The following is a 72,089-nucleotide window of genomic DNA, read 5'->3' on the forward strand; positions in this document are numbered from 1 at the left end:
ATTACAATTATTATGTGTGTGTTTTGTGCCCTCTGAGATATTTGACATGATGACAGTCAACATTTCTGTTCTGAGTTTTAAGTCTGACTGGCCTCAGGTCAGCCCTACCATGAAAATCTGCAAGCTTGATTGATTTAGACTGAGGTGGTTTTATTTCAGTTGAGCTAAATGTAACAAAAATGGCATTCAAGTTGTGTAGCTGGCTGGCTGTTAAGCTACCTTCGTCACGTCGATAGATGGCGCCCTCTACAAAAACGTTACCGCGCTTCTGTGTGTGCGTGGAAGTGCGCTCGTGCGTTCGCTTCAGTTTTCCACGCTCGCTTCTTCTCAGCTCAGAAGAGAAGCCACTTCTGGACCAGCACAGCTCTGAAGAAGCCGCGGCCCTCAGCGTCTCTGCCGGACTGCACACGGGATGAACTGGGCTGTTGTCCTCTCTAAAATCGTTTCTGTCCCGCACCTTCATGTTTGACTCTTCCGCGACCTGGAAAGTGCGCGTTCTCTCCGAGCCTGGCTGCTGACTTGGAAAACTAAAAGAGTATCCTAAAAGTGGATGAGTGTGTCTTCAGTATTTTGGTGATATTTCGCTGCACGCTGTTGTGAGAGGTTCCGACGCCATGACCTCCTTGAAGAGCTGGCTCTGGATGCTTTTCTTGTTTCCAGACCTGAGATGTCGCGGTAAGTCTCTTTCATACCGCAAGCTTGTAACTACAGAATTCCTGATTAAACAGAGAAGTGATGCGCTGCACACCATGTAGCCCAGCCAACAAGCAGGGCGGTGATGGGGCCGTTTAGTAAAGTTACTGCACGTTTCATCACATTCAACTGTGGAACTTTTAGCGTCCCTGTTTTCTTCATGCGTTGCTCTTACACAACAGACTGAGCTTTTGCTTTGGACTTTTACTTGTTGCAGTTGTAGCAGCAAGTTCCCAGAGGTGTATCAGAGCTATTGTCCTGCTTAGAGCTGGCGATTTCATGCTTTCCACTAATATGGCACCCCTTACCTTTAAACTTTGGAGCTTTTTCTGGAACTTTAATAACGGACTGGACTGTGTTGTTAATTTCTCTTCGTGCACATTTCACCGAACTGTTACATATTGAAAATGCCTGTGATGGTTTTAAGGGGAGAGGCTTGTGGGGGAACTCTCCCCTCCTGCAAGTTTCTGTGAGCACTTAAAGTCTTTGTCCTCTTTCAGCTTGTTGACGTGTGTTCCTTGCAGCTCCTATAGTTTTTATAAAAAGGTACTTGTTTCAGACTCAAAGGGCCACTGTGTCATTGTCATGTTAATTAAATGCATAGCTCGAGGTGATCCCGCTCTTTGTCAGTCATGCTAATTCATTTACCCTCCCTGCGGGGTGAGAGCTGTGGAGGTTTCCTGTTTTCAGGGCTGGCTCTGAGGACTTAACCATTTGGTCGGCTACGAAGTGAAAGGGGGACGGGATGTGGGGTGCAGGGGGGCTAAATGATTAGCACCCCCCTCCTTTCCCCCTCTTGGCTCTGGCAAGCACCATTTCTTTCTACTATCACTGACCTCACTGAGGACTGAAAAAGCAGTGGAGAGGAAAAGAAAAAGAGAGCAATGGTTGTTCTTCTAAAACTGTTTATATAACACTCCAGTTTATATTTCTGTTTCAAACCAGTGCCCAAAAGTCTAAGGGTTGGACATTGTGGCTGAAACCAGTATCAGTAGAACTTTATTATTCCCTCTTGGGGAAATTCGATTTGAATTTGACCTGTGCTTTGAATGACTCCAGACCTGAGGGATCAGATCTAGTGTGGTGGAGAACTTTGTTCCACAGACTGGGGCCTGCAACTGAGAAGGCACAGTCATGCCAAGTAGTAAGGTTTTAAAATTAACTTTAAAACTGACAGGGAGGAGTGGTGGAGGGAGGCAAGTACGGGGGAGATATGCTCACGCTGCAGGAACCAGTTCTAAACCTTGCAGCAGTGTTCTCCACATACAGCAGTGATGCCGACTGTTTCCACTGGTAGCACTGGTGCTCCAAACTGAAAATATTAAACACTGAGCTTTAGCTCTGCTGCCTAGTAATTATTCCAGTCAATCAGTTCATTTTAAATTTAATATTTAATCACTCCATTGCAGTCCATCTTGCATCAGATCAGAGTTGTAACTAAACCTTGACTACGAGACTAAATAATCATTGTCTTGATTTAAAATGATGTGTGCCTATGAGGAGTGCCATCAGGCCCATATATTGCCTGGACCAGTCCCTGCAGAGGTTTCTCCTGGAAAGCATGCGTGCATGTACCCTCACCTCTCCATTCATCCAGACAGTCTGGTTGAGGTATGACTTGTGACTAACCACTTCATCAACACATCTGCTGAGGTATATGTCACAAACAGGTGTCCCCCACCAATGTCGGCTAGTGAAATGGCAGCTGAGACTGTCTTTGAGAGATGTGTTGTATAGCTTAATGCCTGTATTTTTGATTGAACCATTTGAAGAGACGTGCTGAGTCTGAAAGTTATGGAATAACCCATATGTCATTGTATCAATTAGCTATTAGATACTACATTGGATGGGCACTCCTGTTTCAGTTCAGTTTTGTTTATCATGTAATCCACATAAACCTGTACCATGTAGTACTCACTGAACTTCTGTTATAAAGTAATGCACCAGGAATATGTGCTGTATTTGATGGATCAAAGCAGTGCCATGCCGGAAAATGTCACTTTAAGTTGCAGCACAACCCAGTGTTGTTTTGCAGGAGCCATCTGTGTTGATGGACCAGCACCATTAACATGAATGACAAAGCTGTGTTTTTCATAGTTTCTCAGACATTTTCGCTAATAGCAAGAAACAAAATGTTTTGAAAAAAAAAAATAGGTTATGCAGACTCATTGGGAACAGAAAATTAAGGTGATTTAAGGTTTTTACCCTAATTGTCTGTTGTAAACATCTATCATAGTTAAAAGAAGTCCTTCCTGCTTGATGCATTATATTTACTGTGCAAACGGTTTTCCTTTGCAATGAATGATTAGTAGTGACATTAAAGGTGCGCTCACTTTCAGTTTTCACCTCCAAAAGTAGGCTTTGTTATTTAGCTACAGGCCAGGCACTGATGCAAGTAGAGGTGATTAACTGTTGCACTGCACTCACAGTACAAGTTTTTCCCAAAGTTTTATTGCCCACACCATCTGTTCTATTACACCATGGTATACCTCCTCTCTGTATTTCCCTTCTCTGTCTAGCTGTGAAGTGAAGCAATGCATAGCACTGACAGAGGAGTTAGCTAGAGGTCAGTCCACTAATCTAGAATTTGTGGAAATGTGAAGTTTTCCCTGAATTCTTGGAGCAAGGAACTTAAGTCTATGCCATGATGTGGAAACTTTACATGGGGCAAACAGTAAGACAGATGACTTAACGAGGACAAAAGTATTATCACAAAAATGTACTTAAGTATCAAAAGTAAGGTTACATTATGTGTGAAAATAGCTCCTGTGAGTGTTTTATTATTAAATATCATATCATTAAAATACTATTAGGCTACTGTTACATTTATGCATGTGCAGTATTTTGTAGCTGGCAAAGGAGAACCTGATTCTGTCTGTCTGTCGACACATTCAATATCAAGATCAGTCTGTGGCCTGTTTTTTCATTTCCTATTTTTGACTTGAGCATAAATTCAAAAGTACAAGAACAAGCCATTATTTGTTTTTTTGTGTTTGATTAATAAAATGAATCATGGAATAACAGATATCAGTGAGAAGTGAAGAGCTATCAGGGCTCAACGTTAAACGTTTTTGCAACTGTGGGTTTGAAACTTACTGGCCCCAAGACAATTTCTACTGTCCCTACCTCCAAAAGTTGTAATTTATCAAACCAAAGACTTATAAGTTTTATTTTTCTGTTAACATGTTTAATCGTTTATTAAATACATCCTGGATATAAAAAACTAATTTACTTTTAAAACAAAACATACGGACAGACTCAAACATGACATGCTCTCTCTCCTGCTGACAGCCATTTAATAAAAAATGTACACAGAGCAGCAGGTATGAGGTCGTCATGGTAGTGACTTGTCAATCACAAGGTAGTCCCGCCCTAAATCATACACTGCATTGTCTATTTTCCCCTAAATGCAACCATAATTTACTAAATGAACATCATGCTGTGTTGAAGACTTGAAAGTAGCGACTGAGACCATGAACCCATTATGAAAGTGTTTGCTGAGAATTAATTCAGCTGAGAAGTAGACTCATTTTGCCATTATTTTAAATGGAACTGGACTTCTTTTTGCTACCAGCAGAGTCGCCCCCTGCTGCCCGAGAGAATGCAGGTTTAAGTTCCGTCTGCATGGTTTCACTTTTCAGACCCAGAGGATAGAGTGACAACTACTCGTCACGTGACTACAACTGTTGACTGGCCAACAGTGCGAGACAACTGCAGGATGTTAAGTTTCAAGTTGTGTTTATTTTGCATTTATTTTTTTTTAATACTAATGTTTTTGCACTAGTCCAATCGGACCAGTGTGTTGCTAGTTCAAAAGTCCCGATGTTACTTTTTACTGGCCCTGGCCTGTGTGGCTGTGCACATTTTCGATTCGCCAACAATTTTCATAAAACAGCTGATATTGAAATCTACAGAGTTGAGTTCTTGCCTCAAAACTTGTTTGAAGTGGATTTAGTGATAAAATAGCGTATGGAAATTGTAAAACAAGTTCTGTTGTTGTCCTCTAAAGAAAAGACCGGTTGTTGTTACAGTTTGCAGAGGTAGACTGGTCCAATGCATACTGGAGATTTTTTTTCAGTATCGGTACGCCATCCAGGTATTTTTGGCATACTGCAGATTTTGCTTTTGTTTGCACATTACTGCATTTAGGCCAAATCAGTACGTACTACTAGTATAGTAGGCGGTTTAGACATTAGTTACATGACTTAAATTATATTTAAAAACAGCCCCCAGCACTTCTCCTCTTCCTGAAAACATTCATGACTTGCTAACCCTCCCATTTTTCACTGACCTCCCCTGGTAGGTGAGTGGTGGAGGCTAACGTTATGCTGCTGACAGATGTGATTGTAGATTTATTTCTGAAACATGGTGGTAGTTCTAGTGAACAGTCCTCATTTGTCCCTAGTTCAATACTTCTAAATATTCTTTAACATCACTTACAGAAGCTAATGCTGCCCATTGCTAAATTAGCCACAAAGCTAATGCCGTGTTTATCAGTGGAAGAGTTCTAACCTCATAATGAGGAGTTAAAGTATTGAGTTTAACTTTTTATACATATATCTGCAAGCCGTTTGTTGGTAGTTACAATTGCTGGGTCGGAAATGATTAAAGCAGACCGGAGTATCTATCATGGCTTCCTGCCAAACAAAGCTCCTCTTGAATGTGAAACGTAGTTATAGTTTTAAGTCCTCGTTGTAGACAGTCATGTAGAATTAGATGCAGCAGGTCACTGTATCATAGACAGTTTTAGAGCCAGATGGTGGATGAGAAATAGTTTCTCTTAGCTTTGATTCGAATTAAAGAGTGCTGGGACACAGATAATCTAGTTATTACGGCAGATTATGTTTAAGGTAAAATACACATGCTTATTCTCTCTCACTCTATTTATAATGTAGTTAATGTTTAGGTGTAGTTTATGCAGGAAAGGGGGCTACTATCCAAATAAATCAAAATATAGTATTATAAATCTGCTCTTTTTCACTTTAATATCGGCCCAAAATACCATATCGGTCGGGCTCTATCTGGTACTAATTATAATCCTGGATTTGGGAGTAATTATAGCGATGCAAAACATTCCCCTTGATAGGGCTCAGTGTGGGTTGACTTTTAGGCATGATGGACTTTGTTAACATACTGCTGCAATAAAGTGGTGTGTTTAAGCCATATTAGTTTGCTGGCCTTTTGTAAAAACATTGTTTACTTGGTGATCAGTTGTTTAAATGGTCATAGTGAGGTTTGTATATAACTGTGCCAGTGCTGCTGCTTTAAAGACTGTAAATGCAACATGCATTCTTCCTTTTCTTGATTGCATTTTGAAAAAACCCCATAGAGGCATAATGTTAACATATGCTGCTAATTACTGGAACTGGGAAGCAGAAACAGAAGAGGCCTACACATGTTTGTTGGAGGAAAGGCCATATGATTCGGGCTGACTGTAGCACCCTCTGTTCCTCCACTACTTGTGTTGCTGCAACCTTCTGTATATGTTCATGAGTTTATGTGAGGAGTGCAAACAGGATGGACATTTTGCATCTGAAGATCAGACAGTGTGAACTGAAAGAAGTTGGAATAACTTAATAAGATAACTGACAAAAGCAGAGACAAAAGTATTTGTCTTTAACGTGAGGGTTTCTGAATCTTTTAGTGAAAAGGGATTTTAGGCGAGGCTGGTTTATAAGGCTACTGCTATATGCCAGAACAATAACATTTTGGGACAGCACAAAGAAGTGTGATCCATAAAGTTGACCTATATTAATTAAAAGAGTTCAAAGAGACAGGTCACAGAAACACCACTTTATTTATTTTAGACAATATATGAAATCTATTTTTTTAGAAGATGGTACCAAGACGGGCAGGATGTTACAGATGTTGGGGGCTCAGAGTTTTAACTCATGGCTGATTGCAACAGAGGTAAACAGAGAGTTACAGTGGGCAGCACGGGGGCCCGGTGGATAGCACTGTGGCCTCACAGTGGGATTATGTAGATACCAAATAGAAGGAGACCAAGGACAGGGCCTTGGGGTATGCCACAGTTCAGAGAGGCAGTGGTTAATGTGAAACTGTTGGGGAGATAGGACATAGAGATTAGGATGTGCTGAATGTGTCTGTTACTTTAATATAGATGTGGCCAGCGTAGGGCTGAACGATGTGGCCAAAAATTGTATCATGATAAAAAGTTTATTATCTTATCGATAATTATCACAATAAGTATCAAATCGTTGTTTCTTTCAAGTTTAAAGGCCGATTTCTGATCCTGAGTGGATCACTTCACAAATCTGAGGTAGAACATTCAAAACAATTATAAAATCTTTGTCAACAAATATGCACGAGTAAAATTAAGTAAAAGCTTTTTTCAGACCTTTTTCCTCACCAAAATAAACATCTTAATAAAAAAAAGTAATAATTTGTGAATGATTCAGGTGAATAAAATCAAACATTCATTGAATATTTATTAAACATTTATATTTATTAAAACTATATCACGATAATTATTGTTTTATTCTCCAGGCCTAGGCCAGCTCACATTTTGGGATGGGGTTGGTGAGGAACCTCCTTAAGTTCCTTAAGTTTGGCATAAAAACACAATGCGTCAGGAAATCTTCATACTATTAGGAAGTAGTCAGTGGCTTGATGAAAATGATCACCATTAACAGCATATGTGGTTGCAATAATGCATAATTTTACCATACAGTCTGTGGAGCCACAATATAAGTTTGGTTTGCTCAAAGGTTCTCTGTGAAGGTAGAGCCGCATTTCGACCAAAAGTACCAGGGACTTTTATGTCCCCAGATCTCTTTTCAAGGAACTAAAAGGTTCCTTCAGCCCACTGTTGTGTGCGTTTCCACCGCGGTCTAAAGACCTGTGAAGATTAGGCAAATTAACCAGCTGACGTAGGCTGTAGCCATACAAAGCGATGCACAGGCATCATTATTTGTAACCACTCTCCATGAGCAACATTTATAAATGAAAATCAGATTTGACTGGAATATAATGAAAAACTACAGGCTTAGCTTGACCATTAAAGCTTGACTTAAAACAACATATTAGGACCCAGTATTTAGCCTAAACACACCACTGCACGGGACTTTTTAGGGGGTAAAATGAAGACCCTAGAACTACATTTAGACCCTGGTCCCTCCAGTGGAAAAACAGTGAGTTCCTCCAAAGGTTCCTAGTTCTGGGGAATAGTTCCCTCGGTCGAAATGCAGCTTAGTAGCACTATGGAGCTTTCTTTGAGTCGGTCACTATTGTTTTTACGTGTAAGATAGACATGCATGCATACACACATAATGCTATCATTCCACCAGAAGAGTGATAAATATACATCGGAAAACGCTGTCTTAATCTGCATATTAACCTGGAACCCTGCTGAACAGCACATGCTGTGGTGTATAGTTAGGGGTATAAGCTATACTTTCAAGACTCTATGGCACAATGTGCTAACAAAGACCGGGAAGAAGAAGACTGCTAGCAAGTAAACATAGATGTAAACACGCAGGATTTCAAATACTTAAAATTCTGTTAGCTGTTTGTTATCACAGTGAATCATTTCCTGCTGGTTAGGGAGGAAAATTTGTTACTTCCTGTATGGAGTGGATTCTACCAACATCCTTACTGAAGTTCATTTTGGCAAATAGGGTGAATTTATGTGTGGGAAGGTAGAAGATGTCTCTGCAAATTAGTCTGGGTTTCATAGAAGGGCAGGCATATTTAGTCTGCAGGGGAGAAAACACACATCATAGATCAAATGTAAATGCTCTGTACTTGTATAGCGCCTTTCTAGTCTTTTCGACCACTCAAAACGCTTTTACACTACATCGGCATTCACCAGTCATACATATTCATACACTGAGCCTAAGTGCTCAAACAGAAACTAGCATTCACACACTGGCGGAACGGCCGCCAGGACAAGGACACTACGAAACGCAACCAGGGGGAGCCAGGGATCGAACCGCCGACCTTCCGATTAACGGCCAACCCGCTCTACCTCCTGAGCCACAGCTGCCCCAATCACACTCCCTCACTGTCTTAGGAATCTTTGTATTGGAAGGTTTTATCAGTTGTTTGGTTAGGAACACCTCTTCAACCTTGTTACATAAATTGTATAGTCTTAAGTGAGAGAGAGCCCCACCCCTTCAAACCCCGCACACTCAGAGGTCAAAGGTCAGCTGAAGCACTTATGATCTGCACAGCCTTTTGCGTCTTAACTTGTATATTTAAGATTTTTTGTCACAACGGTTATTAATCAAGAATATTTTGCTGGAGAAAACATAAAAGTCTATTTTTTATCTGTATGTTTCACAGAAGAAGAGGCTGTGGGTGTTTTTAATCTTGCTGAATTCCAGCATGTGCCTGGCAATCGTCTTTTTGGATTAGAAGATATTTGGAGCCACAGGCACTGTTGAGTCAGTTCATTTAATTATTCTGTGTCCCAGGATGTGATTCTCATGTTTTATGGCACATACTTCACTACCTGTGTAACTGTCTCCAGAGGGGCTTTTAATTAATAGAAACAAGGTTATTTCTAAACATGTGCAGCTCTGCACAGTTTGTCTTGGATTATTCTGTAGCAAAGTAAATTGTGATTATGTTGAAAATGATAAGTTTCATATAAGCGTTTATAAAAGAGTTTCAAGAGTCAAATATTAAATAGAATGATTAAAGGCTAACTCCACAGATCAGTGTGTTTACAAGGGTTGGGCAGTACTACAGCATCTATGAAAAACATTGTATGAAGCCTTTTGTGTCTCAGAGGGAGCTGTGTGAAGTCTGACAAATGTTCTCAAGTGATGTCACTTGAGTCAGCGTCAGTTGGGGGTGAAGACTACTTGTCTGAAAATGAAAACATCTGATGGTGTGGCTCACAGATCTCTGTAGCGGTTGCTCATCTGTGCTGCTGGCTAGCGGCTTGAGGATACATTAGCCACTATTAGCATGTCACACCCAAAAACTCCAACCACACTCTCTGCGGTTAAGATGCATTGTGGATAATGTAGGCACGAGCTTTTCACAAGGAGGAGGAATATGTTCCATAAACACTAATAATATCTCTGGTTCTGCGGGGTCGATTTGATCCTTCTTTTTTTTAACTGTCCATCGTGACTCAGATGACTTATTGGAGTGCAATGCTAAATCGTTAGAGTACTCCTTTAAAGGAGACCTATTATACTGCTTTTCCAGTTCTATATTGTAGTTCTGTGACTCATGTATGGCAGCTTTGCATGATTCAAAGTTCAATATATTATACTGGCTCTTCGTGTAGGCCTTCATTTCAGCCTCTGTCTGAAACAAGCTGGAGATGCTCTTTTCATCGTGAATCACTACATGCATACTGCAAACAAGTTCACAGTACAGCTGCAATGAGTAGTTGATTAATCAAATCGATTAGTTGACTATTAAATGAATTGACAACTATTTTGATAATCGAAAAGCAAAATTCTCTGATTCCAGCTTCTTAAATGTGAATATTTTCTGGTTTCTTTCCTCCTATGATGGTAAACTGAATATCTTTGGGTTGTGAACAAAACAAGGAATTAGATTTTATTTAATTGATCTGATAAACATTTTTCACATTCATTCAGCTGTTGAAAGTAAAGCTTGTCTGCTCATAAAACATGCAGTGATTCCTCAGTAAGGTGGTTGGCCTTTACGGTCTGCCGTGGGTCTGTGGAAATATGTTTACAGCAGGCTTGTCCAACTAATAGTCTGTCCCCCCTCCTACAGCAGAAGCTTTGTTAATCATACTTCAGAGATGGGGGGCCAAACAGGAAGGGTTCGGAGTTTTCTGATTTGTTCATGACTAAATCTCTGTAATGTTTTGCTGGTGCCTTTCTGCTTCACATTCCTGCTCTTCCCTCAGACTGTTTGGGTGAAGGAAAGAATGACTAAGAGCTGGTTTGGAGAAAGATAAACAATTGACACCAGAGCTTTGTGCTACATGTATCCAAAAGCTTTCTTTTTCGCTGTGGACTCTAGCTTCCTCAGACTTAGCTTGGTATGCATATGCTTATCAGAGAGCCATAGCCCCACCACAACCTTCCCAATCTCATTTATTGTCTTGTCTATGAGTAAATATTTGAAGGTAAGTGCCTGCTTTTTATGAGATGGCTATTGTTGTTTTAACTCAGTCAGGGGGGATGGGGTTACACTTGTGTAAGCTGTCTCTGTGATGCGGACTCACAGGGTGGGAAGATAGCATCAGAGCCAGTTAAGTGGAAATTCCATTGCTGGCAAGTGATACTATCTGACAATCCAGAGAGTGCCATGATACAGTCATTGCCAAAAAGAGTGCTGTCAGCAGAGGTCAGACGCACGAAAACCCCTTCAGTAATCCAATCTCAAAATTGAAAATCGAATGTGTACCCAACGATTGAATATTCAAATATTTGGGTCCAGCCCTAAAAATCACACACTAGCATAGCATGCCCTTGTAAAGTTGGTAGTAGGTGTTAGCAAACTAAACTTGTTTCCACATAAGTAGACACTTAGTAGCATTATCATTCATTTGCCTAATGAATATTAGTTCTATATTCGCTGTTCATTTTGCCCTGCTATGGGCTCCACCAGCTACCGAGAAACATATCTTACTCTTTAGTTGCTAAATGTCTGCTGTCATACCTGTGCAGGTAGTGTACCGCGGCTTTATCAGAGCATGTTCACTGAAAACAGCTGCCTGCTGCTGCTGGAAACAGGGAGCAAGGAGACTGAACAGGAAAGATGCAGGCCATGAAACTAACATTAACACCTTTCTATAACATTGATGGGAAAATGAATTATATACTGATCATTTTCTGTGGTTTTGTCACTACAAGCTGCTCCTTTCACATTACATTTTTAAAATGAAAATATTAAAAAATGATTATGTTAAGGACAATATTACACTGGAATAAGTTCACATCATGACTCCATGAATTGCACAATTAACTAACCTCAAGGTTAGCCGTGCTGTAAATATTTACATAGACATAAATAGATATAATATTTAATATTTAAGGAGCATTTTTTACCTAACAAGGTCATAGCAGGTCAGCATTGATAGCCTCTACTTTGTGCACACACTGATGCAATATGATGCTAAAGCACCAACATTTTTTAGTGTTCTTGGTGTGACAAACACCCAACAGAAAATAAGCTCAGATTTTAGAGAGATACATTTAATATTAGCATACACAAGGCAATTCAAGTGGTATTTTTTGCATACAAAGTCTAGTCACACACATGAGCAGCCAGAGGGACTACTGATCTACTGAGTTTGCACCTTTTTCACCAATGATGAATTTGCATCCCTGAAATATAATACAGTATAATACAACAGGAAGATGTAATGTGTAGCAATGTGAGCAGTGCTATTTCAGAAACAAACTTTGTGTATTGACTGTTATTTTGCTCGCATTGTTTTGAGGTCTTTAGAATAGTCTTTAGAAAGTTGGGCTCATGGCATGGCACAGATAGTACAGGTAAAATGATTTGTTTTTAGTTCTAAGGGATTTAATTTCCACTTCTTAGGACTAGGTACTAACAAGCCACAACATTCACTGAATGCTTGGTTGTTACTCAAGAAGCTATGGAGGCCTTATCTGCTGTAGGAGAGCTCAGCTAGCTTTCCGCTGTCGCTTCCCCTATTACCCGCAGTGTCATCCGCTCCAGTCCTCCCCTCGTTTTGGCAAAGGTTTTGCATTTGGGTTAACAAATAGACGCAGATACTTTCAAAGTACTTCAGGGATGAGGGATCATATATTGTGCATCACAGCCTCATTGATAAGCTGCTCTGTGCGTTCATCTGCAGCATGCCCCTCATTCATCTGTCTTCACTCTCATACTACGCTCATAGAGGATCTGCCATCTTGCTGTTGACAATCAATCAGAAAATGTCATCTCAAAAGAGAAAATAAAATTGGGCAAAAATCAATGCAGCAGAGGTAATGCAATTCAATAGCATCTTTTTGTTAGTTATTTTCTGACCTGTACACACATACCCAGTGTCCGGGAATGGCCACTTGATGTGCGTTTTCAGTCATTTTAATATAGACAGAGATCAGATCTGATACACAGCTAAAACACTGGGATGGAGATCAGTTTTGTTTTTAAACAAATAAGTCGTAATGTGGAAGTAGCCTCTTTCTGCATCTGCATTCAGCCCCCCTCGAGCTCAGAAAGTCTCTTGCAGCATGGAGGGAGACACAGTGCCCATTCCGACACTGCTGAAGACCTGGTTTGTAAAAAGGTTCAATTATTTGGACATATTTTATATTTAAAAAATCAGATGTGTGATCCTACATCTCAGTGTACAAGTGAACATTTAGCCCACTTTGTAGAAAATACCGATATGTATTGTATATCGGAATTCAGCCGGGATATGATTTTAGTCCATATCGCCCAGCCCTATGAACCATAACTATCTTTGATGTATAAAATCAGTGGAGCGAGTTGCCCTTAAACACTTAAAAAAAGTACTGCATAATGTCAAAAGCAGGCAGAGCAAGCAGAGTGAATAGTGGATTCAGAGATCTGTCAGGTTTTCAGAAACATGACCTCAAATAAATGTTAGTGCTGCTCTGTGTCAGCTCACGTTATTAAAACATTTGCAAACAACTATAAGAAAACACACGCCAGACTGTACTGTATTATACTTTAATATACCAGACTTTACTGCTGTATGCTACACTGTACTATTAAACTATACTGTACTATACTATACCTTACTATGCTGTACCAAACTATACTATACTGTACTATACAAAATCACTTTCTCCCCTGCATTCTGCTACCCTCATGCACTCTTCTTTGAGCTATTTTCTGTTGGAGCTGCAGAACAAAAAGCCTTGAGTGAGTGCATGGTGTAACTTCAGAGCAGTTTGGGCTGCTTCCATCAGCTCCACTGACCCTTAGCTTTTATGGGGAGGTCATAATTTCAGGGCATCTTCTGTGTCCTTCACTGTTGAGAGAAGTTGTGTGTTGGACAGGACACATTAAGTGATTTGTTCAAATACAAGTAACACATTCCAAAACGTTACATTCAGACTTTCCATCCCACTCTTCACTGGCTTGGGAGAGTAATAATTTAGAATTTCCGCTCTAATGGTTTTGTCTGTATTGGCCTCATTTCACTCCCTTTCCCTGATAGATCAGTCTATCAGACAGGACATTGCTTGTGGTGATCATAAATGGCTTCTCTGCAAAATTAGCCTGTCATTAAGTTTATGGAAGGGTAGTTCACCATTTCGGTCCAACATCTGCCATTCCTGTTTCAACCAGTAACAGACTGAGGAAGGTATGCTCAACCCACACTGCACAATTATCTAAGTTCATAACAGTTATGTTTCAGTTACTGACCAGGGGCAGAGGCAGACGTGAACATTCATGGCTTAGCCCAAACCGGTGGGTTAGGGGATAAGCAATTGGCCAGATATATATATTTAAAATTTACTTTGCACAGTGGGGGCTGAATTGGATATCTAGAACTAGATTGACCAGGACTTTACTTTTACACTGGGGTATTAATGTGTGCCCCTCCAGCTGTAGACCTTAGTAATGTATACAGCTGTGATTCTACTGGATTTTACAGGCAAAGACAAATATTATTTGTCATGTCTGCTGTAAGAATTTAGTGGAGACAGAGTAGGGAGAAGCTCAGGTGCCTTTCACGACAAATCACAGGTTGGAGTAGGCGGGACATTAAAAAAGGTGGCCGCGCTATAGCAAACTTTCGAAGCATTGAACTTGTTCTGAGTTCACGGGTTTTATTATTGACAAATGAGAGACTGACCACCATGTAGAGAATTTTTCTGTGGTTGACTTTTCAGTCATGTTTAACTCCTTTGACACTATTTGCTTCAATCCATTGAGGTTAAACTTACCCAGCAACATCATTTTGCTTCTAGAGTAACTCTGCCGTCAAGAAATGCAACAAACTCATTTGGCTCTCTGCTAACTGGTAAATCGCCCCTCACCGAAAAATCAAGGAAAAGTTGGAAGTGAGGGTAGAAAATGTTAAAGGGTGGAGGATGGGGGTTAACAGAGACAAAGGTCAGAGGACTGAAAGGCAGGAGGACACACACACACACACACACACACACACACACATACAAACAGTTTCAACAGGAGAGGGAAGGAAAGTGTTGAGGTGTGCCAGAGGGCCCTCAGTCAGAACCCCAGTAGATGCAGCCGTGGCCTGGCCTCTCAGATCTCAAAGGACCCTTTCATGGTGGAGGCAGCAGGCTGTTGGAATGCAGCAGCCAGCAGTCTTATTCAGCTCTGGGTGGAAAAGCATCCTATTGCCCCTAATGCCTCAATTTCCAAGGCTGTGGATCCATCCCATCAATCACAGTCACTGCCTGATATGATGCATGCGAACTCTACTCAGTTTTTGGTTATCTTGGTTTCTTCTAGTGTACTGATATAACATTAGTTTACTGTACTGTAAGTGTTGTTGCCTGCAAGGTATATATTATATATATCGGCCGATATGAACTAATTGCATTTAATTGGCATCGGTGCTGCACATGCGCAAAAGTGGTTCTGTCAGTCAAAGAATGTTACCGCAAATTTCCTTGATCATAAATCTAGCTAGCTAGCTACTAGTGCTTCCAGTCTAGACAGGGCGTCTCATATGGATGCTGAAGGGTACCTTTAGCATCAAATAATGCTTTGTCAACCTTTCTGAAAGCACCAGTATTTGACTCCCTGAGATGAGAACAGACAACACACAAGTAATTATGAACAGGCACATTTGTGGTAACCTTCTTTGGCGGACCACTTCTGCGCTTGTGCAGATAGGGATCTGGCAGGCAGTACGGATTTGGTACCTACAGGCTGTGTTATTGGTGAGTTGGTAATTTGTCACGTTAATAACATGACTTAAAATATAACAAAAACAGCCAGTGACTCTATTTATCAGACTCTATTCATCATTTAAAAAAAAAAACAATGTTTTTAGTTTTGATAAATCTTATGTGCTGTCGCTGTCATCTCTTCCCTATTTTACAAGAAGTGAAACAGCGCCTCTAAATACTGTGCGTTGGATGTGTGGTGAAACACTATATTGCACCACCGTAGACTGACCTGCAGTCTGACTATGCGGGGAGGCCAGGAAGAGCTGGCATCTCTTTGTGAAAAAAATGAAATGATTAACCAATTAGATGAGGCCACTGTCATGCCACTGCCTAACTGTGATTAGTCAAGATGATGCCAAGGGAAGCCAGCCGCTGTCTGGCTTCACACCAATCAAATCACAGCATGCGATCATTCAGATGAAATAACGGGAGCTGTTAGCAACTTTAGCTGGTGCAGTTATGGAGGGTGGAGATTTGGAGTTTTTATAAATAGTTTACATAAACTACCACTACAGCAGCAACTTAAAATTATATCTGACAGAAGACCAATGCCAAAACTGGAGCTGTGCGTGGAGAGGAAAAGGGGGTTTTGGACCTTCAATGAGGAAAACTATATCCGTACAGAGTGGCTAGCTAGTAGCGCCAAACTTCAATTGACTCTGTTGTTGCGGAAATTCTATAACTTGGTTATTGACCACTTCGCCACCACGAAAGACAGGAGAATGGCCTTTTCAGATAGAGATTTTTGATGTGGTTAAATTGTTGGTTTTGCTTTGCTTGCCTGGATTTAGCTGCTGAATGAACAGTCCACTGAAGTAACCATATTGTTTTTACTGCGGTTGTGTATGTATATGAGCACCACAGACAGCACCTGCCACAGGGCACTGGGCTAGGTTAGGCTACCTGAATAATTGTTTTTACTCTCTTGGTCTGGTACTCGGTTGTTAGTCTTGATTGATGTTGTGTTATAAACATTTGGCCAAGCATTAAATAAGAAGTACGTAGGCCTATTTGATACATTCCCCAACTGCTACTATTCAAATGTAAAACTGCAAACGTCTTCTGATTGAGCTTGTGAATGCTTTTTTTATTCTAAACCGAAGCATATTTGTACTGTGCACTATAAGCAGCGGTATGTATGATATTTCTTTAAAGTATGATTAAATTCTGTGTAAAATTATACCTTGCACTGTAAGAGCACAATACATTAGATAATTGCCCTCCAAAAGGGACATCTCCTCTCACTTGGCTTCCCCAAAAACCGACAGCCCCCATCACTTGTCCTCTCCTGAAAACACTGATGACCTGCTAACTCTCCTGTTTTTCACTGCCTTCTCCCGGCTTCCTCCTGGCTCACAGCAGCGTGTTTAATGTTACAGTAGTTGGGTGTTGAAAGATACGCTGCTGACAAACTTGATTGCAGATTTATTTCTGAAACAGGGTGGCAGTTCCAGCAAACAGTCCAATCATTTCTCAATTAACTATAGTGTTTAACTTATTCTAAATATATATGCGAGCTGTTTGTCTGTAGTTAGTCAACGTGTCGGAAATGATTAAAGCAGACCGGATATTAAAATAAACGTGAGCCAACACGGCTTCCTGCCAGACAAAGTCATCTAGCTCCTCTTTCTAATGCGAAACATAGTTATAGTTAAATGAAATCTCAAAGTTGTAGACAGTCATGTAGTATTAGGGTTGTTCAGCAGCAGGTCACTGTATCATAGACGACATATTTTAGAGCCAGATGGTGGTTGAGGAATGGTTTCTTGTAGCTTTTGTTAGAATTAAAAAGTGCTGGTACAGACATAAAGTAGATGTGAATATGCTACATTGAAAGTAGTTGTGACAGAAGATTATGTGTATGGTAAAATACAAATGCTTATTCTCTCCCACTCTCTGTTTACAGATTGCTGAAAAAGTTGCACCTTCTAGCAGCAAATATTTATAGATGTGCAAATAAGTTGTCGAGACTGTAATCTATTTTATTAATATTTATAATCCATTTAGGAAAAGATATCAGTGGTTCCCATTCGTTCATTTATTTGTGGCAGCCCACCACAATATCAATGCTGACCGCCACATATTGATTATCGTTTTTTTTACTAGGCCTACTTAAAACCGTATTTGACTGCAGAGCACCGTAGCGCATTGGCGCTGCACTTCCTCTCGCTCTCTCTCCCTCTCACTCATGAACACAGCTGCACGAGTCGAAAATACACTACTGCTGGTAACGCTGTTAAATCAATTATTGTTATTTCAGTGTTTTTATTTTTTATTTATTTGTAAAGGGACAATGTACACTGATCAACATTCAAAATAAATTTAAATGTACCTGAGTTAGCCACAGGCTAGTTTTCATTGGCAGTCCCTTTGCTTAATGTTGTTAGGCATCCTTAAATAATAAACTAATATAATACAATAAAATACATACAATACAATAGTTATTTAATAATTGACACTGTGTTAAAAATGATAAACAATCAATTAAACAAAATGAGCAGATAAGATCCTATAAGTTGATGACACAGTTATCGGTGATGGGTAGGCCGACCTGATGATATTATATCATATTATTTAATGCCATGACTTGACTCTCAAATTATCCTTCTCATATTATTATAATTTGATACTTAATTGCATATTAAATCACAATATTGGTTAAAAAAAAATTGCAATTAGATTATTTTCCAAAATCGTTCAGCCCTACTTCTAAGTGCTTCATAGTGCTTTCTTTCTTCAGCTATAGCTCCTGGTCTGTTGAAAGGTGTGCTTAATCCACATGACCAAAGGAACATTTTCTTAGTTTATTTGAAGCATACTGAGATCTTTGGAAAGTCTGATTGTTTCATTGTTCTCTACCACCTCACCCAGTCTGGCTGTAAGGCAAACTGGGCTTTTGCACATACTCACAATGGATACTCTGGCTCTTTATGATTGGGCCTGGCTCTCCCTCGGAGCTAATCAGGCACATGTGAGCAGACACAGCGTATGGCTCAGTTAATAGATCGACTTGACTTGGCATTGGCTCCTGCCGTCCCTGTGATACAGACCATGTGCTTGACAGATGTGGGTAGTGGAGGAAATTGGTGGTGCTGAGGACATTAGTGAGTTTAATCCAGTCATAGATGTAGGTAGACATGGAGAAAAGTCTCCTTAAGTATGAGAAACTAGCCTAAATATTTCTGTCTCGCCTGCAGAGGCTGGATTTGTATGCACTCTGTCTTGGCCATGCCCCGGAGATCATCTCTAGTCTTTCTTGAAAATCTATATCCTCCAAGATAATCAAGAACATCTGACCAGCCCAAACTTTTAGACATCCATGTGCTGTTTTCTAAACATCATAGCAGTTATCAATGCACTGCAAGGACAAAACACTAAACTTACTAACTTTGCTGTGGTCATACACAGACCACTGCTCCCATCTGTTAGAGATCTAAAACAGAAACTAAATGGAAACAACAGAGTGAATTTGTTCCTGAAAGAACATTAAATAACAGTGAGAACAGCAGTGGACAGGTAAACCACATAGCTTAGATATTAAAGGTGTACCCCAGTATTGCATTTCCATGTAGTTAGGGGATTCACTGGAGAAAGAGATGAGATTTCCCACAATGCACCAAATAGCGTCTTTTTATTAAACCTGCCCTGCATTGCAGACATCCACGTCTTTCTATGACTCCAGTTTGTAATGCTGACTGTGATATCTTGAGATATCAATTATCAGATGCAGAGAATTCATCATATGGTGAGCTGGCTTTAACATTGCAACACAACCAACCAGACCAACATAACATACATAATCCCACTATGCAACCTTAAGTGAGAGAACAGCCCTACCTCTAACAGGGTTGTGTAGAACAGTAGCCTGTTCTGGATACGGTTCCAGGTTGGCAAAGCTCAGACGCTAAAGAATCTCACCCTGGATCTTTTGTCTCCCCTTGGTCTTTTTTTGGCTGGACTACAGTCTGCCCCTGACGTATGTAGTGATTGATGAAGTTACACCATTGGTTGGTCAGATGATCAGCTGACTTGAGGGCGCATCCACTTCAATACCGGCAGATCCGACGACTTAAAGATGGTGTTGTCTGCCATCTGGTCCGGAGCAAGGTGTCTGGCTGAATTGTCATCAAATTCATTACACATTCATTGTCCCTAGAGAAGCATGTCTTGGGTGACCCCCTAACTATTTCTACAGTTCCACATCATGTCAAAATGTCTGTTAGACTTTCATAACAAGGTATCGCAAAATGGGTCCATGACATGACATGCATATTTTTGTGTCTGAGTGAATTCTTTTCTGTTATGAGAAAAGAATTCTGTCTGAATTTTAATCAATTCACAACATTTATTACTTTATTCTACAAAACCCAGTTTGTATGAATACATTTTCACAACATTATAATGCTATATATTATTTTATGTTCTGGCATCTAAAACTCCCAAAATGTCAGGTGGTGCAACTGTCTGTGCAAATAAACAGATTAAAAAAATATTTTAAATTGTGTTGTAAGGATATTAATTTCAAAATAAAATATTGTGGCATGATGTTATGTTTAAACCTTTCAAATAAACCAAATTTTACTACCGTAAAATTTATGATCCCACAAGGATGCGCTCTTTCATATTAATGGCCCATTGGCCTTCAAGCACCACCTTCAAGAGAAGCCTACCCTACAAATAGTTCCTTAAGTAGTTCCTTTTGTCCAACACTTTTATATTGTTGATAATATAGTTGATTATAATAAATATACCATCCGAGAGTCAGACTTGACTTGTTTTATTTCTGCTTTAATTTTAACGCTTGTATTCTCTATTGCAATTTCTGCAGGTGATCCAGGTCTGTCAGTGGATACAGATGGTCTGTCTGAAGCTCAGAGTGGAGCTGCACCCACAGCTGAAGGTAAGTTAAAAACTTTTCTGAGTTGTTATCAATGTGTACAGTTGTGTCAATTAAAAATCACCTACCAATACTCACTAAAGCTCACTAATCACTATGCTGGATCTTATTTGTTTAACGTTAGTCGTGCTGTTGAGAAGTACAGGGCAGACTGGTAAACCATTACATAACAAATTGTAATTTTACATTTCTGTTTGTGTATAGATTAGCTAAACAAAGAAGATACATTGTGTAAATTAGTTGGTAGGCATATTTTTGAGATTGACTGTTTCCCAGTTCTTTAAAGCCTAGTTCACACTGCACGATTTTAAGCCCCATTTGCGGGTTGGTGATCTTGGCGACCGTCAGGCTGTGATCAGGGGTAAATCAGCGATCGATTGGCAGCCGATTGGCATGTGTGAACTACGCAACGACTCAGCAAAACGGCTCCATGGCGCAACTCTGACACGTTGCTGACACATCGCAGACGTCTGTCAGATATCTAACACGCCAAATATCTGGAAGAGTCAGCCCACTCGACATCCCATCCAGCCAATGAGAGCAGGCAGCTTCTTTTCACCACAAAACACTTTTTACTCCCCTCCAGCTCTCTCTGTAGCTCAGACAATCCCTGCTACCTGCGTGTGCTAATCCATTCTTTCACCCAGATCTTTAGACCATGGTGGAAACGCACACAACAATGAGCTGAAGAAGCTTTTAGTTCCTTGAAAAGATATCCGGGGACTTTTGAATGAGACACGGCTATAAGTTGAATTTGTTGATTATAATATTATTGTGGTTTATTACAACTGAAGTTTTATTTGTGTAGTTTTGTCCATCCTTTCTATTGGTCAGGGTAACATTGTATTCACCAGGTTAATTCCTGATTTTTTTGCAACAAATCTGATAATCAGTCTTTTCTTTTTCCAAACTAAGTTTTCTCAGCCAGTCTTTCCTCCAGAAGTTAGTGTTAGCGAACTCATGGCAACAGTCAGGCCTCTTAGATGTATTAAAGAGTAGAGTATGTTAATGGTTGTACCTTCTGGTTTAAGCCCCTTAGTTCTGCCATGCAGCGTGGTGGGTGTTCAGTGCAGCCTCACGCCCTGTGAGCATCAGTCATGTGATAATTTAAGGGGAAGTTTCAACACTGCTGCAGCAGGGTCTGTTTAATACCAGGGTAGGGAAATGGAATGTTACAAAGTGAGGACTGTTTGCATTGACCCTCAGTTCTCCAGGGACCAAAGTGAGCACTAAGCAGTGAAAGTTTTCATGAACATTTTGGAATTATTCTTTCGAACAGAACAAAAACTCAATTATTCTTTCCTTGTTACAATCATTATTTCAGGTGTAGCACATATGACACATTTAAGTAGTAAGTGTAGTAAGGATATTCACAGAGGTCTCTCTTTGTAATTCAGTCTAGGGTTGAATAGTCATTTAAAATTGTAGCGAAATCGCAAAACTCTCAACTCAAATTCATCCTCAGCACTGCTCTATTGATAATAGAATAATGTTTATTTCAATTTACCATATTTACAATTGCTTCTGTATGAATTTATATTGTCTGCCATGTAGCAGAAGGGAGTTCTCAATTTCTTTATATAACCTGTTATACTGTGACAATAAATGTACCTACCTACCTAAAATGGCCTACTGCAATTTTCAAATCGCAGGAGGCACAGTAATTAAGTGTAATGTGTGTGAACAGATCCCTGCAAAAATCACACCATAATTCATTTAAATATTTTTCAATGAGAATGAGAATACCGATGTTAAAAAGACCATTCCCTCTAATTTCAAAAATCATATCGCAAATGCAGTAAGAGTCAAAATAATTGAGTAACCAAAGTTGATCTTATTACAGTCTTCATCCGCATCATACCTTGCTCACTTGTGATGGAGATCAATTGTTACATGTGACCTAAGTATAAAAGAGATATAAAATATTTAATTATATAATAGAATTATAGAAATACAACATTGTTGTAAAGCAGTCCTGCTCATTTATTTGAAGTATTTACAGGCTTGTTACCAAGCTTCAATTGTAAAAAGCTGAAGCATAAGAGCAAGCAGATGGCGTCATGAATGCACCATAATTCAGCAGAAGTCTTAGGCACACTTATGTGGGCTGCTTTTTTGCCACATTTCATGTATCATTTCACTTCATCAGTGGGGCACGGAGACTTGTTTGCAGCAGAGGTAACATTACGTTAGGTCTGGGATTGTGAAGAGAACTGAAGGAGGCAGATTCAATAAGTGAGTGACAATTAAATAAGGTGGAAAATGAAGTATATTTAAAACGGTGAAATAAGAAACAAGCTACTACAAATAGTGAAAACATACCCGCTAATTAGCTAATGTTATATCCATACAGGCTTCTGAGCCCAGTTATGGTGCTCGCCCGGCTCCGGCTCGACACTGGCTCCGCTCTGCATCAGCAGAAGCAAAATGTTGTTATTAATTTGTCATTTCAATGTTAAATAGTGCCATAACCAGGGCATTGACAGAGACACCATTCTATTCAAGCAGGTGGTTTTTACAGTTTATGTGTGGTGGTAATTGTCTCATGTGAAACCAGCTACCTCAGCAGTCACTACTAATGCATGCACATGCTAAGAGTAGCATTTTGGCATTTTGATTCTTGGAGGCTGTGACCTCAACTCCAGGACCCCAAGACCACTAGATGATAGACCTTACAGGTAGACGTTGGTGTGGCTGATGGTGTTATATCAAGCACTCCAGCTATAGGTAATGTGCAACAGAGATCTACTGTTGGTCCACTGCTCTTGCTATCAGCTATATAAAAAAGATAATTTTTCCGTTTGCAGCTTTACAATCTGCAAAGTATACAATTCAGTTTGCCTGTAGACCAACTGTTTACATTGTTCTTATAGTCATGACATACCCTGAATGCAACATTGATTCCTAAGGCTGAGTATACTCTTATCAATCCTCAGTGTTTATTTTCAGGCTTTTAATCACTATTGCAAGAACCATTCAAGCTGGTTTTGATCTCCAGATCAACTGTTTCATCCTTCCCTCCTGCCTTGCCCTCACACACTTATTGAGTCATTCAGAGAGTTGCAGTACATCCTTAAATGAAGGATAAAGACGTTATAATTAAAGAGCTGCTTGTTGACATCACTCATCTGTAGCCTGCTCTGTGGAGAGCTCTGCTTTGACCAGGATGGGAAGCTGGGCTCACATCTCTGTTTTTCCGTTGTGTAAACGCCAGAGCTTGGCTGCTGCTCGAAATGCAGATGGTACTGAGAGCCAAGGGATTTTTGAGTGTGTGTGTTTATCAATATCTCTGCACCGCCACCATTCCTCTTTATTTCCATATACAGTAATGTGCATAACTAATAGGGATATTTGACAAATCTGCAGGTTTGTCAAACTTATTTGGAAGAGAAAACTAAGGTGAACAGTAAAATTATCACCCAAACCATCCATTTTATACATCCATCACTTTTATACACATCACACTATTACTAGCAACATTTCAGATGTAATCGCATTCGGTTTGATCTTCAAACAAAGTTTCGATCATCTGGATAAACTGCTGATTTGTTTTCAACCTGTCTGATCTCACTTCTCATGTTTCTTGACCTGTTGAATTTTGATGTAGCTATGTCGCTGTGTTCCCAGATCTTAGCTAATAACTCTGTAAGCTTAGTGATGTTATGATAACAAATAGAAGCAATAGCCATGCTATTATTAATGCTATTGCTATTACATGCTAGTACTGTACTTAAGTACTTGAGTAAATGTCACACTGCACATTGCTGCAGCTCCTCCCTGTGTTGAAGGCTTCGTTTTAGCTATGAAGTGATACATCTTGTCTCTAAATGATCTTTGTTGGGAGTTACACATGCGCAGTTCCTAGTTAAGAACTACTAGCCAATCCGAAGCAGAGAAGGGTGGGTCAGCAAGAAGCCGGTAAACACGGCTTGGGTTCAGCTGTATATCCCCTTACCAGCTTAGCAACATGGACTGGAGCAAGCGTTTCAGAGTGGCGAGTTATTAATCTGTAACAAAAGTATCTTTCAAGTTTTAACTGAGCTCTGTTTCTACATCACAGGAACAATTCTATGTCCAGGAGAGCTGTGTGCTGCAGCTCACTGTTTTTCCACCGGTGTTTTTGAGGGTGTGTTGGAGTAGCCGCTTGGCGAGCGTTATATGAGGCGCATTTCCCTTTCATCCCTGTGACATCACAGGGATGAAAGGGAAACAGCTGGACTACAAACAAGCTGTTTTCAGGCAGTTCAGAGCAGAGTTTTCTGTGGGAGATGGGAACTCCCTATGGGGTGGACTTTGAGCTTTTTCACTTTGAAAACCTGTTACATGCACAAAAAAGGTAGATAACTCAAAAAAGGAGAGGAAAAAGCCTAAAAGCATAACATCCTCTTTAAGTGCTGTGATAAACTGCAACCACATTTTAGCAGATCATGTAACATTTAACAGCTGATTCTATTTTTATTATCATATTCCTTGATTCCATCCGCAAATGGCTCATTCTAAGGTAAGCATGAACTGTGCGAGGTCCCTATTGAAACTGAAGGAATTATTAGGGCCCGAGCACAAAACGTGCAAGATCTTCTTTCTTTCTTCCTTCCTTCATGAGCGATTAGGTCCCGCTTATCAAAACCTACTCCTCCATTCAGTGCCATTTTGGTAAACTTTCTGCTCTCACTCTCTCTGTCTCACTCTCTCTCTCTTTCTCTCTCTCATCAATATATCATCAGTCTAAATGAATAAAAGGAATCTTATTTCCAATGTTTTTAGAATAACAAGAACACTGTATCTGCCCCAAGGCTGTTTAAGGAAGAATAGTTTGAATCATCAACAGCTGATGAGCAGCCAGCAACATTTCAGGCCTCCAGAAAGGGGAAACTGTTGCTTTTGTCCTCATTTACCTTTGTTTTTTCTTTCTATTATTTCATTCCATTACCAAAGGCCATCAGTCCAGCTTTATTCCATCTGCAGTCAGCTGCACTCACATCCTACCCTCTCATCACTGCAGAGCTAAAGCTCATGGGCTTGTATCAGTACTGGGAGGGAGAGCTGTCTCGAGGCAAGTAGATAGAAGTGGGGAACTGTTTCGTTGGTCAGTGAATTGGTCCATCTGTTTAGCACTGTGGTCAAAAGCTAAATATTATAACATTTACATACTGTTACTACAAAATACAATATAGAAACATATTTTCACGCCTCACCCACAGAGAAGGAAGAAATACTTATGCCAACACTTTTTCTGCTACAGCGTGATTTAAACAGACTGTTTTACTTGTAGTCCTGCCAGGGATTTGATGCGTCAGTGTCTATGATGTGTCTATTCAATTAAAAGTTTTGGGCTGATAAATTTCCATTCAGCAATGGGTGGTCTCAATCCCAGCAGTGAATATGCACCTGGTAATATCACTGAGAAAAGGTAGGTAGGTTTATTGTCACAATATAATAAGTTATAGAATTATTAAATTGTGTTTTGTAACTCCCTTCTGCTACAAAGCAGACAATATACATTAATACAGAATCAATTATGAACTAAAACTGCTAGCAGTTGTAACTGGGGTCCAAGCCCCCCAGCTCCAGTCGCCCCCTCGCTCAGCAGAGGTTGCGTGAGTCGACTTGCGGTTATGGAGATCTAAAATGAATGTATGTCTATAGGAGTATTATTTGATATGCGTTTAATAAATCCACCTAGATGCCGATTGACACCAAATTTCACACAGCCCGTCGGGAGGGCGTGCAAGAAAAGGTCCCCGAGTTTGGTTTAGATTGGCCATTGCATACGTAAGATATGTCATTACATCCTGTATTCAGCGTTTTCGCAAACATTTGTTAGCTTATAATTGGGACATTGTTTTTCGGATCAAAATTCCCTCTACAAACTTTCTTCAGCTTGGTCCAGAGATGGTCTGTGCCAAGTTTGGTGGTGATCAGAGTTGCCGCTTCAGAGGAGTTAATTAAAATAGTTTTTATAGTTATCGATTTTATCAAAATGAAAACGTCATCACACAAAGGCGTGTCCTATACCATAGGAATTGGCAGTATCCCCCAAACACGTAGACATAAGGTTTATGATTGTGAGATATAGTGGCAATAGTAATTATAGTAATTATGAGGCAAAATGTGCGTTGGTTCGAAATTCCATTGAAATGAATGAGGTGTTTCCACGGTATTTGAGCTTCGATTATAGCGCCACCTTTAGGCTGAATTGCATCAAAGTTTTCAGGTATCATCATGACCCAAATTTGGTATCAATCGGAGTTGTAGTTATGGAGATATAAAATGAATGTAAGTCAATGGGATTTTTTTTGAATAGTGCCAACTAGGGGCTAACTGCACCAAATTTTGCACAACCCCTCAGGGGGGCATGGTACATAAGGTCCTCAAGTTTGGTGTTGATTGACCATTCCAAACTTAAGAGATGATGTCACTTCCTGTTTTTTAACATTTTAGCAAATATTTGTTAGCCTATAATCAGGAAATCTTTTTGTCGGATCAAAATTTCCTCTACAAAATTTTATCAGCTTGGTCCAGAGATGGTCCATGCCAAGTTTGTGATGATTGGACTTGCCGCTTTGGAGGAGTTAATTAAAATAGATTTTTCAGTTTTTGCGATGTAGCGAAAAAAAAGAGTCTAGGCGGAAATGGGCATGGCCTATACCAGGAGAATCAGGTCGATCCCCCAAACGCATGGAAATAAGGTTTTAAATATGCGCCCTTGTATGCGTGAGTTCCAAGGCCAAATGCATATATAGCACCTCCTAGTGGTAGACGTGTGGAGATTTTTGCGGTACTTGCAGTGGTGTGGAGTTTCGTGTCTGTAGCACTTACTGTGTAGGCTGCAGTATGGGTTTTAGCAGTTCCAATAGGGTTCCCAGCTCCACTGGTACAGGGAAACGCGATGCCTTGCAATCGCGTGTTCCCAGCACACTCGGGCTCGGACCTCTAACTAGAACCGCAAGTAGTTGTAAGTGGGGGTCTAAGCCCCCCGACGCCAGGGGACCGTCTTGAACAATTCGGCTCAACATCCATGTCAATCTGACTTGTGGTTATACAGGAACAAATTTTTCATGTTAAATAGCGCCACCTAGGGGTTAATTGCACCAAAGTTTGCATAGCCCCTCAGGGAGGCATGCCACATAAGTTCTTGAAATTAATTGTTGATCGGCCATGCTAAAGTAAAGATGTGACATGACTCTTTTTAGCATTTTTCGCAAATATTTGTTAGGTTGTATTTGGAGCAGTTTTTCACGTATCGATCTAGGGAGCACAAGACTGTATCAGCTATACCTATACCACGAACACGTGGATATAAAGTCTCCGTAGGCGAAAACGTGTTGACCTTGCTTATAGTGCTCCCTAGAGCTATAAGTGTGTGGATTTTTGTGCCTAATATTTTAATGTAGATGTGTTCAGGACGGGGTTATCTAAAGTACACTAAAGTTATAATAACTTCCTGTTTTATGGAGAACAGTTGATCTTTGAAGCCACGCCACTGACACGCCCATCGACAAAAACTCACAGTTAGCACAACTTTTCATCGTCAATGCCTTTAGAATGCACAGTAGAAAATTTTACTCGATCCGAATAATTCCCTAGAAGGAGTTCGTTAAAGTACCGACCTTGTAAAAGGCCATAAATGGGCTGTAATTGCACATTCAAATCAAAATGGCTGACTTCCTGTCTAATTTCAGGTATGGCTCCAAGAGGCTTTTTTGTGCGTCTTGGGATGCTACATGTACCACAAAAGTTTTGTGCATTTTGGGGATTCCGTGCGCAGGGGCTGCATCTTTGAAGGGACAATTCCTGATTCCAGCAGGTGGCACTATGAGGTTGAGCGAATTTTGACCTGTAGATGTGTTCAGGGCATGACCCTTATCAAATGTGTGAAATTACTATTAAATCCAAAATGGCCGACTTCTTGTTTGGTTTAGCCAATGGCTCCAAGAGGCCATTTTTGTGCGTATTTTCGAGTTTAAGAGGCTGACAGCTTGGGGGAAAAAGCTGCTCTGCAGTCTGGTGGTGCAGCAGCAGAAACTTCTATATCTCCTCCCAGAAGCAGGGTGAGCAGGCTGTGGCTGGGTGGGTACTGTCCTTTAGTATCCTTTGGGCTCTGCGTAGGTACCTCACCTCACCGATATCACTAATGGTCAGGAGATGGGTACCAATGATCTTCTGAGCAGAGCCCTCCGGTCCTGGGCCGTGCACATCCCATGCCAGTTAGTGATTTTTCCAGTCAGGGTGCTTTCTATTGCTCCTCTGTAAAAGCTGACAAGAACTTGGCGTGGGAATTTGGCCTTCTTAAACTACCTCAAGATATACTGTCGTTTCTGAGCTTTCTTCACCAGCGTGGAGATGTGAGACGACCATGTCAGGTTCTCTGTGATGCTGATTCCCAGGAACCTGAAACTGTTCACCTGCTCCACCTCAGCTCTACTGATGTAGACAGGAGTATGTCTTTATCTCCTTCTTCCTAAAATCAATGATCAGCTCCTTAGTTATGCTGACGTTGAGCAGTAGCTTGTTCTCTGAGCACCACTCTACAAGATTATGAATTTCCTCATGATGTGAAGTTAATAGCTACAAAAGCTACAAGAAGGAGCTAACTTTAAGCTCTCTCCACTTAGCTGTGAGGGTTCGCATGAGGATCAATGCGGGTGTCTACACGTGGACAAATAATTTTTGACTGCACAGATTGTATGTGCAGTTTCTGTATAGTATAATCGCAGCTTTCTTTACAATGCATAGGGCAGTGTGATGGCAGTGTAACTGAGCATCCTGCGTTCGCCTAACTGTTTAAACTTAATAAGGAAAAAACAAATGAGACAGTAAGTCCAAATTTCTGAATTTAAACATTGTCATTCATTTGTAGAACAACACACACAAAATATTATACATAATATAGAGTTGAATGTCACTCAGTTGTCCTCCCCGGTTCCCTTACAGTCGAGATGGTGGCAAAGATAAAACTAAACAAAACAGGAATCATTAATTTCATATCATGACTTTAATAGATCATAATGTATCAATTATTAAATATATCAGGTAAATGATTTTTGAGCCAAAATCTGCTCACTACATGACAGTAAAGTCATACTATTACTATTAATTTTAAATCTAAATATTTAACACAACCGATTTACATTTGCTCATTTAGATGACGCTTTTATCCAGAGCAACTTACAATTGCTACACATGTCAGAGGTCGCACGCCTCTAGAACAGCGATGGGTGTCTTGCTCAGGGACACAATTGTGGATGGGTCACAGCGGGAATGGAACCCAGGTCTCTAACACCAACTAAACAGTATATGCAGCTGAGCACACATAAATGGATGATGGAGGATGCATAATATATAAATTAATTAAATTAGTTAACGGAACACTATCAAATATGTTTAGGATCTATATTTCTCTAGAAGTCAGCTCTGAGTCCCAGAGAGCATTGTGGCAATAAATGTTCAATCAGCAAGCTGAATTGTTGCCAAGCTGCTAACAGCAGGCTGAAGTTAGAAGTTCAGTTCAACTATATCCTGAACGCATCAGGAAAGTGTTAAATGTTATAATGGTTGTACTGTGCATCTGTACAAATGATTGGACGCTGCTGAAAAATGAACCTATTATTGTGCAGCATGAATGAAACCGCTGATGTCAATGCTTTGCTTGAAATAACACTAAGGTCTGATTTCTGTAGATTCTGGCTGTTTCTCAGTTTTATGCTTCTTTTAACCCATTGTGTTTCATCTCCACAAGGTTATTTTCTGGAGTTCCAGGAGCCAGTCAACAACATCACCCACTTCCAGGGTCAAACGGCCACGCTACACTGCAAAGTGGCAGGAAACCCACGACCGTCTATCCGCTGGCTAAAGAACGATGCCCCCGTAGTCCAGGAGCATGGGCGCATAACCATCCGCAAGACAGAGGCAGGATCCAAGCTCCGCATACAGGACCTGGACACAACAGACACCGGCTATTATCAGTGTGTCGCCACCAACTCTCTCAAGGTCATCTCTGCCACTGGAGTCCTGTATGTCAAACTAGGTAAGGTTCACATTTAAATTTACACAATGACTTAGTTATTTATGCCTAAATTATAAGAAGCTAATGTTGAATGTTAAGTGTTTAATTTACACACTGTATGAATAACTGAAACTTCTTTTGTATCTGCCAAATTTTTCATCAACATCTATTTACACAGAGATCAGTAGCTTGTGCAGAGAGCTGGCATTTTTCTTTGACTGGCATGTCATTAACAACCCTTGTTTCTAGCACTGTAAAAACTGTCAGATACCAAGTAACCAAGATGCCATGGTGGTTGTTCGCTTATATAGTCAGCTAAAGCTAAATAGGCCACTCTTCAGTATGAATGAAATGCTTGTTATCAGAGTTTTTAATGTTCTATTTTGGATTCACAGGACAGATGCCCACACATGGCCCAGATGAACCGTAAGTGAACACCTTCTAGATATGAGTGTGTTTGAATAAATGTCTTACAGCAACATAAAGGAAAGTACTCCATATTAAGGATATTTTCATCACAGAAGGATTTTTTTAAAGCAAATTTGGAAATTAAGATATTTTAAGTATCATCCTCGACAGGTATCTGTTGAATACATGTATACATATCTGCCTTTTGAAGGTGAAATGTGCAATGCCAACTATCAAATTTGTATTTATAGTTATCTGTGCAGCTAGTAGCAGTCCTGCCAGCCCTTTCTGAGCATTCACAGTGGGAGAGTGTTGGTGTTTACACCTCTAGCACAGGAATGTTGAGACGATATGATTAGACGATATGAAAAAAGAGAAGATCGCCAAGACTAGTGCAAAGTCAAACAACTGATCTTGGAGAGAAAAAGAAGGTTAGATATAGTTCTATAGTTTGCTAAAACCCCTGGATCAAGAGTGGGCCTTATAAAAAGAGGCTTACTTACAGCTTACTTTAAAAGAGTGTTGTACATTGCCTGCTATGCCCCTTTTTCACCGCATGGTACCAGCTTGACTCGCCTGGACTCTACTCGCCTTTTTTGGTTTTCCATTGGGGAAAAGTTGGATCTGTACCTTTTTTCCGTATCACCTCCCTTGAGGTTCCAAGCGAGCTGAGGCAATACTAAAATGTGACATAACAAGAATGTTTTATATTTTACAATTTTCGTACGTTATTCAGTCTCTAATATCATATTCATAGCAGCAGCAGCAGCAAGGAGTATGGTTTTTACAAAGCATATAGCCTAGGTCTAACATTTCTTAACACCACCAGCTGAAAAAGCAAGTAAATCTTGACTTTTGAACATCTGTATTTCTGCAGTCCTCGGTTACAAAATGTTATGTTAATGTTACGCCGCTCTCTCTCGACGAGTCAAAGCCTCACTGGCAGTAGCTGCCGGAGTTTCTTTCTCTAAGTTTCACGTTGCTGTGCTGCTTCAGCAGATGCTTCAATAAATCAGATGTAGAAATGTTGGTGGTTGAAAGCTTTTTGCTGGTTGCACAGAGTTTACAATAGACGCCAATATTCTTTGCATCTTAGACTGTGACACAATAATGGCAGTAGCTACTTACAGCTGCGGACAGAACGCCTCTCTCCCTCCTTCTCCTTTCTTCCATTAGTTTTTGGCTATCAGCACACATGAACAAAAGAGCTGCCGCAAAGTGGTGGATTCACGTAAAGATGGTGCATTCAGTAACGAGTAACGCAGCGTTACCTGCATTAGTAACTGTAATCACATTACTGTTTTAGAAAAGTAATTAGTTACACTACTAGTTACTGTGAAAATATTACAGTAATGCGTTAATAGTAACGTTAACGCGTTACTTGTAATAAACATGCCGGTGTGAGTTAGTGGAGAAAGATATTGTGTGTGTATATATACGTTACCGTATATGTTTGTAACGTTAGCTAAATTAGTGATGAAGTAATATTAATTAGCTCATCTGGATCTGGAAGGTTTGAGAACATCAGGTACAAGCTTAGTACAAGCTTAGACTAAACTGGTGTACATCCTGATAATTAACTTTATATTTCAGTTAGGGAGGCAAACTCGTCCTTTTAAGCTAATTTGGAGATGTTTCTTTTGGATTTTAATGCGCAAATTTAATGCTTAGCCAGAGATCCTGTATAGCAAAAGAATGATGCATCAAGATCCATCAATAATTATTTTATAATCGCATCGCAGCCCTCTGAATTGTAATTGAATTGAATCGTGAGGTGCCCTGAGATTCCCACCCCTAGTGTCCGCTAGGGCTGCACCGATTTGGAGAAAGTCATGTTGTGATTATTGTGGACAATATTACGATTTGCCATTGCGATTAGATTATAATGGAACAAATGGTACTATGAATCTACATGCTTGATTATCAAGGAAAATGCACAAAATACGGACATTTTGAAATGTGTATTTTTCAACTTGAACAAAGTTAAAACGATAAACATTTTTTTTATAACAATAACTAGTAAAACAGATGTAAAACAGAATAAGGGGAGCGTGTTGCACTGAAGAGGCAGAAGGAGAAAATACTGGCAAACTGGCATCCCGACTCTGGCTAAATCTGCATCTGTCCATTTCAGAGACACTATCCACAACCTGGAGGAGGAACTAGTATACATGAGTGTATTAGTATAATATTATAACATTAAATAAAGAGTATAATGTTCAGTTAATAATACAGGTGCTGGTCACATAATTAGAATATCATCAAAAAGTTGATTTATTTCAGTAATTCCATTCAAAAAGTGAAACTTGGATATTACATTCATTCATTACACACAGACTGATATATTTCAAATGTTTATTTCATTTAATTGTGATGATTAAAACTGACAATTAATGAAAATCCCAAATTCAGTATCTCCGAAAATTAGAATATTACTTAAGACCAATACAAAAAAGATGATAGAAATGTTGGCCAGCTGAAAAGTATGAGCATGTACAGCACTCAATACTTAGTTGGGGCTCCTTTTGCCTGAATTACTGCAGCAATGCGGCGTGGCATGGAGTCGATCAGTCTGTGGCACTGCTCAGGTGTTATGAGAGCCCAGGTTGCTCTTATAGTGGCCTTCAGCTCTTCTGCATTGTTGGGTCTGGCGTATCGCATCTTCCTCTTCACAATACCCCATAGATTTTCTATAGGGTTAAGGTCAGGCCAGTTTGCTGGACAATTAAGAACAGGGATACCATGGTCCTTAAACCAGGTACTGGTAGCTTTGGCACTGTGTACAGGTGCCAAGTCCTGTTGGAAAATGAAATCTGCATCTTCATAAAGTTGGTCAGCAGCAGGAAGCATGAAGTGCTCTAAAACTTCCTGGTAGATGGCTGCGTTGACCTTGGACCTCAGAAAACACAGTGGACCAACACCAGCAGATGACATGGCACCCCAAACCATCACTGACTGTGGAAACCTTACACTGGACTTCTGTGCCTCTCCTCTCTTCCTCCAGACTCTGGGACCTTGATTTCCAAAGGAAATGCAAAATTTACTTTCATCAGAGAACATAACGTTGGACCACTCAGCAGCAGTCCAGTCCTTTATGTCTTTAGCCCAGGCGAGACGCTTCTGACACTGTGTCTTGTTCAAGAGTGGCTTGACACAAGGAATGCGACAGCTGAAACCCATGTCTTGCATACGTCTGTGCGTGGTGGTTCTTGAAGCACTGACTCCAGCTGCAGTCCACTCTTTGTGAATCTCCCCCACATTTTTGAATGGGTTTTGTTTCACAATCCTCTCCAGGGTGCGGTTATCCCTATTGCTTGTACACTTTTTTCTACCACATCTTTTCCTTCCCTTCGCCTCTCTATTAATGTGCTTGGACACAGAACTCTGTGAACAGCCAGCCTCTTTAGCAATGACCTTTTGTGTCTTGCCCTCCTTGAGCAAGGTGTCAATGGTCGTCTTTTGGACAGCTGTCAAGTCAGCAGTCTTCCCCATGATTGTGTAGCCTACAGAACTTTTGCAGGTGTTTTGAGTTAATTAGCTGATTAGAGTGTGGCACCAGGTGTCTTCAATATTGAACCTTTTCACAATATTCTAATTTTCTGAGATACTGATTTTGGGGTTTCATTAGTTGTCAGTTATAATCTTCAAAATTAAAAGGAATGAACACTTGAAATATATCAGTCTGTTTGGAATGAATGTATACACTATAGAAGTTTCACTTTTTGAATGGAATTACTGAAATAAATCAACTTTTTGATGATATTCTAATTATATGACCAGCACCTGTATGTTGGTAGTATAATGTTAATGTATTAATTACTATATTTATTATAATTTCATATTACAGTATAGGCTACTATTAACCAGTTAGTTGAATATTAAATCCGGTTACAGCTGTTTCATGTCTGTGGTTGTTTTTATTTATTTAATCATTGTTCAAGAAAAAGGCTTTACAGTGGTTTCTAATTTGTTAATGCTAAGTACTAACTTGTCAGTCATATTGTTTAACATTTAAAGATTTGCTGTAGCACGTGAAACTTTTTTTAATGTCCTGCCCCATCCAGGCTGTGATTGGTCGATTTAAACTAAAAAGTGACTGAAAAGCACATCGGCTTTTTGAAAAGTAGATTAATTGTGCAGCCCTGCTGTCCGCAGATCCTTCCTCTCCCTGACCGCAGTCACTCTGTAACAGTACCAAGCCACATCTAGCATTGACTTTATGTTAACGTTAACATAGCATAACGGTGGACCTTTACTTTCACAATTCACACAGATGCATTTTGTTAAAAAGTATTATCACCCTAAATTATAACAACAACTTCGAAAACTTTCAAGCACATTTTTGTTCCGCTATCACTTTTCGTAAAAACTGTCAATATTCGAAATCTACACAGCTGATTTCTCTCCTCAAAACTTCTCAGAAGTGGATTTAGTGATGAAATTACGTATGAAAACTGTAAAATATAATACTTTCTGTTGCTGGCCTCTACCTGGCGCGTGCAATTATGACGCAGTGAATAGTGACGATTCTCTCTGACCAATCAGCAGTCTGCTGTGTTTTCACGTCACATTTTAGTAGCTCGCTTGGAACCTCGAAAGAGGTGATACGAAAAAAAGTACCTGGTAGTACAACTTTTCCACAACGGAAAAGCAAAAAAAGGCGAGTCGAGCTAGTACTATGCAGTGGAAAAGGGGCTTAAATTATTTTTATTATTATTATTATTATCAGTGGAGGAGTGCTAACATTAATGAACGATTAAACTAGTGTTTAACTTATTCTAAATATATCTGCGAGCTGCTTATCTCTTATCTCTTATCTTAAACCAGAGGACTTGTGAATAAACTTGAGCTGAACAATTATATAACACGGCTTCCTGCCTAAAACGTTATCTAAGTTAGCTCACCTTTCCAATGTGAAACATTAGTGTGAAATGTCAAAGTTGCAGGTCCTCATTGTAGACAGTCATGTAGTATTAGATTAATTCAACGTTTCCTCTGGGTCACTGTAACATAGACGGCATTTTTTAGAGCCAGATGGTGGTGAGGAAATGGTTTCTCGTAGCTTTGGTTAGAATTAACAGAGTGCTTGTGATAAACTAGATGTAGAAAGGAGTCATTCTTGTGGATTACATGTAAGGTAATAACTACTGCATGACAAAAAAATATATACATAATTATTTGCCTAAGTAGGAGAGTCTGTTTTTCATTATTATGATAGCAATGACATGAGAGATGATATATGGTAGTATTATTATTTTTAGTAGTAGTACTATATTGGTATTTACTTATAGTTTCTGTTTTGCTGGCCCCCATGATACATACACTATTTAATTTAATGTTTATTAGTAGTAGTAGTACTCTAATTTATAACATATCAGATTTTTTTTTTTTTATGTTTTCTGTAGTTTTATAAATTTGACTCTTATTTCTCAAAACTTTAATATATTTTGTTATAATTTTGTTCAAAGTACTATTTCTAACAATAACAAAGTTTCTTTTGAAACTGCATTATGTCATGGTACCTTGGTGAGGTCTCAACATAAGTAATATAACAAAAGTAATATCTCCTTGGTGCGGTTCGTTTGGGCAGGTGAGAATGCAGCAATCGCACTCGGGTACGCACCAAAAGCGGACCAAGCAAGCGTGCCGAGACCTGCTTGAATAGGTGGTCTCGCTACGCTTTTAAATGAACTCTGGTGCGGTTAACCTCAGGATTTTATGATGTGATCTGTGCATTATTTCCAAATCTAAACAACTAATAATAATAATAATAATAATAACAACTAATTCATAAAAGAGCAGGTCTAGACTGTACTCTATGATGCTATTTACAGAAGCCCAACAGTTCCCACCAAGAGCAAGCACTAGGCGACAGAGGCAAGGAAAAACTTCCTTTTAAGAGGCAGAAACCTCGAGCAGAACCATGGCTCAGGGTGGGCAGCCATCTGCCTCGACCGGTTGGGGGGGGGGGGGGAGAGAGAGAGAGGTTGCTATGGACTAAATGAATAATGGTACAGATATTTATAGTAGTGTTAATGGTAACAGTCGTAATGTTAATGATTATAATAACAATAGGACTAGTAACAATAGTCGTTGCAGCAGAGGGTGTCGAGCAGGAACACGGGGGCAGCAGGTGACCCGCAGCCACAGATCCAGACTCCACAGCTCCAGAGCCAGAAAACCTGCAGGAAGTGATAGGAGGAGAGAGGAGAGGGACGAGAAAGCACAAGACTACCAGAAAGGGGAGAAGTTGTGTTAGTAACATGTAATAATGGGATGAGGTTGCATACAGAGGGAGAGAAAGTAGAGGAGAGAGGAGCTCAGTGCATCATAGGAAATCCCCCGGCAGTCTAGGCCTATAGCAGCATAACTAAGGGATGGTTCAGGACTAACCTGGGCCAGCCCTAACTACAAGCTTTATCAAAGAGGAAAGTCTTAAGCCTACTCTTAAATGTGGAGATGGTGTCTGCCTCCTGAACCCAAACTGGAACCTTGTTCCACAGGAGAGGAGCTTGATAGCTGAATGCTCTGGCTCCAAGTCTACTTTTGGAGACTCTAGGAACCACAAGTAACCCTGCATTCTGGGAGCGAAGTGCTCTGGTGGGGTAGTAAGGTACTATGAGCTCTTTAAGATAAGATGGTGCCTGACCATTAAGAGCTTTGTAGGTAAGAAGAATGATTTTAAATTCTATTCTGGATTTCACTGGAAGCCAATGCAAAGAAGCTAACACAGGAGAAATATGATCTCTTTTCCTGGTTCCTGTCAGAACACGTGCTGCAGCATTCTGGATCAGCTGAAGAGTCTTAACGGACTTTTTCGAGCAGCCTGATAATAAGGAATTGCAGTAGTCCAGCCTAGAAGTAACAAATGCATGGACTAGTTTTTCTGCATCATTTTTAGACAGGATGTTCCTGATTTTCGCAATATTATGTAGGTGGAAAAAGGCGGTCCTTGAAATTTGCTTAATGTGAGACTTAAACGACATGTCCTGATCAAAGATAACTCCAAGATTCCTCACAGTGGTGCTGGAGGCCAGGGCGATGCCATCCAGGGAAACTATATCTTTAGATAATGCGTCACGGAGGTGCTTAGGCCCCAGAGCAATAACTTCAGTTTTATCTGAGTTTAACATTAGAAAATTACAGGTCATCTAAGTTTTAACATCCTGAAGGCACATTTGAAGTTTAGCTAACTGATGAGTTTCATCTGGCTTGATCGATAGATATAACTGAGTATCATCTGCATAACAATGAAAGTTTATGGAATGTTTCCTGATAATATTGCCTAAGGGAAGCATATATAAAGTGAAGAGGATTGGTCCGAGGACAGATCCTTGAGGAACTCCATGACTAACTTTCGCATGCATGGAGGACTCATCGTTAACATATACAAACTGAAATCGATCTGATAAATAGGACTTAAACCAGCTGAGAGCGGTTCCTTTAATGCCAATGAAATATTCCAGTCTCTGCAATAGGATCTGATGGTCAATGGTATCAAATGCAGCACTAAGATCTAATAAAACCAGTACAGAGACAAGTCCTTTGTCTGATGCAATAAGGAGGTCGTTAGTAATTTTCACCAGTGCTGTCTCTGTGCTATGATGAGCTCTAAATCCTGACTGAAAATCCCCAAATAAACTATTGCTCTGTAGAAAGTCACACAGCTGTTTAGCAACTGCTTTCTCCAGAACCTTAGAGAGAAATGGAAGGTTAGATATAGGTCTATAGTTGGCTAAAACATCCGGATCAAGTTTGGGCTTTTTTAGAAGAGATTTAATTACAGCTACTTTAAAGTACTATGGTACATAGCCTGTTGATAGAGATAGATTGATCATATCTAGTATAGAGGTGCTGACTAAGGGTAAAACATCTTTAAGCAACCTAGTCGGGATGGGGTCTAAGAGGCAGGTTGATGAATTGGGATGAAGAAATTATTGAAGTTAGTTGGTAAAGATTAAGTGAAGCAAAACAGTCTAAACATGTATCTGGTTCTACAGCTGTTTCTAAGGTTCCTTAGAAGAGTTAGAGTTAAGAGATAAGTCGGTGCCAATTTTGTCTCTAATAGCTAGAATTTTATCATTAAAGAAGCTCATGAAGTCGTAACTACTGAGAGCTATGGGAATACTTTGCTCAATAGAGCTGTGACTCTCTGTCAGCCTGGCTACAGTGCTGAAAAGAAACTTAGGGTTGTTCCTATTTTCCTCTATTAATGACGAGTAGTAGGCTGCTCTGGCATTACGGAGGGCCTTCCTATAAGTTTTAAGACTATCTTGCCAAATTAAACGAGAATTTTCCAGTTTGGTGGAACGCCAATTCCTCTCAAGTTTCCGTGATATTTGCTTTAATTTGCGAGTTTCAGTATTATACCATGGAGCTAACCGTCTTTGTTTTAGTATTTTCTTTTTTAGAGGGGCTACAGAGTCCAGTGTCATTCGCAGCGAGCCTGCAGCTTTATCAACAAGATGATCGATTTGGGAGGGACTGAAATTAGCATAGGAGTCCTCTGTTACTTTGTGACTAGATAATGTATTTAGAGCTGATGGAATCACATCCTTAAATTTAGCTACAGCACTATCAGACAGACATCTTGTATAGAAATTTTTGCCCAATCGCGTGTAGTTCAGCAATACAAACTCAAAAGTTATCAAACAGTGGTCGGATAAACAGGGATTCTGTGGGAACACCACTAAATGTTCAATTTCAATACCATACACCAAAACAAGATCGAGGGTGTGATTAAAACAGTGAGTCGGTTCATGAACACTCTGAGAGAAGCCAATGGAATCTAACAGAGAGATAAACGCAGTACTAAAGCTGTCATTCTCAACGTCCACATGAATATTAAAATCCCCTACAATAATAACTTTGTCCGTTTTAAGGACTAAAGTTGACAAAAACTCTGCAAATTCAGATAAGAATTCAGAGTACAGGCCAGGTGCTCGGTACACTATAACGAAGAGAATTGGTTGCAGTGATTTCCAGCTTGGGTGCGAAAGACTAAGAACAAGGCTTTCAAATGAGTTATAGTTTGGTTTAGGTTTAGAGCTGATTAATAGGCTAGAGTCGAAGATAGCTGCAACTCCACCTCCTCGGCCTGTGCCTCGAGGAATATGAGTATTAATATGACTGGGAGGGGTGGATTCATTTAGGCTAACATATTCTCCATCACCCAGCCAGGTTTCAGTAAGACAAAATAAATCAATATCATAATCTGATATTAGTTCATTTACTAGTACACCTTTAGAAGAGAGAGATCTGATGTTTAAGAGTCCACATTTAACTCTCCTATTCGTTTGCACTATTGCTCTTGTGGTTTTAATTTTTATGAGGTTTTTATGCACAGCTCCTCTTCTGTTTACCTTTTTAAATAATTTCGATGGTCGGGGGACAGACACCGTCACTATAGGATTTTCACTAAGTAACTCCTGAAATGGAGGAGCAGAGAAGTGTGTTAGACTGCGACTCTGCGTAGGGTTTTGGGTGGGTAACTGCTGAAAAAGAAGGGCAGAGAAGTGTGTTAGACTGGCCAGATTTCTAGAAATGAGAGCTGCTCCTTCCCAAGTGGGATGAATGCCGTCTCTCCGGATCAGACCAGGTCTTCCCCAGAAAGTCTGCCAATGATCAACAAAGCCCACATCGTTTGCTGGACACCACCTCGACAACCAGCAGCGGAATGACGACGTGCGGCTATACATGTTATCACTGGTCAGATTTGGCAGGGGTCCAGAGAAAACTACGGTGTCCGACATTGTTTTTGCATATGTACACACCGACTCAACATTAATCTTAGTGACCTCCGATTGGCGTAACCGGGAGTCATTACCGCCGACGTGAATAACAATCTTACTGTATTTACGTTTATCCCTAGCCAGCAGTTTCAAATAAGACTCAATGTCGCCCGCTCTGGCCCCAGGGATGCACTTAACTATGGCCGCTGGCTTCCCTAACTTCACGTTTCTCAAAATGGAGCTGCCAATGATCAGAGTTGGTTTCTCAGCGGGTGTGTCGCTGAGTGGGGAAAATCTGTTAGAAACGTGAACAGGTTGATGATGCCCCGTGGACTTTGAATGCTTACGACTATTCCTCCTTCGGACAGTCACCCAGCCCCCCCCCTTTCCTGGCTGCACAGGAGATGCCGGGGGACGGCTACCAGAGGCTAACTCAGGCCGTTCCGCACCGACTACCGGGGACTGGCTAGCTACAGTAGCTAAAGACTGATCTACCAAGGTGCGGAGCTGGACTTCTAAATCACTGAGCCTCGCCTCCATGTCTAAAAATAAACTACACTTATTACACGTACCATTACCGCTAAAGGAGGCAGAGGAGTAACTGAACATCTGACACACCGAGCAGGAGAAAGTAGGAGAGAGAGAGGGAGAAGGAGAAGCCATCGCTAGCTGCTGAGCTAAAGTCGCTAACGGCTAAGCTAAAGTACTGTAGCGTCGGTTACCAAAACTTTAGAACAAGTATGAGATTGAACAGCAGTCACTAAAAGATGGAAAGAACTGTGAGTGCTTAGGCAAAATTACTGTAAAGAATAAGTGTTTAGCGGACAGTTGGCCGCTGTAATCAAACAAATGTAACTGTTATTTAGCGAGAGCAGCACAACACGGTACCAACACACAAGCACCGGAAACGGAAATGAGTCGACACGCTTACCGCAATACGTCAGCAATGTACCAGCAGTGTAGTATTCACTTTACCCTGTCAGTTCATTAAGTCCATAAAAAATGTGTGACAGCGATACCACAGTATACTACAGGCTAACAAGCCCCAAATTATTCCTGTACTACATGTCCTGTTTTTAAATTAAGCATTGAAGTGCTGCATAAACTTCTGTCAGTCACCGGAGTTTGATTTCCCCATGTGGGTCCTGATGATGCAAGATGACAATCGCCAAAGCTGTCCAATCAACAAGTTACATGTAAGTCTGTGTAACGTCATGGTTACTTCTCTGGTTCGTTTGTAAAACTGCAGTGTGAACATGAACCGGACTAGAACTAAAATGCAATTAGCATCTGACTTTATTGCACCACCTATCTGGTGGTGACATATCTTTTTAATCTGTCCCTGGACACGAATCAAATTCCACTTATATGGAAATCTGCATTTGTTCTTCCTCTGTTAAAAGGGGGAGACCCGACAGATTTAAACAATTACAGACCCATCTCGAAATTGTCCGTCCGGGCTAAGGTTATAGAAACTCTGGTGAATGAACAATTCAAAGAGTTTCTAACTACTAACAATATATTGTCTAATTCTCAATCAGCTTTTTGTAAAAACCACAGCACAACTACAGCAACCCTAAAAGTAGTAAATTATTTCATTAGCAGATTAGATAAAAAACAACATTGTGCAGCTCTTCATTGATCCATCAAAGGCTTACTAAGGATACTGTGGATCACGCAATATTAAAACAAATACTTTTCAGTGTTGGATTGTCAGAACAAACCGGTCGGTCGGTAGATGGTCTCACTTCCAGCCCTCTTAGTATATCCAAGGGTGTGCCCCTGGGGTCAGTGTTGAGAAATGTCTCCAACGCAAACTTTCATTTATATGCTGATGATATTGTGATATACTGCTCTGCATCTACACCAAACCAGGCTCTTCGTCAGCTACAGCTTGCTTTTGATACTGTTCAAAGTACCTTGTTTGATTTAAAACTTGTTTTAAATGATGACAAAACAAAACTTGTGTTGTTTTCCAGTGCAAAATCAAACTCACTGAACCTTCCACCCACCACTACTTCTCAGGGCTCCGAGATTGAGTCTGTGTCTCAATAGAAGTATCTCTGTATCCTAATTGATGATTCTTTCTCTTTTAAACCTAACATTCAGCAGTTGGCGAAAAAACTGAAGCTGGGTTTTTATTTTAGAAATAAGTCGTGTTTTACCTTTGAGGCCAAAAGGAGACTTGTTGCTGCCACTTTCATGTCAGTGCTGGACTATGTCGAAGTTTTATACATGCATGCATCCTTTCAAAGCTTGAAACTGTTGGATACTGTTTACCACGGAGCTCTGAGGTTCATCACAAACTTTAGAGCCCTTACTCATCATTGCTCCTTGTATGAGCGAGTTGGTTGGTCTTCATTGTCCACCTGTAGACTTAATCATTGGCACATTCTTATTTACAAGGCTATTCTTGGTCTGCTTCCCCCATACCTACAAACTTATTACTACTGTCTGTCCCTCAAGTCCGAACTGAATTGGGAAAAGGAGCGTTTAAGTATGCGTCCCCCTGCGCTTGGAATCAGCTGCAAAATGTCCTGAATCTTCAGGAGCCGGTTTCACTGGTTGCTTTGAAAGTTCTTTTAAATGACACTGTACACACTGGCTGTAGATGTTATGAATGATTACTCGGACGATCCTTGTTGTTTATCACTTTTGGTAAATATATCTGTCTTGGCCAGGACGCTCTTGGAAAAGAGATTTTTAATCTCAGTGAGTTTTCTTTCTGGTTAAATAAAGGTAAATAAAATACCCACAACTCATGACCATAGGTGTTGGAACATGGATAGACTGGTAAACCAAAAGTTTTGCCTTCTAACTCAGCTCCCTCTTCACCACAATGATCCGGTACAATGCCTGCATTACTGCTGACACCGCACCCATCCGTAAATAAATCGTGAACAATATCCTGAGATACTTAAACTCCTTTGCTTGGGGCAACAACTCACTCCTACAAATACTGCTGCAAGCTTCAAATAAATAAAACATGGGTACCTTCCTTATTTAGTAAGTGGTGGTATGCAATAAGATTTAACAGTACACTGCTGAATCAAAATCAAAAGCACTAGTGGGTTTACTTTGCATCAGTAGCGTTCAAATTCAAGTGCTGCTGGTAAGAATAAAATTACAGTGGGTACGGAAAGTATTCAGACCCCTTTAAATTTTTCACTCTTTGTTTCATTGCAGCCATTTTCCAAAAATCATAAAAGTTCATTTTATTTCTCAGTAATGTACACTCAGCACCCCATCTTGACAGAAAAAAACAGAAATGCAGAAATTTTTGCAAATTTATTAAAAAAGAAAAACTGAAATTTCACATGGTCATAAGTATTCAGACCCTTTGCCGTGACACTCATATTTAACTCAGGTGCTGTCTATTTCTTCTGATCATCCTTGAGATGGTTCTACACCTTCATTTGAGTCCAGCTGTGTTTGATTATACTGATTGGACTTGATTAGGAAAACCACACACCTGTCTATATAAGACCTTACAGCTCACAGTGCATGTCAGAGCAAATGAGAATCATGAGGTCAAAGGAACTGCCTGAAGAGCTCAGAGACAGACTTGTGGCAAGGCACAGATCTGGCCAAGGTTACAAAAAAATTTCTGCTGCACTTAAGGTTCCTAAGAGCACAGTGGCCTCCGTAATCCTCAAATGGAAGACGTTTGGGACGACCAGAACCCTTCCTAGAGCTGGCCGTCCGGCCAAACTGAGCTATCGGGGGAGAAGAGCCTTGGTGAGAGAGGTAAAGAAGAACCCAAAGGTCACTGTGGCTGAGCTCCAGAGATGCAGTCGGGAGATGGGAGAAAGTTGTAGTAAGTCAACCATCACTGCAGCAATCCACCAGTCGGGGCTTTATGGCAGAGTGGCCCGACGGAAGCCTCTCCTCAGTGCAAGACATATGAAAGCCCGCATGGAGTTTGCTAAAAAACACCTGAAGGACTCCAAGATGGTGATAAATAAGATCCTCTGGTCTGATGAGACCAAGATAGAACTTTTTGGCCTTAATTCTAAGCGGTATGTGTGGAGAAAACCAGGCACTGCTCATCACCTGTCCAATACAGTCTCAACAGTGAAGCATGGTGGTGGCAGCATCATGCTGTGGGGGTGTTTTTCAGCTGCAGGGACAGGACGAATGGTTGCAATCGAGGGAAAGATGAATGCGGCCAAGTACAGGGATATCCTGGACGAAAACCTTTTCCAGAGTGCTCTGGACCTCAGACTGGGCCGAAGGTTTACCTTCCAACAAGACAATGACCCTAAGCACACCGCTAAAATAACGAAGGAGTGGCTTCACAACAACTCCGTGGCTGTTCTTGAATGGCCCAGCCACAGCCCTGACTTAAACCCAATTGAGCATCTCTGGAGAGACCTGAAAATGGCTGTCCACCAACGTTTACCATCCAACCTGACAGAACTGGAGAGGATCTGCAAGGAGGAATGGCAGAGGATACCCAAATCCAGATGTGAAAAACTTGTTGCATCTTCCCCAAAATGACTCATGGCTGTATTAGATCAAAAGGGTGCTTCTACTAAATACTGAGCAAAGGGTCTGAATACTTATGACCATGTGATATTTCAGTTTTTCTTTTTTAATAAATTTGCAAAAATTTCTACATTTCTGTTTTTTTCTGTCAAGATGGGGTGCTGAGTGTACATTACTGAGAAATAAAATGAACTTTTTTGATTTTTGGAAAATGGCTGCAATGAAACAAAGAGTGAAAAATTTAAAGGGGTCTGAATACTTTCCGTACCCACTGTATGTGGACAACAAGAGTCATTGTCACTATTTCTTCCCTTAGCAGCTGAATGAGATTACCTGTGCAGCGTAAACCGTATTGTAGATAATCAAAAGCAAAAAGACCTGTGTTCACAGAATATGACGAAGCAGCCAACACATAATTCACCTTTAGCCACCTCTGAGTGAGTGTGTAATTTTAATGAGCATGCACTGTGTGTATAGCCTTTGCTGTGGGCTCAGCATGTTTGTTTTATGGATTAAGACTTAAGTCAGGCCTGGGTGACTAAGCCCAGCACAAATAAAGAAATTACCTTAGCAAAGAGTCAGGTGATTAGTTCGCTTACACTACTTCCTGTATTCTACTTCCAGCATTGACCAAGCAGCTCACCATGCTGCAGTGTCAAAATTATGACATCATTTAGTCAGGAAGTGAACTGGGAATGGTCTCCAGCTTCAGTGCCCAGTGCTATATAATTAGGGCCCGAGCACGAACCGTGCGAGGTCCCTATTGAAATTGTAAAGATAATTTTTAGGGCCCGAGCACGAACCGTGCGAGGTCCCTATTGAAATTGTAAAGATAATTTTTAGGGCCCGAGCACGAACCGTGCGAGGTCCCTATTGAAATTGTAAAGATAATTTTTAGGGCCCGAGCACGAACCGTGCGAGGTCCCTATTGAAACTGTAAAGATTATTCTTTTTTTTCCCCTGCAAAGTAAGCTCAATTTTGGGGACCTGAGCATACTCGAAAACTCACCAAACTTTGCACACATGTCAGAAGTGGTGAAAAATTTCGTATTTTATGGGTTTCGCGCATGGGCGTGGCAAAATGACTCACTAGCGCCACCTAGAAAATTGGAAAAAATTAGCCCCTCGTCCACGTTCAACCTACATGCACGAAATGTTCAGGGGACATGTATCATATCAAGACGCACAAAAAAAAGTTGGCCATTTTGAATTTTACGGCCATTTTTGGATGATTTACACACTTCGTACTTTAGCAAACTCCTCCTAGGGGAGATAGATCAACTCTTCGCCATGACACAGGAAGTTGTTGTAACTTCAGTGTACACGCTCACATCTGGACCAAAGTGTACATGTAGGATGAGAGTCCCGCCCTGAACACATGCTGACATTCACCCACAGTCATAGCGCCACCTGCTGGCAAGAGGAAGTGACCTTTAACGAAGCAGCCCCCGCCGCACGTTTCACCTACGTGTATGAATTTTCTGTGGTACATGTATCTTGTCCAGACGCACAAAAAAGCCTCTTGGAGCCATAGTCTAAACCCAACAGGAAGTCGGCCATTTTGGATTTAATGCTCATTTTTGGCGATTTACACACTCTACTTTACTCATACTTTGACGAACTCCTCCTAGGGATTTGGTCCGACCGACTTCAAATTTCTGCTGTGCCTACTAAAGGCATTGAAGATGAAAAGTTGTGCTATCTGTGAGTTTTCGTCAATGGGCTTGTCCGTGGCGTGGTGTCAAAGATCAACTCTTCGCCATGACACAGGAAGTTGTTGTAACTTCAGTGTACATGCTCACATCTGCGCAAAACGTTACATTCTTGATAAGTGTCCCGCCCCCAACACATCTACATGCCAATATTAATTTATAGTCATAGCGGCAAGTGCTATGTAGCTCCACATAGGGGACACAGGAAGTGACATATAACACCTTCATGCGGCGTCGGAACCGCGTAGGAAATTCACAGCCGCACCGGCAGAGCTCCAGAATGTGCAACGCGGCCGGCTCAAACCCGGACGCGCTACAAGAGCGAGGGCCCGCCCAACGCTGCTTGCAGCTTTAATTCTTTCTGTCTTTCCAATGATTTGAGTTGTTTCATTATAAAGCTTCTTTTAATAGTTAACTGTTTTCCCGTCTTAGGATGGGAGTTAGGTTCTGCATAGGGCCCCAGGAATGCTTGAGGCAGCAATGCAAGGAGTGCTAGCAGGAAGTCATTTTCCACAAAACGTCATCAGACTTCACAATTCATCCTTTGTGTTTCTAAGCAGGGATAACACTGATTCATTTGTGGACCGACGGTAGTATACATGTCAAAATTGGTGGATTCAGATACTCGGCTGACAAGTCCTAATAAACGTTGTGTACTAATAGCACCATATTCAGGTTGGGTGTTTCCTGTATAAGTGCCCGTGTTTCTCTTGTATTCACATATTCATCACATTATAAACTTTCATTTCAGTCGATGACCTTTTGCCAGTCAATGCTTTGAGCAGTTTTGGTCTTGTGTTTATATACAGCTAAAATTATCTGTACAGTAGGGCGACTGGGTTGTTACAAACACAATACCTAACACTTTTACCCAAACTGACATGTACACCAATACCAAGCTAAAATCAGAAATATTAGCCTTGGTCAGGATTACATTGTACATTAAATTAATTCAATTAGCTGGCTTTAATTGCTATTATGTTAGAGGTTGCATGCCGCTGGAACAAGTAGGGATTAAGTGTCTTGCTTACATTGGTGTATGTGTATTTTTTTACTTTCTTTCTCTGCTTTAAAAAAACATTGGTGCCTAAAGCATAGTTGGTTTTTCTTTTTCAGGTCACAAGAAAAAGGTTTTTGCCAGCCATACCGAGGCATTGCCTGTGCTCGCTTCATCGGCAACCAGAGCATCTATGTTGAGTCGCTGCAGATGCTGGGGGAGAGTGAAAACCGCATCACAGGTAAGTAAATCCACTGGCTCTCTTAGCTGAAATATTACACTATTATCCAAAAACAACTGCATATAATTCTAACTAATAGATTACATAAACATGTGGGAAACCGTTCAAACACCTGTCTCTTTTTATCCTCCCTCCAAGCTGCCTTCACTATGATTGGCACCTCCACCCACCTATCGGATCAGTGCTCCAGGTTTGCCATCCCGTCTTTCTGCTATTATGTCTTTCCTCTGTGCGACGAGGGCTCTCGGGGCCCTCGCAGGCGTCAGCTCTGTCGAGATGAGTGCGAGGCCCTGGAAAACAACCTGTGCCACACAGAGTACACGATCGCCCGATCCAATCCCATGATCCTCATGCAGCTGGAGCTCCCCAGCTGCCACCTGCTGCCAAGGCCGGGCACGTCAGATGCTGCTTCCTGTATGAGGATAGGTGTGCCTCCACAAAAATTGGGTCCATGTAGGTGGCATGCACACATTACAATTATTTATGTAAAAACACCCCGTTCATGAAATGAATGTGTAACATTGTAATACTAAGTGGGGCTGGTCAATTAACCAAAAATGTACTGAAAACAATGTAATTTATTGGTTGAATAAAAATCTCTCGCACTGTAGAGCAGGGAAGTGCAGGAATCACATTAAAGTACAAACAGTCACTGTCTGTAAAGTATCCTTTCAGCTTTTGTGTGGGCCGCATTTTTAAGTGACATAATTAACCATGTCTTCGATCTAACTTAGATAGCGATAGACGAGGAAGAGCTGGTACAGAAAACAAATCCCATGTCAGGCTTGGATACACTTCGTCTTAAATGTAAATACTGTCAGATATGACACTTCACTGAGGTTGTTATTTTACAGTTTCAAGATTTGTAATGAATTATCCCATAGTTGATGTAATATTTGTTTGCTACACTTATATGCTCTATTTCTGAGAGTGAGGTATTCAGATAGATATAAGTGTCATGTCTGTGTTAGGTACAGATCTGGACTCATGACATGGGTAGCCGAGCTTAGCATAAATACTAGATGCAGAGGGAAGTAGCTAGCCGCAGGGCTATAACATGATGTGTCACTCGCCGATCCCGCAAATGAAAAATAGTAAGAGTAATAAGTAATCATTTATTATCGTGAACCCACAAAATGTAAGTCACCTCTCTTTACAGTGTGTAGGAATATCCATACTGAGTCACTGTCTGTTTTACAGATTCCCCCTCAGACTACAGCTGCTACAATGGAAGTGGTGCTGACTACAGGGGCACAGTCAGCATCACTAAATCAGGTCATCACTGCCAGCCGTGGAGTGCTCAGTACCCTCACAACCACCACCTGTCCCAGGAATACCCAGAACTCTGGGGAAGTCACAACTTCTGTCGTAACCCAGGAGGCCAGATGCAGGCACCCTGGTGCTTCACCCTGGACCCTCAGGTTAGGGTGGACCTGTGTGACATCCAGCCCTGCAGTAAGTATGCAGTTTTCTGTTCCCAGCAGAATAGTTTGTGAAGCACATAAACCAAAATATTAGGTTAAACTGTGGTTAACTTGAACACAACAATGCACTGTTTTATCGGCAAGGACCACACCATCAGCAGATATGTTGAAATGATTCTATTGATGAACAAAACAGAAAGATGTACAAGGCTTGTGGTCGCTGGAAAACGTTGTGGAGAAGCTACGATAGGAAATCCACCATAGCACCTGGGCATAACGGACCCCCTCATAATCATACGGAGAAGAAGAAGGAGACATGATAGACAGAGGCGCGGGGGTAGGGGGTGCAGAATACGAGAGCAAAGAAGCGGAGATAGGTTGTGTGGGTATTTATGGAGTGATCAATCAATCATCAATTCATCAATGAATAAAGATGAGCAACCAGGAACGATAAGCAACCATGCATACTGCTGTATGCCTGATCTCTTACATAGAATTCTGCTTTATGTTGATGGTCCTGTAAGGATTTTTATAGATTCTACCAACCCCTATTTCCTGGGTCTTATAAGTATGTTACAGATTAACTAAATTATGACAGAGCACCGCTCTAGTCAAAAATGTTTTGACGGGATTTTCTTCTTTCTAAATCTTCACCATCCCCATCTGAAAGTTTAAATTAGCTTCTTCTAAAACTCTTTCATTTCCTTTTCAGTGTATGTAGGTGCCTCCAACAAGAGCGTGGACACCCACATCAGTAATTTATGCACAACATGCTGCCTTACATTGTTGTACTACATCATTAATGCAACCCTACTCAGAAATATGAGTGCCTTGATTCAAGGTCCCTCATTGGCTAAAACCAGAAAAGGCACGTTAACATGTTTTAGTGAGCCAATTCTACATTGTTAATGATATGATATTGTAATCCTGTCAGAGCCATCTTTCAAAAGTTGAGAGTCTACAGCCATGCCTGCGGCTCTGTAAGGCTGTACTTGTACTGTACTATGCATGCAGTGCTTTGAGCAAAATATAATACATGATAGTTTAGGGTGTTAGCATACAAACATCTGCTAATTAGCAGTGAACATGAATTACAGCTGAGGATAATGGGAATATTATTAGTTCTGTAGGTATTTAACCTGCATTCATGTAACATATTCAGTCCTCTGGTTCTGGAGGACGAGTAGTGGGCATCACTGCTATTGTGTTCAGAATACTGCCACTGGTTCCCATATGATTTTGTTTTTCAGCTCAACAGTGTGGCGTGCATTAAATATTAAATTAATTATTTCAGCTGGATCTACAGAAGTTTGCATAGCATATGATCCATCACTTTTTATAGCTTGCACTTAAATGTAAATGCTCCATACTTGTATAGCGCCTTTCTAGTCTTTTCGACCACTCAAAGCGCTTTTACACTACATCTGCATTCACCAGTCATACACATTCATACACTGAGCCTAAGTGCTCAAACGGAAACTAACATTCACACTCATTCATACACTTGAGAACCGCTGACCTTCCGATTAACAGCCAACCCGCTCTACCACCTGAGCCACAGCCGCCCCTTACATACCTGCCTCTGTCAACAAGCTGTTGGCCTATCTAAACCTGAATGTCTCTTCAGACAACTGATCTGTTTCTGCTAGTAGCTGGCATGGACAGGGCTTGCCATTGCCTTTAATTATCTTAGAAATACTATTACTAATGTGCATTTCTTTTTTAGTTTTAGGATCGCCATTAGGATAGGATCACAAACTATTTGTTATAAAATTATAACTTCAGTTTCTTTCTTAATGCACTTTTTAATTTATTTTCATTAATTGCCCATGTCAATACAATTAATGAATTAATTTAATTATGCATCAATACCTTTTATTTTTTATCGTTCTATAAGACTTAAAGTTGTATGTCTGGGCAGTGTAGAAATGCATTACTACTGTAAAATGTTTCAGCTCCTGAGGTCATCTTTGTTCTTAAACTGTATCTGCCTGCTGCTTTAAGCTCATTGTCAGTTAGTGTATGTCTGTAATAAGAAATTATCACAGTTTCAGAAGTGTGGAAATATACTTTGTCTCTTTGTTTCACTTCTTGCTCGAAGGTCTTTGAGTCTAATTGGGGTTATCTCTTTGATTGCTTCTCAGGGGACAGAACATATTGTTTAACTAAGACCATACCAACTGTAACTGATTAGAATTTTATTCTTGCACCATGAGGGTGGATGTGGCTTTTAGAGTAGACTGATGTCCCAACAAAACCTTTGTTGAACAACAGTAAATCAGGATGAGTGTTGTATGAATAATGATACCACAGATACTGTGTTCAAAGAAAAATACACTATTAATAGAGAACCTAAAGGCACCATGAATATGAATCACTTTACATGTATTAATAGTGTTGTATTGCCATTGTGTAAGCAGATTGTAATGTAACTTGAAAATTTACCTTCCTCAGCTTTCTCAGTTGCCTATAACAGCCTATGGACTGATTTCTATGTAAAGGAGTTGGCTGATGGGGTATCATGGAGCCAGTGGTCCAAATAAAATATAGCAACATTACATGTACAGTAATGTTATTCTAAATATAATTGTAATTTATTTTCCAGCACTCACTGTTCATTTCAGCGTTCAGTCTAGTTTATGTCACCTCACTGTTTTGGCCGATTCCCAGGATGATGCTTACCCAAGCCTACTTGGTGTGTCCACTAGTGTCATTAATAACAAGGGTTTTCTGAAAGTTACACATAAAACATCTAAACTTAATTCTATATCTGTTTATTTCTATCTCCAGAGCCTCCAGAGAACCGCAGGAAGGAGATCCTGTTCATTCTAATCCCTGCAATTGCCATCCCATTGGTTATCGCTTGCCTCTTCTTTCTGCTTTGCATGTGTCGCAATAAGCAAAAGGCATCAACGGACACACCACCTCGCTGCCAGCTCAGTGGCTCACCTAGCCAGGACATAGAGCTGTCTCTCCTCAATCAGCAAAAACACCAGGTGATACACACACACATTACAGTCTCATTGATGTAGGGGTATTTCATTTTTTCACCAAAATTGGCACTGCATTAGAAAAAGCTAGGTAAAAGGTAGAGCCCGTTGTCCACTAATCAGAAGGTCATTAGTTTGATCTCTGGCTCCTCCAGTGTGTAGGGAAATCACTTTGCAATTATTTTGACAAATATTAGGATTTGCGATATGATTCACGGTTAAAGGGAATGATCATTTTTGCATCACAATATTTATTTTCACCGAAAAAACTATTAAAATCATGATGGTATGACATTTGTGGTCTGTTCAAAGAAACTGAAAAAAGCTATTTTATCACACATTTACCTTCATCAAAAAATTGCAGCTTCTGCAATTGGGATATTGCAGTTCGCCATATTTGCATTTTTGATGAATATTTCGATTAACTGTGTAGCCCTAATGTCGAAGTGAAAGACTGAACCTCAAATTGCTCCTGATGGCCGATCAGTGTGTGTGTGTTAGTGTGTGTGTGTATCATTAGTTTCTTTCAGCCTGATGAGCATTTGGCAAATTGCTTGGCAGCCACTGCAACCAGAGGATGAATATGTGTCAATGAGGTGAAAGTGATATGTAGTATAAAGCAATTTGAGTGGTTGGAAGACTAGAAAGGCACTCTGCAAGTACAGTTCATTAACCATTACTTTGTAACATGAATGAGGTGATTCTATAGTTTACCTGGTAATTGTGGAGATGCATAAAAATTCTTTCTCATAGTCGTATAAACTGCCCTAGATGTGACACGGATGTAATGTTTTCTTTAAAGCATGTCCTTTAGTAAAATCTTTCTTTAATGCAGTGCTGGTTTCAGTCTGAACACCTAGTTTATAAAAGTGACCTTCATACACCTGAATTAAGATCTGTTTTATTAGGTTTTATTGCTGGCCGTACATTTTAATCACATGTATTTTTTTGCTTTGTGGCTGCAGGCCAGACTACGGGAGATTAACATGTCAGCAGTACGGTTTATGGAGGAGCTTGGCGAGGATCGGTTTGGTAAGATTTACAAGGGCCATCTGTATGGCACCGTACCTGGTGAGCAGACACAATTGGTGGCCATCAAAACATTAAAGGACAAGGTTGATGCCACTCTCTGTGAGGAATTTCGCCAAGAAGCCATGCTCCGCTTTCAACTACAGCACCAAAATATTGTTTGTTTGCTGGGTGTGGTCACCAAAGAGCTGCCAATGAGCATGATATTCACCAACTCCAGCCTTGGTGACCTGCATGAATATCTGGTGATGCGATCCCCCAACTCAGATGTTAGCAGCTCAGATGATGACAAGACATTCAAATCCACACTGGAGCAGGCTGATTTCCTTCACATTATCACACAGATTGCTGCCGGAATGGAGTACCTTTCTAGCCAGCAAATAATCCATAAAGACCTTGCTGCCCGAAACATTCTGGTCTTTGACAAACTTAGCATCAAGATCCTGGATCTGGGGCTGTTCAGAGATGTCTACTCTGCTGATTACTACAATCTCATGGGCACAAGCCCTTTCCCCATTCGTTGGATGTCCCCAGAAGCTCTTATGTATGGCAAGTTCTCCACCGACTCTGACATCTGGTCTTATGGCGTCTTGCTGTGGGAGACTTTCAGTTACGGTCTGCAGCCGTATTGTGGCTACTCCAACCAGGACGTGATAGAGATGGTGCGCAGCCACCAGCTACTGCCTTGTCCAGATGACTGCCCGGCCTGGATTTACACACTTATGCTGGAGTGTTGGAGTGAATTCCCATCAAGAAGGCCTCGCTTCAAGGACATCCATACACGTCTGCGCTCCTGGGAGAGCCTTTCCAACTATAACAGCTCTGCTCAGACTTCTGGCACCAGCAACACTACCCAGACCAGCTCTCTCAGCACCAGCCCTGTTAGCAACATCAGCATGAGCACAGCGAATGCATTGCGCTACACCAGCCCTAAAAAGAGCTTGCCATTCCATCAACCCCAGTTCATGTCCATGAAGGGTCAAATGCATCGGCCAATGGTGCCCCCACAACTTTACATCCCTGTCAATGGATATCACCCCATGCCCGCTTACCCATATCTGCAGAACTTTTACCCTATGCAAATACCCATGCCCATGTCCCACCAGCAGATGCACCACCCACCACAAATGGTTACCAAAGCTGGTTCTCACCATAGTGGCAGTGGATCCACATCTACAGGCTATGTCACCACTGCCCCTTCCAACAATTCTGTCACAGAGCGAGGGGCTTTGCTTAATGAGGACTCCAAGACCAATGATGAAAACCTGGCTGACAAAGCGTCCCACGAAGAGCTGGACCACAACGAGGACCGGTCAGTGCCTGAAACAGAATTGCTAGGTGACAATGACCATCCACAGACTGACAAATTGGTGATCCACTTGTCAGACACATAAACGAGGTGCTGTTTGAAGAACAGTGGAGCTGAAATATTTTGTGAGCTGTGCTTGCCGAAAATCCAATAAGCAGCATAAAGTGAAATGAGCAATTTTGTGGAAAAGTGACAATGTTTTTTTATAAGTTTCTTAGATTGTGCTCTCATATTTGTACCTTTCAAACTCCTGTGTCAGTGATTAAGCAAAATGAATCGTGCGCCATTCAAAAGAATCTATGTTCTTGCCGTTGCTGTGCAACACAAAATATTTTCTTATCCAGAAGTACTTTACTTAAGATAGAAGTTTTGCCTTCTCTGATGCATATGGCTACGAGCCACTTCATTTCACTTGTCAGCAAGGTTATTGACTGGGAGGATGGGATTTATGCCCCAACAAGCCGATCGTCCCACCTTGGTTATTAAACCTCTAAATATACAGGCACCCTGACCTACCAGTAGGATTGCCGGAAAAATAACACCTACTCCCGTCAGGCCTCCCTCCAAAGCTACTCCCCTAAAACAAATTTTCATGTGCATTGAGTGCACTGGCAGAGTGCACGCACATAGGCAGGTAGGTTGGTAGACAAGCCTGTAGGCCAGCCATTCGGACCAAATTGGCCACGTTTTTTATTGTGCCACAGATGCTGGACTTTTAATATTTTTGTGTCAGAGCATTTGATTTATTCATTGCTGTCAAGATGTAAAGAAAAATTGTGAAAGACACAATCATAGAATAAAAGAATGTTTGAGGAATATAAATTTTATAGGAGTATAAAAGAACAGTGTATGGGTAATTCTGTTAGTAATGTTACAAACAAAACAAAGAATAACTCCTGAAGTCCACTGACTCCGGCTACAGCATCAAAGTCCACTGGAAGCATCTCTGAGCGTGTAGCATGCCCCACGTTATTGACTTGTTGTTAATTTGTCCTTTTTGTGCTTCTACTACCTTATTCACAGGTCTCTGTGACCCCATTTCGTTCCGTCATCAGCAGGCTCAATATGCCATAGGATAAGAGCATTTCAGAATCAGAACAATTTAGCTGCCTGATTTTGCTGACATGTTTAGATTGATTTGGTAAAGAGTACTTGCTTTTTGTGCTTCTACTATGATTAAGTAGGCTACGTAGTTAAATGATTTTTTATTTTTTCTTTGTGTTTAACCATCTTTATTGTTGTTTTACGATTGGGAGTCTGCACAGGGTATTTTATTTAGAAAATTGACCGGATTCTCTACTCTGTTCTGTGTCCGATTTTCTGTCCAGTTCAATCTGCTCTGTGCTGCTTGACGTGTCATCTGTCAAAAATAGATTGGCTACCTATTCTCTGCAGAGCAGAGTGGAGAGCCGCGTCTGGGACGTGCTGCGGCCTTGTCTGGTGGACTTAATCTGGTTGCTTGTGACTCACAAGCATAGAATGCTTGTGAGTCACAAGCATAGAATGCTTGAGTCCAGCACCGGAGTCAGTAGACTTTGACAGGAGCTTCTTCAAGAGGTTAATACATTTAACATCAACTTGTACAGATTTATAATGTATGTACTTTGGTTTGAACATTTTATTTGTTTATAGTTTTTATGTATAGGTGAAAATTGCTAAGCTTGGTGTTAATGCAATGTCAGTTACACCACATGTGTGCTTTGTTTAAGCAGTTTTTTGCTTACCATATAATGGCCACATAGTCATATGAATAAAATGGTGTGTTTCCACTTGGTAAATGAAGGAGATCATGTGCTATCACTTCAATATATCTTGTCATCATCTGTCATTAAACGTGAGAGTTTAATATATGGTGCAAGGTGGAAAAAGGCCAAACAATGTACTAGTGATGAAATAAATGTATTGCTGATACGAATAAAATAATCTTAAGTGATCACATACTGTACCTTCTGTTCAAATTCTCATTTACAAATGCTTTATATATTGGTGTGATTATATTTCCCTATAATAAAACATCAAAACAACAGGTATTAATGTCTGAAAACATAATAAAAATGTGATCCTAGATGCTGAACAGCCAATAGCAACTGTATTGGCAAATGTCGCGCTGACGTGCTGCTGTATGCATATTGACTCTTTTCTGTTCCCGGGGCTTGTGTGTTGGTAGCATTTTTTGCTGCTCTAACTAATTGTGTTAGATTTGTTATTACAGCAGCTAGTTATCCGCCAAACACTCTGCCTAAGCACCCACAGTTCTTTCCATCTTCCATCAAATCATATAGTTGTTTATAAGAGGTGGTAGTGCTACCGTACTTTAGCTTAGCTGTATCAGTTAGCGATGGCTTCTTTTTCTCCCTCTCCCCCTCTAGCTTGGTGTGTCAGATGTGCAGTTACTCCTCTGCGTCCTTTAGCGGTAATGTGATAATGGGATAATTCTCTCGTGATCTTAAGATAACAAACTATAGCTGAATACAGTGGTTGGCTGGTGTGTTTCTTTAGGATAATTGCAGAGTATTTTCTTGTCTGATTAGTTAGCTCAGTTGGTAGAGTGCAGAACTTGAAGAATTATGGGTTCAACTCCCACTTTTAATAACCTTTTTCCTTCTTTTGTGTGTTTTTATTATCCTCTTCAACAAAGTTGTTATGAAGAGAGTTAGGGGAAGCCAATTACACATTCCTCAACGGCTATTTCAAAGATTCCCAAATAGCCATCAGGAAATAGTTAACGTTAAATGGATTCCCCAGAATAAGATGCACAGGAATTTCCTCTGCCGGGGAATGATGGGGAAATGAAAAGTCCATAGCCTTGAACAGTCGCTTCATAACAACTTTGTTGAAGAGGATTATGAAAAAAAGAAAAGAAAAAAAGAACTGGTGCTTAGTGAGGATCGACCCCACAACTCCAAGAGTATGAGTGTGTCAGATATTCAGTTACTCCTCTGCCTCCTTTAGCGATAAGTGTAGTTTATTTGTAGACATGGAGGCGAGGCTCAGTGATTTAGATGTCCTGCTCCGGACCTTTATCAGTCGTTAGCTACTGTAGCTAGCCAGTCCTCTGTAGTCGGTGGGGACCGACCTGAGTTAGGAGGTCACTAACGTTAATGTTGAGTCGGTGTGTACATATGCTAAAACAATGTCGGACACCGTAGTTTTCTCTGGACCCCTGCCAAATCTGATCAGTGATGAGATGTGACCGCATGTCATAGTTTATTAAGCCGCATTTCGACCAAAAGTACCAGGAACTTTTAAGTCCCCAGATCTCTTTTCAAGGTTCCTTCAGCCCACTTTTGTGTGCGTTTCCACCGTGGTCTAAAGACCTGCGAAGATTAGGCTAATTAAATAACCACTATCCATGAAAAATTTGATTGGAATATAATGAAAAACTATAGACAGAGACATATGATAAAATTTGTTACACATTTAATAACAAACTGGATAAAGCCATCAAGTTCTTAAAATAACTCCAGCACAGAGAAAGCAACACAAAAATAAAATTGGAAGACTGGAAATGTTTTAATAACCTTTAAAGATTTATGACACAAAAATCACATATAACACAATTGACAGATAAAGTAACACGGTTGACAAAATGCTGTTAATACTACATTAGTCTCATTCACAAAACGGTAGTTACGTACTCTAACTCCAGTTTCTATGAGTATAGGTGCAGCCCTCTAAGGCTATCGCTATTAGGTTTACCCCTCCACGTGCCTGTGCGGCACTGAGAAAAGTTGTCTACGCCCACCCACAGCGGGGGCCTCTTCTACGTCCACACCTTGTGAGACCTGGCCTTCGGCTCCCAAAATGCCTTTTCTTCAGCACTGAGAACCAAGGTCCAGTGAGGCCTTCAACTTAGGGGGCTGCGCCTAAACTCATAGAATCTGGAGTTACAGTACGTAACTACCGTTCTATTTGGTATAGGCTTCGCCCTCTACGGCTATTGCTTTTGGGTTAGAGGCGAAGCAGGATGAGTCAACGCCTCACTGGCCCATACGGTACCACCAAGCACAAAACCCACCTGCCCAGAACAATAAATGAGCCACCAGTCACCCGCTGTTGGTGTCGGTGTGCGCACAAGCACCGATGGCGCGACATGGGAGGCAGAGGACCGACCCATGTGTAATAGTCGGGTAACTGGATGGTGGGTCCCGCAGCTGTACAGATGCAGGCGGGGTCACGACAGCGACCGTAACGAACCATTGCTGATTTCTAGGGCGTTTGTCAATGGGTAACACAGTTGACAAAGATTTCTCGGACACACACAAAGTTAATAATTTAATAGATACAAATGAGACAATTAGTTTTTAAAATACATTTGCCTTGTTTTAATGATTCTTTTTAACAAATAATGATTAAAATAATATACAAAAACATGTATTGTAGTGTTAATTTGAAAGGCACAACTTGACTTTTAGTAAATTGGACAGCACAAAAACAGCAATTTCCATTACAGCATATGCATTTTTCTCCTAATTAACTTATGGAACTGGTTTACTTTTCTGCATGAAATAAAGAGAAATGTGCCCAAATATAAAGGTGGTCATTGCTTGAAGTGAATATTCAGTAAAAATGATAAATACAACCCATGGACTTGAAATGTACCCCTAATTATATAATCACCCAGCTGCAGACCAGCAGCAGCACTCATCTGTGTAGCCTGGACTTTGGAGGAATGTGACGTTTAACGAGCTTTAATTACCTGCTGTAATCAGCTGTTCTGCTTGTTTTAGAGAGGAGACTGACTTCGGCTCCTTGTAAAAACTTCCTGGGTGATGAAAACAACAACTTCGGAACCAGTATTTAGCTTAACTCCATCAGCTGTAAGCTGTAAACACACTACTGCAGCTGGCTGCTATTTCCGACCAATACATTTAATCTCGAAGTACATCTCAGGCGGACATCGGCTAGACTAGTGTGCTATTTGACTGTTGATTGTGATTTATTGGTTTGTAAACAACGGTGGAAAATAAAGGAGCAGTAGCAGAAAAACACCCTGATTTAAAGCTGATTTAAAGCCAGTAGCCTCTACTCACCAATTCAGAATTTTTTTGCAAGGCAAGCCCCACCCCCCAAAGTACCGGTACTTTTGGATAGTACTAACCCCTGAGCAGAGACTTTTTGGGGGGTAAATTAAAGACCCCAGAACTAATTTAGATGCTGGTCCCTTCACTGGGAACGCAGTGAGTTCCTCCAAAAGTTCCTAGTTCCAGGGTTTAGTTCCTTTGGTCAAAACGCAGCTCTAGTGGACCAAATCCATGACAATCCAGAGTTGAGACCAGGAGGCAGAGTTGTAGTCTAACACACTTCTCTGCTCCTCCATTTCAGGAGGCAAACAGAAGAGGAGCTGTGCAAAAAAACCTCATAAAAATTAATACTACAAGTGCAATAGTGCAAAGGAATAGGAGAGTTAAATGTGGAATCAGATCTCTCTCATCTAAACGTGTACTAGTAAATGAATTAATATCAGATTATAATCCTGGCTGGGTGATGGAGAATCCATAGCCTAAATGAATCCACTCCGCCCAGTCATATTAATACTCATATTCCTCGAGGCACAGGCCGAGGAGGTGGAGTTGCAGCTATCTTCAACTCAAGCTTACTAGTCAGCTCAGGTGAGTCCTGAACCATCCCTTAGTTATGCTGCTATAGGTCTAGACTGCCGAGGGACTTCCCATGATGCACTGAGCTCCTCTCTCCTCTACTTTCTCTCCCTCTGTATGCAACCTCATCCCATTATTGCATGTTAATAACACAACTTCTCCCCTTTCCGGTAGTCTTGTGCTTTCTCGTCCCTCTCCTCTCTTCTCCTATCTCTTCCTGCAGGTGTTTCTGGCTCTGGAGCTGTGGAGTCTGGATCTGTGGTTGCAGGTCACCTGCTGCCCCCGTGTTCCTGCTCGACACCCTCTACTACATTATTGTTTCTTGTCCTATTGTTATGATTATTTGTGATATTATCATTACGATTATTATAACATTACTATAAATAAATGTACCATTATTCATTCAGTCTGTACCAATATTACCTTTACGGTCTGTACCTCTGTGTGTATATTGTATAGGCTGCCCCCCCCCCCCAACCGGTCGAGGCAGATGGCTGCCCACCCTGAGCCATGGTTCTGCTCGAGGTTTCTGCCTCTTAAAAGGAAGTTTTTCCTTGTCTCTGTTGCCTAGTGCTGCTCTTGGTGGGAACTGTTGGGTTTCTGTAAATAACATCAAAGAGTACAATCTAGACCTGCTCTTTTATGAGCACTATGAGATAACTGCTGTTATATAAATAAAATTTAATTGAATGCTGCTGAAAGAAGCTATTTGACAATAAGAACTCAGGGTTTGATAGAATAAACTGCGGAAGGAAATGTGCTCTGGTCCAGTAAAAATTCGATAAAGAGACATTGGCTCTCCCTCCAGATGCCCAGGGAAAGAAATGCCAGGAATAAGAGGAATACCAGCAATATTCTAATTTCCACAACAACTTTTTTATGGACCTTTCAGACACATCTCGTAGTCTTTATCGGTGAATGGGGTTGTTGGCTTAGTCCTCACATAACTATAGCAACACTTTGTTGAAAGCTTTGCCCATGTACTGGGAGCAAATGTGAACTGTTCCATGTTCAACGTAGCTACAATAAGGGAAATGGACGACCCCATGGCTGCTCTCTTAGTTGCTGCTCTCTTAGAGTATGTTGTTTGTTGTTGATTATCAGCTGTGCTCTTCTTTAAACCTTAAGAAAGACTAGAGGGCTGTTTCACAAAACCAAGATAGTGAGATTTTCCATTTATCCTTGCTAAATTTAGCCATGACTCGGTTTCACAAAAGCAGTGGCACATAAGTTACCAAGGAGATGTATTGTTTGCAGCTAGCCTGCTCCAGACCAGGCTAACAGCCAGGCTTGGTTAATCTTGGTGCCTTATCTGTTCAGTCAGCAGTCACTCCGATCAGAAATCAATGTGTTTTTTCAGATATTCTATGTTCTTATGCATGTCTTTTACATAATTTTTTAAATATCACAGGTACATATTAGCATTCAGTTAAGTACTATTATTATTTAAACATTATAACCATTGTTAACTTTATAATATATTAATGTCGGTTAGGGTTCCAAAATTCAGCACAGCACTGCATGGAGCCATGCCTTGTCCCTCTCTCAGGTCTGTCGTGGTATCAGATTTTTTGCTAGTGGTATGGTCCAATCAAGCGGCAAACCTCTGGTTTCATCAGCAAGGACACGTAGGAAGTAACTAAAACTGCAATTCATCGAGTGGCCACTTGAGGCTGGCTGCAGAAGGGAGTCAATCTCCATTGACCCCCATGTTAAAAAGCCTTTACAGCCTTTGAGATTCAACAAATTTGATCTAATTTTGCCCTTCATGACAACTGTGAGGAAGGTGAAGTTTTTTATAACTCTCCTGTTCAAATTATATTAAACCTTAAAGTTCTGCATTATTAGGGCCGTGGCCGCTTTGACTGACTGGCTGCCACTATCACTGCTAGCCATCAGCCTGTCTGTTAGCTTGGCTAATACAGTCAGTCACGTGCTGTGTCTCAATTCGGGTACTTCCTTTAGTATACTAACATGGGATACACTGTGTACACTATGTACACTATAATAATAATAATAATCTTTATTTGTAGAGCACTTTTCAAAAACAAGTTACAAAGTGCTTTAACAAGTGTAAAGACAATAATACCCATAAAACAATAATACAAAAACAATACAAGATAAAAGCAAGAAAACATTGAAAAGACTAAAATACACTAAAATATACCTGCTTAGTGTGTTGTCTCAACTCAAACACTGCTTTCGTGCACTAACCAGAAATGACTTCCTGCACAGAGGGTGCCTGCAGAGCTCCAAAATAACCACGGCTTTACAACCCAAAATAAAATGTTCAGAATCTGGTTTATTGCCGAATTCAAACTTACAAGTAATTTGCTTTGTATATTGGTGCTTGATTTTCTTTACATCACGAGCCAGATGTCTCTTGCTTTGCAATGACAGAATAACATCGGTCCGAACATTAAAACTATCTTACAGCTGTGGTTTCCTTTGCCGTTGTTGCTGGGGTCAACTACTGCGTTGGCTGAAGTGGTCTTTGTGACTGTGGGAGCAGAGGGCTCGGAGAGCGTGATTGGTCGGCCGGCTTGTTAGCTTCCCCTGGCAGTGGTTGTGGAGCTTCTCAACTCCGAAAAAGTTTGAGCACATTTTTGATTTGCCATCAATTTTCTACATATTTGATTTCTCGCCTCGAAACTTCTCAGAAGTGGATTTAGTGATGAAATAGTGTACAAAACCTGTTGCTCCCGCCCCCTTCCGCTAGCAAAAATGGCGGTCGAGCGTTCCACACTCAACTTTTTGGCTGTTATGAATGCACCATCTGGGTACTCACAGTGCACTGCGTTTTGCCGTATGTCTCAGTGTGAACACACTTATCACCTCAAAACAGTAAGTGTAAGTATGGAAGTGAGAGCTCTGCAGCTCTGCCCTGTTTGTGCCTCTTGGACATTTCTTCATGCAGATACCAGAAGAATTAAAGCTGCAAGCAGCGTTGGGCGGGCCCTCGCACTCGTAGCGCGTCCGCGTGTGAGCCGGCCGAGTTGCATATTCTGGAGCTCTGCCGGTGCGGCTGTGAATTTCCTACGCGGTTCCGACACCTCATGAAGGTGCTATATGTCACTTCCTGTGTCCCCTATGTGGAGATACATAGCACTTGCCGCTATGAATATAAATCGGTATTGGTGTGTAGATGTCTGCGGGGTGGGAGAGTTATCAAGCACGTAAAGTTTGTTTCAGATGTGAGCATGTACACTGAACAATAATGTACCCAAACAATAAAATAAATTCCTTTTATATTTCCCTGCCTTGTTGTTTATGTGTACATACAGAGGAAGAATGTGAGAACAGCACACATTTCATCGTTACTGTGTGTTAGAGCATGGGAGAACAGTGGATACTTTTAATACAGCCCACACCCCTAATACTGTGTAACTATAACAAGTAGAGAACAGAAGAAAAAGATGTTCTTTCTTTACAACTGTCTGCATAGCTTATTCATATTGTGTAATGAATGAAAATAAATAGGCCTACTAGGCTCCTCTCTACTTTGACATTTAAGATTAGCTTGTTTGATCCACCTTCATACACATGTGACATTACTGTACAACTTGAGAAAGGTGAGTTGTTTTCTGCTCCAGCCTGCCTAAAAGAAAAGCGTTTTTGGGATTAAATGGACTTTATTAGCTGCTGCAGTGCAGGATGAACTCAGAATAGACCCATTTCTCACCTTATTATTCTAAATCATGCAACGAAGAAGAAGAAATGCATAATAAATCCTGGGACAAAATCTGTCCACAGCATGTAGTCTGATGAACAAGACTTGTGTTATAGCTGACTTGGGCAGTGAAATGTTTAATTTTTTTAATTCATGTGGTCATAGTTGTCCACAACTCAAATCTGAATATAAGAAGAAATGTTTTATACCACCTCAAGAAGGCTTCCTATCACAAAGTTAGGAAGGTATTTCAAATGTACAACTGCAGTACTTAATTCTAAGTAAAGTAATTTCCCTGACATTACTGTGTTACGCATGTAACAGGTTTTATACTTCCTGTGAGTATAATCCAATCAGTCTTATTTTCATACTGTATATCCGTTGTGTAATTTGATAAATTGTGTTGTATGTGGTGCTCGCATCGGGTACTACTGAGACTTCATTGCCCTCTTCAGAGAAGACTCTGACTGCAACATGCGTCTTTGTAAAGAGAGAAACGGACAGAAAAAGTCTCTAACTCTGCCTGTCAGCTCGCTCTGCTCCGTTAAAACTGAATTTACCATACAGAATTGAATACGAGTGCACTCCAGATTTAGCTGCAGCCAGCTGATTGTGTGCTTCTCCCTATACCGCAGTTCTGTGTCCATGCATGCAGCAAACTGAAAGCACTGTCTGTCGGAGCGTCTACGTGAAAAGAGAAGGAAGACATGGCTGGTAGTGTCTTCAGAGTTGTTAAACACCTCAGCGCACTGAAGGAAGCCATCTGACTGTGTGAGGGGCAAGATCGTTGATGTCTGCAGGCAGAGTAGGAGTAGAGCTCTCCTGTCTGACTGGTCCACCAATAGCAGAGAAGATGACCCCTTGAGACACAGCCCCTCCTCATTTGCATAATGAGGCAGAAATGCATACAGAAATTTAAAAAGGACAGGCAGAAATAAATACCATGGGTGAAAATAAATAAGGTAGAAAAATACAAAGGAAGAATAAAACAGACAAAAATATTAAAACACACACATAAATAAATTTATTTAAAAATTAGTAATAAAAAAGTTGAAGATTATAACGGAGAATAAATAAATAAGGTAATTATAACAAAGGTGAATAAGTAAAGGCACTAATTAAAATATATACATTTATGTCTCCTTGTATAATTTAATTACTACCAACATTTATTTATTAGGGCCCGAGCACGACCGTGCGAGGTCCCTATTGAATTTGCTCGGATTTTTTATTAGGGCCCGAGCACGACCGTGCGAGGTCCCTATTGAATTTGCTCGGATTATATATATATATATATATATATTTTTTTTTTTTTTTTCTGCAAAGTAGGCCCAAATGACATGGCCTAAACATACTCGAAAACTCACCAAAATTTGCAAAGATGTCAGAACCGGTGAAAAATTTCGTATTCTACAAGTTTCGCACATGGGCGTGGCAAAATGACTCGCTAGCGCCACCTAGAAAATTGGAAATGATTAGCCCCTCGTTCACGTTCAACCTACATGTACGAAATTTTCTGGGGACATGTATCGTATCAAGACGCACAAAAAAGCCTCAAGAACCCATAGCCTAAAGTCAACAGGAAGTCGGCCATTTTGAATTTTACGGCCATTTTTGGATGATTTACACACTTCGTACTTTAACGAACTCCTCCTAGGGATTTAGTCGGATCGACGTCAAATTTCTGCTGTGCCTTCTAAAGGCATTGACGATGAAAAGTTGTGCTATTTGCGCGTTTTCGTCAATGGGCGTGTCCGTGGCGTCGATGATTCGCAATGAAACAGGAAGTTGTTGTAACTTCAGTGTACATGCTCACATCTGGACCAAACTGTACATGTAGGATGAGAGTCCCGCCCTGAACACATGTACATGCCGACATTCACCCACAGTCATAGCGCCACCTGCTGGCAACAGAAAGTGACCTTTAACGAAGCAGCCCCCGCCGCACGTTTCACCTACGTGCACGAATTTTCTGTGGTACGTGTATCTTGTCCAGACGCACAAAAAAGTCTCTTGGAGCCATAGCCTAAACCCAACAGGAAGTCGGCCATTTTGAATTTTACGTCAAATTTTGGATGATTTACACACTTCGTACTTTAACGAACTCCTCCTAGGGATTTAGTCCGACCGACCTCAAATTTGTGCTGTGCCTTCTAAAGGCATTGAAGATGAAAAGTTGTGCTATTTGCAAGTTTTCGTCAATGGGCGTGTCCGTGGCGTGGCGTCAAAGATCAACTCTTCGCCATGACACGGAAGTTGTCGTAGCTTCAGTGTACATGCTCACATCTGGACCAAACTGTACATGTAGGATGAGAGTCCCACCCTGAACACATGTACATGCTGATATTCACCCACAGTCATAGCGCCACCTGCTGGCAACAGGAAGTGACTTTTAACGAAGCAGCCCCCGCCGCACGTTTTACCTACGTGCACGAATTTTCTGTGGTACGTGTATCTTGTCCAGACGCACAAAAAAGCCTCTTGGAGCCATAGCCTAAACCCAACAGGAAGTCGGCCATTTTGAATTTTACGTCAAATTTTGGATGATTTACACACTTCGTACTTTAACGAACTCCTCCTAGGGATTTAGTCCGACCGACCTCAAATTTGTGCTGTGCCTTCTAAAGGCATTGAAGATGAAAAGTTGTGCTATTTGCAAGTTTTCGTCAATGGGCGTGTCCGTGGCGTGGCGTCAAAGATCAACTCTTCGCCATGACACGGAAGTTGTCGTAGCTTCAGTGTACATGCTCACATCTGGACCAAACTGTACATGTAGGATGAGAGTCCCACCCTGAACACATGTACATGCTGATATTCACCCACAGTCATAGCGCCACCTGCTGGCAACAGGAAGTGACTTTTAACGAAGCAGCCCCCGCCGCACGTTTTACCTACGTGCACGAATTTTCTGTGGTACGTGTATCTTGTCCAGACGCACAAAAAAGCCTCTTGGAGCGATGCCCTAAAATCAACAGGAAGTCGGCCATTTTGAATTTTACGTCAAATTTTGGATGATTTACACACTTCGTACTTTAACGAACTCCTCCTAGGGATTTAGTCCGACCGACTTCAAATTTCTGCTGTGCCTTCTAAAGGCATTGAAGATGAAAAGTTGTGCTATTTGCGAGTTTTCGTCAATGGGTGTGTCCGTGGCGTGGCGTCAGAGATCAAGTCTTCGCCATGACACAGGAAGTTGTTGTAACTTCAGTGTACATGCTCACATCTTAACCAGACTTTACGTGCTTGATAACTCTCCCACCCCGTTATGGAGGACCGATCCTGACACAGCCAGAAATAAATACAGAAATAAATAAATGCTCAATAAATAAATAAGCATCCAATTAAATACACAAAAAAATAAAGTAAATTAAAGCTGCAAGCAGCGTTGGGCGGGCCCTCGCACTTGTAGCGCGTCCGCGCGTGAACCGGCCGAGTTGCATATTCTGGAGCTCTGCCGGTGCGGCTGTGAATTTCCTACGCGGTTCCGACGCCGCATGAAGGTGCTATATGTCACTTCCTGTGTCCCCTATGTGGAGCTACATAACACTTGCCGCTATGAATATAAATCGGTATTGACGTGTAGATGTCTGCGGGGTGGGAGAGTTATCAAGCACGTAAAGTTTGTTTCAGATGTGACCATGTACACTGAACAATAATGTACCCAAACAATAAAATAAATTCCTTTTATATTTCCCTGCCTTGTTGTTTATGTGTACATACAGAGGAGAATGTGAGAACAGCACACATTTCATCGTTACTGTGTGTTAGAGCATGGGAGAACAGTGGATACTTTTAATACAGCCCACACCCCTAATACTGTGTAACTATAACAAGTAGAGAACAGAAGAAAAAGATGTTCTTTCTTTACAACTGTCTGCATAGCTTATTCATATTGTGTAATGAATGAAAATAAATAGGCCTACTAGGCTCCTCTCTACTTTGACATTTAAGATTAGCTTGTTTGATCCACCTTCATACACATGTGACATTACTGTACAACTTGAGAAAGGTGAGTTGTTTTCTGCTCCAGCCTGCCTAAAAGAAAAGCGTTTTTGGGATTAAATGGACTTTATTAGCTGCTGCAGTGCAGGATGAACTCAGAATAGACCCATTTCTCACCTTATTATTCTAAATCATGCAACGAAGAAGAAGAAATGCATAATAAATCCTGGGACAAAATCTGTAGTCAAATACTGTACAGCATGTAGTCTATGAACAAGACTTGTGTTATAGCTGACTTGGGCAGTGAAATGTTTAATTTTTTAATTCATGTGGTCATAGTTGTCCACAACTCAAATCAGAATATAAGAAGAAATGTTTTATACCACCTCAAGAAGGCTTCCTATCAGAAAGGTAGGAAGGTATTTCAAATGTACAACTGCAGTACTTAAATCTAAGTAAAGTAATTTCCCTGACATTTTTGTGTTACTTTACTTTTAATAGACCCATGTAACAGGTTTTATACTTCCTGTGAGTATAATCCAATCAATCTTATTTTCATACTGTATATCCGTTGTGTAATTTGATAAATTGTGTTGTATGTCGTGCTCGCATCTCAGAGAAGACTCTGACTGCAACATGCGTCTTTGTAAAGAGAGAAACAGACAGAAAAAGTCTCTAACTCTGCCTGTCAGCTCGCTCTGCTCCGTTAAAACTGAATTTACCATACAGAATTGAATACGAGTGCACTCCAGATTTAGCTGCAGCCAGCTGACCGTGTGCTTCTCCCTATACCGCAGTTCTGTGTCCATGCATGCAGCAAACTGAAAGCACTGTCTGTCGGAGCGTCTACGTGAAAAGAGAAGGAAGACATTGCTGGTAGTATTGTCTTCAGAGTTGTTAAACACCTCAGCGCACTGAAGGAAGCCATCTGACTGTGTGAGGGGCAAGATCGTTGATGTCTGCAGGCAGAGTAGGAGCTCTCCTGTCTGACTGGTCCACCAATAGCAGAGAAGATGACCCCTTGAGACACAGCCCCTCCTCATTTGCATAATGAGGCAGAAATGCATACAAAAATTTAAAAAGACAGGCAGAAATAAATACCATGGGTGAAAATAAATAAGGTAAATAAATACAAAGGAAGAATAAAACAGACAAAAATATTAAAACCACACATAAATAAATACATTAAAAAAATTAGTAATAAATAAAGTTGAATAAACAAATAAGGTAATTATAACAAAGGTGAATAAGTAAAGGCACTAATTAAAATATAACATTTATGTCTCCTTGTATAATTTAATTACTACCTACATTTATTTATTTACTTATTTTTTTGTGTATTTAATTGGATGCTTATTTATTTATTGAGCATTTATTTATTTCTGTATTTATTTCTGACTGTGTCAGGATCGGTCCTCCATAGCGGGGTGGGAGAGTTATCAAGCACGTAAAGTTTGGTTCAGATGTGAGCATGTACACTGAAGTTACAACAACTTCCTGTGTCATGGCGAAGACTTGATCTCTGACGCCACGCCACGGACACACCCATTGACGAAAACTCGCAAATAGCACAACTTTTCATCTTCAATGCCTTTAGAAGGCACAGCACAAATTTGAAGTCGGTCGGACTAAATCCCTAGGAGGAGTTCGTTAAAGTACGAAGTGTGTAAATCATCCAAAATTTGACGTAAAATTCAAAATGGCCGACTTCCTGTTGATTTTAGGGCATCGCTCCAAGAGGCTTTTTTGTGCGTCTGGACAAGATACACGTACCACAGAAAATTCGTGCACGTAGGTAAAACGTGCGGCGGGGGCTGCTTCGTTAAAAGTCACTTCCTGTTGCCAGCAGGTGGCGCTATGACTGTGGGTGAATGTCAGCATGTACATGTGTTCAGGGCGGGACTCTCATCCTACATGTACAGTTTGGTCCAGATGTGAGCATGTACACTGAAGTTACGACAACTTCCGTGTCATGGCGAAGAGTTGATCTTTGACGCCACGCCACGGACACGCCCATTGACGAAAACTTGCAAATAGCACAACTTTTCATCTTCAATGCCTTTAGAAGGCACAGCAAAATTTGAGGTCGGTCGGACTAAATCCCTAGGAGGAGTTCGTTAAAGTACGAAGTGTGTAAATCATCCAAAATTTGACGTAAAATTCAAAATGGCCGACTTCCTGTTGGGTTTAGGCTATGGCTCCAAGAGGCTTTTTTGTGCGTCTGGACAAGATACACGTACCACAGAAAATTCGTGCACGTAGGTAAACGTGCGGCGGGGGCTGCTTCGTTAAAAGTCACTTCCTGTTGCCAGCAGGTGGCGCTATGACTGTGTGAATGTCAGCATGTACATGTGTTCAGGGCGGGACTCTCATCCTACATGTACAGTTTGGTCCAGATGTGAGCATGTACACTGAAGTTACGACAACTTCCGTGTCATGGCGAAGAGTGATCTTTGACGCCACGCCACGGACACGCCCATTGACGAAAACTTGCAAATAGCACAACTTTTCATCTTCAATGCCTTTAGAAGGCACAGCACAAATTTGAGGTCGGTCGGACTAAATCCCTAGGAGGAGTTCGTTAAAGTACGAAGTGTGTAAATCATCCAAAATTTGACGTAAAATTCAAAATGGCCGACTTCCTGTTGTTTAGGCTATGGCTCCAAGAGCTTTTTTGTGCGTCTGGACAAGATACACGTACCACAGAAAATTCGTGCACGTAGGTGAAACGTGCGGCGGGGGCTGCTTCGTTAAAGGTCACTTTCTGTTGCCAGCAGGTGGCGCTATGACTGTGGGTGAATGTCGGCATGTACATGTGTTCAGGGCGGGACTCTCATCCTACATGTACAGTTTGGTCCAGATGTGAGCATGTACACTGAAGTTACAACAACTTCCTGTTTCATTGCGAATCATCGACGCCACGGACACGCCCATTGACGAAAACTCGCAAATAGCACAACTTTTCATCGTCAATGCCTTTAGAAGGCACAGCAGAAATTTGACGTCGATCCGACTAAATCCCTAGGAGGAGTTCGTTAAAGTACGAAGTGTGTAAATCATCCAAAAATGGCCGTAAAATTCAAAATGGCCGACTTCCTGTTGACTTTAGGCTATGGGTTCTTGAGGCTTTTTTGTGCGTCTTGATACGATACATGTCCCCAGAAAATTTCGTACATGTAGGTTGAACGTGAACGAGGGGCTAATCATTTCCAATTTTCTAGGTGGCGCTAGCGAGTCATTTTGCCACGCCCATGTGCGAAACTTGTAGAATACGAAATTTTTCACCGGTTCTGACATGTTTGCAAATTTTGGTGAGTTTTCGAGTATGTTTAGGCCATGTCATTTGGGCCTACTTTGCAGAAAAAAAAAAAAAAAAAAAAAAAAAAAAAATTAAAGCTGCAAGCAGCGTTGGGCGGGCCCTCGCACTTGTAAGCGCGTCCGCGCGTGAGCCGGCCGAGTTGCACATTCTGGAGCTCTGCCGGTGCGGCTGTGAATTTCCTACGCGGTTCCGACCGCATGAATGTGCTATATGTCACTTCCTGTGTCCCCTATGTGGAGCTACATAGCACTTGCCGCTATGAATATAAATCGGTATTGGCGTGTAGATGTCTGCGGGGTGGGAGAGTTATCAAGCACGTAAAGTTTGTTTCAGATGTGACATGTACACTGAACAATAATGTACCCAAACAATAAAATAAATTCCTGCCTTGTTGTTTATGTGTACATACAGAGGAAGAATGTGAGAACAGCACACATTTCATCGTTACTGTGTGTTAGAGCATGGGAGAACAGTGGATACTTTTAATACAGCCCACACCCCTAATACTGTGTAACTATAACAAGTAGAGAACAGAAGAAAAAGATGTTCTTTCTTTACAACTGTCTGCATAGCTTATTCATATTGTGTAATGAATGAAAATAAATAGGCCTACTAGGCTCCTCTCTACTTTGACATTTAAGATTAGCTTGTTTGATCCACCTTCATACACATGTGACATTACTGTACAACTTGAGAAAGGTGAGTTGTTTTCTGCTCCAGCCTGCCTAAAAGAAAAGCGTTTTTGGGATTAAATGGACTTTATTAGCTGCTGCAGTGCAGGATGAACTCAGAATAGACCCAT

General features: G+C 40.9%; 1 protein-coding gene across 1 annotated transcript; it reads left to right on the plus strand.

Annotated features, from left to right (window-relative positions):
- The first annotated feature begins 246 nt into the window (after nucleotides 1–246).
- Nucleotides 247–56,701, plus strand: ror2 (receptor tyrosine kinase-like orphan receptor 2). The gene is made up of 9 exons (XM_038734257.1): nucleotides 247–675; nucleotides 20,353–20,424; nucleotides 30,161–30,448; nucleotides 30,823–30,853; nucleotides 47,883–48,004; nucleotides 48,143–48,457; nucleotides 49,205–49,459; nucleotides 52,219–52,424; nucleotides 53,384–56,701. The coding sequence occupies exons 1-9, from the start codon at nucleotides 615–617 to the stop codon at nucleotides 54,839–54,841; spliced, it is 2,808 nt and encodes a 935-aa protein (XP_038590185.1). The 5' UTR covers nucleotides 247–614; the 3' UTR covers nucleotides 54,842–56,701.
- Nucleotides 56,702–72,089: the final 15,388 nt, after the last annotated feature.

This window comes from Micropterus salmoides, unplaced genomic scaffold (assembly GCF_014851395.1).
Source record: "Micropterus salmoides isolate LMB-PRFRI ecotype aquatic unplaced genomic scaffold, ASM1485139v1 Ms_hic_scaffold_20, whole genome shotgun sequence".
NCBI classification, from domain to species: domain Eukaryota; kingdom Metazoa; phylum Chordata; class Actinopteri; order Centrarchiformes; family Centrarchidae; genus Micropterus; species Micropterus salmoides.

Bases quoted from the DNA above. Each gene is read 5' to 3' on its own strand.
- ror2 (XM_038734257.1), top strand. From the start codon at position 615: ATGACCTCCTTGAAGAGCTGGCTCTGGATGCTTTTCTTGTTTCCAGAC. The intron at 676-20,352 runs GTAAGTCTCTTT...CAATTTCTGCAG, and splicing joins TCCAGACCTGAGATGTCGCG to GTGATCCAGGTCTGTCAGTG. The intron at 48,458-49,204 runs GTAGGTGGCATG...TCTGTTTTACAG, and splicing joins TCCACAAAAATTGGGTCCAT to ATTCCCCCTCAGACTACAGC.